The sequence below is a fragment of the Lepisosteus oculatus genome, chromosome 28, assembly GCF_040954835.1.
Source record: "Lepisosteus oculatus isolate fLepOcu1 chromosome 28, fLepOcu1.hap2, whole genome shotgun sequence".
NCBI lineage: Eukaryota > Metazoa > Chordata > Actinopteri > Semionotiformes > Lepisosteidae > Lepisosteus > Lepisosteus oculatus.
The window spans coordinates 5,818,395-5,871,957 of record NC_090723.1 but is presented as its reverse complement, the minus strand read 5'-3'; the positions used below and the strand labels follow the sequence as shown (position 1 = coordinate 5,871,957).

At 50.6% G+C, this 53,563-nt stretch overlaps 3 protein-coding genes across 6 annotated transcripts; 1 reads left to right on the top strand and 2 right to left on the bottom strand.

The window, feature by feature from the left end:
• Nucleotides 1–655: 655 nt before the first annotated feature.
• med1 (mediator complex subunit 1) lies at nt 656–16,317 on the bottom strand. Its single transcript, XM_069185809.1, has 17 exons — nt 16,102–16,317; nt 14,680–14,786; nt 13,825–13,903; nt 13,162–13,216; nt 12,376–12,508; nt 12,067–12,095; nt 11,393–11,464; nt 10,891–10,965; nt 10,245–10,318; nt 9,945–10,034; nt 9,085–9,196; nt 8,472–8,596; nt 7,376–7,500; nt 6,946–7,147; nt 6,400–6,495; nt 5,943–6,048; nt 656–5,651 (listed from the first exon to the last, which is right to left on the bottom strand). Exons 1-17 carry the CDS (start codon nt 16,220–16,222, stop codon nt 1,706–1,708), a joined length of 5,547 nt encoding a protein of 1,848 aa, XP_069041910.1. The 5' UTR covers nt 16,223–16,317; the 3' UTR covers nt 656–1,705.
• Nucleotides 16,318–16,566: 249 nt separating this feature from the next.
• Nucleotides 16,567–47,491, top strand: cdk12 (cyclin dependent kinase 12). 3 transcript variants are annotated; one of them, XM_069185812.1, is made up of 15 exons: nt 16,567–16,658; nt 18,171–19,593; nt 27,819–28,613; nt 28,895–29,071; nt 29,262–29,401; nt 29,965–30,135; nt 30,420–30,609; nt 31,821–31,877; nt 33,463–33,564; nt 34,243–34,320; nt 34,799–34,915; nt 35,781–35,912; nt 37,107–37,336; nt 40,791–41,285; nt 44,835–47,491. In XM_069185812.1, exons 2-15 carry the CDS (start codon nt 18,248–18,250, stop codon nt 45,518–45,520), a joined length of 4,716 nt encoding a protein of 1,571 aa, XP_069041913.1. In that variant the 5' UTR covers nt 16,567–16,658; nt 18,171–18,247; the 3' UTR covers nt 45,521–47,491. The 3 variants fall into 3 exon arrangements, with proteins under 3 accessions (XP_069041913.1, XP_069041912.1, XP_069041911.1); XM_069185811.1 differs by lacking the exon at nt 16,567–16,658 and adding an exon at nt 17,411–17,498; XM_069185810.1 differs by lacking the exon at nt 16,567–16,658 and adding an exon at nt 17,462–17,825.
• Nucleotides 47,492–49,190: 1,699 nt separating this feature from the next.
• LOC107079284 (M-phase-specific PLK1-interacting protein-like) lies at nt 49,191–53,178 on the bottom strand. 2 transcript variants are annotated; one of them, XM_069185814.1, is made up of 4 exons: nt 52,949–53,178; nt 51,527–51,618; nt 50,658–50,991; nt 49,191–49,834 (listed from the first exon to the last, which is right to left on the bottom strand). In XM_069185814.1, exons 3-4 carry the CDS (start codon nt 50,970–50,972, stop codon nt 49,646–49,648), a joined length of 504 nt encoding a protein of 167 aa, XP_069041915.1. In that variant the 5' UTR covers nt 50,973–50,991; nt 51,527–51,618; nt 52,949–53,178; the 3' UTR covers nt 49,191–49,645. The 2 variants fall into 2 exon arrangements, 1 of the variants encoding a protein (XP_069041915.1); XR_011183951.1 differs by lacking the exon at nt 50,658–50,991.
• Between the last annotated feature and the right edge of the window lie 385 nt (nt 53,179–53,563).

Below are 53,563 nucleotides of genomic sequence, written 5' to 3'. Positions count from 1 at the left end.
GGAGAAACAAGCGTGGAGGCTCTCTATTTAAAGAGCCCGACGTGCGCGCTGATTGGTTAAAGTGGGACACTGCAGTCAATTCGTTATTTTTAAGAGAACGTTTTGAACTGTCAAATCCATCATATTATTTTGCCTTAGAAGTTTAACTTTCGATTCCTGTATTTCGACAGTCCAATTATCGTTTTGAACCCACAACGGAAAATGGCGCCCTCTTCACTAACGAAGAACAAGATGTTTAGTTCCTTTTAACACCACACAGGAATAGCCAAGTTTGGTAACCAAAATTAAGACAAAATGCATCCTTTAGAGTACAGAAAGGCAGCGAAACATATTTGTTTCTGAAATTCCATGTGCAATCTTAAAACAACAAATGCACTTACAGTTGATCAAGCTGAAATATTTAATTAATTAAATGTATATCCTCTAGTCTATTTTAACAAAGCCCCTTTTCTCTAATGTAGGGGGGATCCTACTCTAAATAACAAAAGACAGGCTTATCACACCTCGAACAGTTAATCTAACCCTTCCCTGTGTTCCTAATTTAGGTTTCTGAAACTTAGAATCATTTCTTGTTGAGAAAGAACACATTACCCTAAGGTTATTCCCCAGCTGGTTGATATTTTGTAATTGTTACAGGATACAAAATCAAAACACGTTTTGTAATTTTCACAAAGAAATGTTTATTAAAATTGGCATATCAACTCCCTTTTTTTATAAAATCAAATATAACCTTTGTGTTTTAAAAACTGCACATTTTCAGCCAAATCATTCTGCGCAAGTGTAAAATCATTAAAATGTTTTAATGGAACATATTAAAATGTAAAAGCTTTATGGTTTTATGTATATACAGTATTTTTTTTTAAATACAATAAAATGGTAAAGCTGACTTTTGTAGACGCCACATTATTCGGGAATACAGAGCTTTTTATCCACACGAGGTTCCATGAAATTATTTGCACTTATTGTTTTGGACAAGGTAAAAAAAACAAAAGAGCAAGCTAAAGAAAATGTTTAGGAGTAAAATCTGCTTGGTGCAAAGCCAAGATCTTAAACTTTAGCATTCAACCATCCATATTAAGTGTGTTTTCAAAATGCAGATAAAACGGTTGACAACAGCCCTCGAAATAAAAACACCATCTTTTTTTATGCAGCTGATTTCAAGCAGCGGTAAATGAAACCAGTTGGATGTTTCACTTTTCAGTGAAGGAGCAGTCCTACAACTAAATTACAAAGCAGAAGAAACAACTTCAGTCACACACTTCTGCCAACTGGATGCAAACCACTTTCCGAACAGAAAACAAGAAGGAATTCGATTTCAAAGACTTGCCAAGATCACCATCTTCTTCCTCGACACTGCTTCATTTCCACTGTTACACAATTCCAAAAACTGCCTACCCTGTATACTGTCTTAAAAGATTTCAGTCACAAACCCCCTGTTGATAAGACACCTTTTCTTCCCCCCAAAGGCCACCATCTTCAATTGTCAAGAAAGGTCCTTGGACTACACTGCTTCCTTAGAGAAGTAGCTCCAGGCTGCCCAAACTCCATCCGACGTGGTGTTGCAAGAACAGGCAAACTCTCTCCCCCTTGTTGCTCGAGAAGGGCTTCCGTTTGGCTCACAATCGATTTGAGCGCGTGTCAGATTGGCTGAGTTCCCTTTCCCCCCGCACTGGAGAGCAGCCTCCCAGGGGAACAGGCTCCCCACCTATTTGAAAGAATCCAGGTTGCCAGTGAGGGCAGAGTCCATGAGGTCATCATCCTCTGTCCGCAAATAGGCCGGGCTGGGCCGGGCTGGCCGGTCGGACCCCAGGAGGGACAGCGAGGGGTCTGGGGCCGCGATGGGGGAGCGGGACCAGCTGTCTGCTTTCAAGGGGTGCGAGGAAGAGGTGGAGCAAGAGGAAGAGGACTTCTTCTTCTCCTTGTCTCGGTCCCGCTCCCTCTCTCGCTCCCTCTCCTTCTGTTTCTTCTTCTCCTTCTTGTGCTTCTTGTGCTTCTCCCCAGAGCTGATGGGCATGGAGCTCATGTACTCATGGGGGGGCTGCAGGGGGCGCAGCGCCTGGTCGTCGTCCGAGCTGGGGCTGTTCTGATGGGACTTCTCGGCCACGGAGCTGCTGCCGGACTCGCTCTCGCTGTCGGGGTTCAGGGGGGTGTAGCCGGGCGAGCGGCCGTGGCTGGGGGAGCAGCGGTCGTGCTTGGGGGTGGAGGCGCTGAAGAGGGGCGAGCCGTAGGCCTTGGGGCCGGAGAGCTGGGACCTCATGGCTTCCCCCGAGCCCTCGCCCGGTTTCTGCAGGGTCACCTTGGCCTTGATGCTGGGGGAACCCCCGTCCGGCTTGCTGATGATGATCTTGGCCACCCCGGTGCTGCTCACCACCCCACTCTTGGAGTCCAGCGCCTTCTTGTCGCCTGACCCCACTCCGGACATGGACACCTTGGACTTGCTCTCCTTGTCCCCTTTGTCCCGCTTGCTCATGTATTCGCCCCCATGCTTGGAGGAGGGAGGACCGATATTCGGAGGCAGCCCCCCGGCCCCCCCGCAGCCCCCCTCCCCCCCCTCCTCGCCCCCGACCCCGCCGGTGCCCACCCCGTGCTTCAGCTTGTCAATGACCGCAGTGAGGGAGGGCTTCTTGTTGCGGCTGGGAGACTTGCCTTTGGCGTTGGGGTTGTTGTTCCCTCCTCCCCCTCCTCCCCCACCCCCACCACCCCCGTACTGGGACTGGGAGCCGGCGGAGAAGGACGAGGAGCTGGAGGAGGAAGAGGAGGAGCTGGAGGAGGAGGAGGAACTGGAGGAAGACGACGAGGAGCCCGACGACGAGGTGCCCCCCATCTGCTGCTTCTGTGGTCCCATCCCGCTGCCGGAGGAAGTCTTGGATCCGCTGCCCAGCCCTCCGCCCCCCGAGCCCATGGGGGACTTGGCCTTGGAGGAGGGAGGGGTGCCGGGGACCTGCTGCTGCTGGAGCTTCATGGGGGAGGAGAGCTTGTCGGGGGCCCCCACACCGCGGGAGTGCGAGGGGGAGATGTTGGGCTTGATGTTGGGGTTGATGAGAGACGCCGGTGGCTTCCCCCCCTGGGGTTTCATCTTGGCCCCCCCTCCTACCCCGCCGCCTGCCACCACCCCGGCCCCCGCCAGCCCGTGCTTGGTGATGGGCGAGGAGCCCGGCTTCCCCCCGCCCATGCCCTGGGATGAGCCCTTCGACTGTGAGCCGCCCCCCCCGCTGCCCCCCCCGCCACCTCCTCCTCCGCCGCCGCCGCCGCCCGGCTTGGACCCGCCCCCCTGCCCCAGAGACCCGTCCGATTTGCTGCCCTTCATCTTCCCCGAAGAGGAGGAAGAGGAGGAGGAGTGGGAGTGGTGGCTCTTGCTGCCCCCGCCTCCTGCCGCCCCCCCGCCGCCCCCCCCGGCCGAGCTGCTGGAGGTGTACCCCCCGTGGGAGGAGGTCTTCCCGCCAGTCAGCGTGCCCTTCGGGATCTGGATGGTGATCTTGGGGATGGGGGGTGTGGCGCCCCCCGGGGGGGTTTGGGAACGACCTGAGCTGCCTGGAGACTTGGATCCCCCGCCTGCCCCCATGGATCCTCCCCCCGAACCCCCAATCCCGCTGGGGGGGGTGTAGGGCCGACCCCCCGAGCTGTGAGAGGGGGATTTACCCTCAGGGTCCAGCTTCTTGCGCTTGGGTGGCTTATCCTTGGACTTGCCGTCGCTGGAGGGGGTCCGGCTGCGCTTGCCCTGCTTCCCTTCGGAGGAGCCCCCCGACGCCCCGCCCAATCCAGACCCCCCCCCTCCTCCTCCCCCGTTCCCCTCCTTGCCCCCCCCTCGCATCAGCTGCTGCTGCTTCGCCTTGGCGTCGCTTTTGAAATCGCTGCCCCCCCCGCCTCCCATCCCCATCATCATCAGGGGGCTCTGTCCCCCACCGGAGTGGGAGTCGGCCAGATCCGGAGCCGGCAAGGGCCCCCCCAGGAGGGGCTTTCCTCCTCCCCCGCTGCCCCCGAAAACCATGCTCATCTCGAAGGGGTCCTTCATGGAGGGGTCGGGCGTGCTGCGGCCGTGGGGCGTGGGGTTCTGGGGGGTACCCGCCGGGGTGTGCTGCTGGCTGCCCCCCCCGAACCCCTTCACCAGATCCAGGTCGCCGTCGGCGCTGGGGGAACTGTCCTCGAAGTAGGCCTGGGGGAAGCCCGGGCCCGCCAGCAGCTCGGGGTTGAAATCCACGGTGTCGGGGAAGAAGTTATTGGAGGAGGAGTCGCTGTTGGGCGTGGCGGCCGTCGCGGCGTCGGCGATCAGGTCCACGGGGTCGGTGAAGGGATTCTCGTTGCTGCCGGCGCTGAACAGGTCGGCCTCGAACACGGCGCTCCCCTGCCCCGAGCTGGAGGAGTCCCGGATGGGGGTGCCCAGGGCTCCCCCGTCGTCACCCCCGCCCAGGCCGTGATGGTGCGGCCCGTGACCCCCGCCCCCCCCGGCGGCCATCTTGCCGGCCTGCTCGGGGATGTCCGACAGGATCTCGTTGATGTCGGCGCCGATGCTGTCGGAGCTGGAGAGGCGCACCATCCTGCTGGGGCCCGATGGGGGGGGCTGGGGTGGCGCCACCTGCTGCTGCTGCTGCTGCTGCTGGGATTGAGACTGGGGGGGCCCCTGGGAGAGATACGGCACCCCCGGGCCCGTGGGCGGGGTGCCGCACTGGCTGGGGGCCGGCGTGATGCTGTGGGGGGTGTCCAGTCCGTCCCCGGGGAGGTTGACGTCGAAGATGGGGTTCTGGGAGGCGTCCACGTCCATGGAGAAGAGCTCCCGGTGGAAGTCGTCCTCCAACTGGTGGTGCTGGTGGTGCTGGAGTGCCAGCGGCAGGGAGCCCTGTGGCTTCAGGCCCATGGCGCCCCCGATCCCGCCGGCCTTGTCGGGGTTGCGCTGGCGCTTCTTCTTGGTCTTGCCGCCGCTAACGCCGCCGCCCCCCCCGCACGAGCCCCCGCCCATGATGTCGGTGCGCGGCGAGCCGGAGGAGTTCTGCCTCTCCAGGGGGCTGGAGCTGTAGAGGCTGGAGAAGTCCTGGGAGGGGTTGTCCTTCAGCAGGTTCATCAGCATGGGGTGGTTCTTGGTGTTGCTGGCCGGCGAGGAGGCCGGCGGCGGGGTGTGGTGAGGCTGGTGGCCCGCGGCCGGGGGCGCCTGGGTGGGGCTGGAGCCCACGTTGCCCGTGATCTGCAGCAGGCTGGTGAGGATGGGGTTCTGGGTCACTTTGCTGAAATCGTCCCCGTGGCCCTGCTGTGCCGGCTGCTGCAGCGGCGCCTGCTGCTGCTGGGCCCCCCCGGCCTGGCTCATCGGCTCTCCCCCGGGCCCCCGGCCCTCGTGTCTCTCCTTGAGCGCCAGGCCCATCCCGAAAAGGGTGCTAATGGGGCCCGGGAAGGAGGCTCCAGCTCCTCCTCCTCCCCCTGCTGCCCCAGCGCTGCTGCCCCCTCCGCCTGTGGGCGTGTTGCCCCCTCCGACCCCAGGGATGCCCATCAGATTGCCTCCCCCTCCTGTGCCCATGCCGTACCCAGGGCTGCCCGCGGGGGGCAGATTCTTCTTCACCATGTCCTCCACCGTCTCCGCGATCAGGGATAGCGCCGGGGTGTCGGCTTGGATGGTCTCTGCCTTCCGCCGGATGGCACGCATGGTCACCGGGATCGACATGCACCTGGAAAGGGTTTTTTTTTTGGAGGGGGGGGGATAAGGGAAAAAAGGCAGGTCAGCAAAATGAAGAACCAAAAAAAGGTCAAGCTGCTTTCCAAAACTCTGCAACAGAAAAACAGTATAGAATTCTGAAAGCCAGGCAATTTTATTAGTTTGGATGAAACAGCTTTGAGGTTTTTAACTTCACACCCTTCATTTTGTTTAGATCTGATATCCAACACAATTTCAGTATTTATGCAGGGCTTGCAAACACTGAAAGGCCCAAGCTGACAAACACGCCAGAATCGGCTCGTACCTCTGAACCACCTTGGTGATGAAGTCATCAGTGCAGATGAGAGCGTCCGACAGGCCTTTGTACAGCTTACAGGAGACCTGGCGTGAGTCCAGCACCTCCATTACCACTGGGGGGCAGCACAGAGACAGGTAAGCACATCCAGCAAAAAACAGGTGATCAATTAGACCGTTCTTGATAAAATGGCTGCTGAAGTCCAGCCATTACAATTACAGCCCAGTTGGCCACTAGATTTATTCTCCCACTTTTAAACAATTAGTTGAAGGGAAAAATGAGCTGGTTTTGGAGCAGTTTTAATAAAAGGCAGCCAAAATAATCCAATATGTACGAGCTTTTGCAGGCCTTGACTATGACGTTGTTAACGTCACACACAGATCGCGGTGTGCACGACCATACGACCGCAGGGAGACGGGGGAGCGAGGGTTTTAGGGAGGTGGGGAAGGTAAATGTTCTTTCTTACCGCAGACCAGGGACTCGTTGACAGGGTGCTGGAAGGACACGCTGAAACTGGAGTCCGTCAGGGGACACACCTCAAACTGCAGCAGCCCCGGGGTGTCTGAGCGAGAGAGAGAAAGCAAGAGGGAGTGAGAGTGGAGACAGAGCAGGGAGACCGGGAGAAACATCTGTGAAGTGGAGAACGTCTGTCTCGTTGGAAAATATTTCACTTCATTTTTAGTCATTACTTGTAATCTAATCATAGTGCTTTTACTTTTAATGAATTAATCTGATCTACTTTAAACTTCCCTGTAGCAGAATGTGTGTAATCGGCATTGTTTCACTCTCAGGTTTTCCTAATAAATAGAATCTGTTCTGATTACAACTGTAAACTGTACTTGGGTTCGGCAGTACAGATACTCATCACTCACGGCAATGAAGTGAACTGAACTGAGAGAGAAAGTGCAAGGAAAGTGAATCTGAGAGAGGCTTGAGACTGGGACACTAAGGCACTGCAGAGCTTGGTTCTTAAAGGACAGCTGGGTGCAGTGTGAGAGAAGGGGGTACCCACCTTCCTTGAGGACTGTGCGCTTTACACAGCTCCCAATGAGCGTGTTGTAGGCCGCCTGGTGCCTGATGATGTCCAGCAGGGCGGGGACTTGGGCTGGGTGGCGGAACGGGACCTTGGTCACCAGCGCCCCCTGCAGGCACCTCCCGTCCTGCACAGGGGCGTCCCGGTTCAGGAAGTAACAGTGCTGCTGCCCAGGCAGAGACTGAAGCACGAAAGGGAGGAGGGAGAGTGAGCAAGGAGCAGACAAGGATGACAGCTGGGTAAAGCTCACACCAAACCAATAAAATCAAGACGGCAAGGACAGAAATCGGCACAGGCAAATGGCCGGGTAAAGAGCTATTTTGAAACACCACTGTACAAGGCTTGAGAGAAAAACACAGCCCCAGCCCCACACACAGACACAGACGGGCGAGCACACAGTTATACCCACTGCATAGAAGCGCATGTTGTGAGCGAGCGGGGGCAGGGCGCCCCCCCCCTCCTCCTGTAGCTGGCTCTGGGTGATGAGCTCATAGAGGGGCGCCAGAGGTGGGGCTGTCTCGAACAGGGGGATCCCTGTGGAGCACAGAGGGGGGTGGGGGAACAGGAAAAAGGTTACCACCGGGGCGGCGCCAGAGCCCCCAGGCCAGCACCTAGAGCCGATCACTCTCACTCCACCAGCATAGGGGAGTAGGAGGAGGCCTCCGTTCCACCTGACCGACGTCTGTTTTCTCCTGCTGGAGTCAAGCTGCTCTCCCAAACCTAACATTCATCCCATCTAGTGATCCGAGGGCCTCACTCAGATCCTGCTTGAAGGATCCCAGCGAACAGCATGGCTGTTCTTCAGCCCTAGGCACTCTCACTATGATTAGTTAAAATTGAATTAAATTGAATCACGTCTATTGACACGATGCACTTCAAACTATTCTTATGCCAAACCACGTGATTGATGGGGGGAGTCGAGCGACCATCACTTCGATACTTCAGGTTTCTAGAACAGCTGCTAGATAGCGTGTGATTATTGATTTGGAGCACTTAGAGTTGATCGCAGGTATGCTGTTTCAGCTTGTTTTTCGTTGGTCACTAGGTGTTTCCCTTCTTCGTAGGCCCTAACAATTTCGTAGGCCCTAGGCACTGTGAAATCCGGCACTGCTTGGCAGCCAGACCTCACTGGGAAGTGGTGCTTAGGCTGATGTTCATTCTCATGCCTGCGGTCTTACACCCACACCACCAGGCCAAAAATCCCTCCCAGTATGCCACTTTAACTGGAATCAACAGCACTTTTCCCAAGGGCACCCCCCCCCCCAAGCCTGGCATGTGTCTGTAACTTGTATCAATCTGTGAGGCAAGAACACTGCCCTGGCCTGCTAGTGCCCATGGTGCTCTTCTGCTGCAGAAGCAGAAGGCTCTAACCTCACTCGAGAGGAAGGAAATTTGCACGGACAATCACAAAAGGTCAAAGGGCTGGAGCGGGGGCACAGGGAACCTGGCTGCTGCCCCAATGCTGGCCGTGTGGCGTCCCCACCCCCTCCCCAGGCCAGGCTCACCGGTGGCGTTGCCCATCCTGTGGATGAAGGACAGGGAGAAGGGCAGGGGCCGCCGCAGCTTGAGGAAGAAGCAGGCGGGCAGGTCCACGCAGTTGGAGTTGGTGACAGAGGAGAAGGAGGGAGTCCTGAGGAGGGCAGGAGAGAGGGCGACAGTGAGGGTGGTCCTGCGACAAGATGTTCACACCTGCCACACTCCAGCAGGGACAGGCCCGCTCACATCCGCGGAGCAACGAGAACTGGAAAGTAGGCATTGCAACCCGTTGATTAAAATGCCTCTCCCTCTTTGCCCACAGGTGCAAGAATTGCTTTACCTTGCATACCCACTCAGTTTGCACAGTCACCAGTGGCTCTTACAAGACTTGGTGCTCCAGGAAGCGCAGAGCCTTGGCTGACAAACCCCAGCGCTCCCCCCCAGTGGCGCTGTGCCAGCTGTGAACCCACACCGGACTGACAGCGCGCGCCAGGCTTGACCCCGACACGCGGGGTTGCAGAGCTCAGCCGAGCCGCTCTGTCCCCGACCACGCGAGCGCGCACCCCGCGCTTCGACACCGTTCTCCGCCCTCCCACACGTCGGCGAGTGTCTCCGTGCCGACGGACACCTAGACAGACCCACCCCTTGTTGTCCACTGGGTGGGTGCCGGTGATGAGAGGGGCGATGGGCAGCTTGTACACGGAGGAGGTCCCCTCGATCGTCACGGACACGCCCACGCCCAGGTTGCGCGGCACTGCGGGAGACAGACAGACACAGGGTGAGCGAGACACGACTGTGAGCCGGAAGGCACTGGTTTATACTTCTACCCAAAAGGACACAAGCAGCAGTCGTTCCAGTCACTTGGGGCTAGGGTTCATCAGCTGGGACTCTCAGTGTCCCTGTAAACAGCAACCTCTGCCAGGTGCCTGCAGCCTAGCAGTGATGTCAGGGAAGGATGTGCCCCTCATCCAGTCAGAGATAACTCTCCTGTTAGCAGCTGTGGAGCCGGTAGCACATGTGTCACATGATCCGTGGCTTGAGGGGTCTGCTCTTTCTTACTTTGCCTACATGAGACACATCTGTCGATTCCAATTACCAGAAAGTAACTGGAGATGCTAAATGTCAAAACAAAACGTAAGAGTTTCCAAACCGATAGCCAACCTAAAAGTCTCTGCAGACAGAGGGCAGGGAGTTACCTTAGGGTAGGCTTAAGAGCTCTGATTGGCTACAGCCCTTCAAGACCAACATGTAGCAGCTGGGCCTGTCATAGTCCGGTTAAGGAAAAGAGCTAGATCTAGTTACATGAATGAGGTCAGAAGACAGCAGTCAGTCAGGATTATATTTATAGGTAGGAGTCAGGCCTTTAGGATTTAGGGGCAGGAAGCATTCAGGATGCAAGGGTTTAGAGGCAGGATGCAGTTTTGAGAATCGAAAGGACAAAGGGCGTGCGGAGTTCTGGAGTTCAGAGGAAGCGTGTCAGTCAGAGGCTTTTGGAGTCTGACCATTGGAGTCGGTAAGGTTCAGCAGAGCGCCGGTCTCCTCCTCAAACACATCATAGGGCGACACATAGCACTGCAGAGTGACGAGGTGCCCTGTACAGAGAGAGGACAACAAGTCAGCACCAGGTCTGGGCCACGGTGTTGTTTCAGGTATAACTAGAGCATCAGTAGGACAGCTCTAGTTCTTTGTCCCTACTGGGTTATCCGCTTATAGCTAGTTGTGTCATCTCCGGTGCTCAGATCAGAACGTGCCCACTGTGAACGTGTGCATCAGTAGCTGTGGTTCAATTGTGTGCTGTGTACCTCCACTCCGGGCAGTCACCAATCCCACGCTGCCGTGCAGGATGGTCTCCACAGTGTTGGCGTTAGTGGCTAACCTGCAACATGGAGAGAAGAGGGAGAACACTGGAACACACAATATTCAACAACGTGACACAGCAGCCAGAGTGTGCCAGTATGCTCACCACACACCAGCTCTCAGTGGGGAGGAGAACAGAGTGATGAAGGCTAGGGATTATAAGGAGACCATGATTGGTAAAGGCCAGGGGGAAATTTGTCCAGGGCTCCGGGGAAACACCCCTACTCCTTTCAAGAAACACCCTGGAATTTAATGATCACAGAGAGTCAGGACCTCAGTTTTAGGTCTCATCAAAATTAGGGCACCTTATTTGCAGTAGAGTGTCCCTGTCACTTTACTGGGGCATTAGGACCCACACAGATCACAGGGTGAGTGCCCCCTACTAGTACCACTAACACCTTTTCCAGCAGCAGTCTCAGCTCTCCCAGGAGTCTCCCATCCAGGTACTGGCTAGGCTCACACCTGGTGAGCTTCAGTGGGTTGCCAGCTGTGAGCTGCAGGGCGATTTAGGTGCTCGTGTGATATTATTGCAGGCTTGCATAATCTTGCAAAGCCTGGCTGACCAGCACCTCTTCCGCACAGAAGCCTCACCTGAACATGTGCATCATCTTGGTGAGGTCCATTTCAAGAGACTGCAGGGCAAGGTACATCTTTGTCTTCAGCTTGCTGCAGTGGGAGAGATTGAGGAGGGATTGGGAGAAAGATCAGGGAGGAAGGGGGAGTTGGTATATCGTGGAGGGATTGAAAAAGGAGGTATATAGGGAGTGAGAGTGTGGAGAGGGATTTACAGAGAGGAAAGCAAAATGAGAAACGATTGAAGGAAAAGGAGAGATAGGAACAGAGAGAAAGGGAAGGAAAAAGGAAAAAGAGAGAAAATGGGAGACTTATATAAAATGAGTTGGATGCAAAACCCTTTTGAAATGAGTTGAAAACACATACATGCAGGTACAGACTCTGTGGCCCAGGTACAGGTCACACTGGTTGGTGCACAGGTAGCACCCAGTACAAGGAAGGCAGTGGCCCTGTAAGCCACAGGTGTGCAGGCAGGCAGACATGGCCTGCTGCTGGGAGTATGATGGCTGAACACACTTACTTGTCTCCAGGAAGCTTATACAGGTTCACCAGACCCTTCAGGTGCTTGGAAAACTCTTCGAAATTCCTTTCCCTGTTGGGAGGGACAAACAATTTGTTTAGGGAACCGAAAGGCTGTTTCAAATGGAAAAAGGGTGAGGAGTACATTCTGTGTAAGTTGTGATGAAGAAAATACCGCAGGCCCCCACCAGACAGGGTCTGCACATTCTGATTACAGGAAAAGGCAAAAAATCATATAAGAGGAAGATGAGGATGGAAGAAAAAAGGCTATATTTTGAACCAGTCTTTAATCGCTGAATATATCTACTGTCTAGATTTCTTCGTATGGAGAGGCAAGTGTTAAAGCAATCAGATGTTCCAAGCTGAGCGAGTACAGAACAAAACAGATCATTGGAGATTCCACATTTGTAAAAAAATAACTCCTGACTTTTTACACTGACTGACTGAACTACAGAAGTTATGAAAATCATTGCCATTCAGGACACTTCATAGTTTGTAGTCAGTTAACTGAACCCAGGATCTCATCCAGTCAATCACTCTGTTTGAAGCCAAAGTATCGGCTTCAACCGCATGGCTGGGTAGCTTGTTCCAGACTCCCATAGAAAAAGGAAGCATCATGCAGTGAGTCGCAGTGTTGCTCACTGTTGCCCAGTGTTGTGCTAAGGCAGTGCTTACCTGAGGTGCTGGACCAACTCTGGGCAGCTCTGAAACACGAAAGAGAGAGACAGAAGAACATCAGTCCATCAGCAGCAGGTTCACCAATAAAACCTGGCCAGTCTGCTGCGCCCAGTTTCCACTGCGAGACAAATCTCTGAGCACTCTAGAAGGGCACGTCGGCACCTCTCTTTCCCTCCCTGAGGCTCTCGAGCTGCATCTCCTCTCTCCACTGGACGCTGCATTATCAGCCAGGGGGCGTGCGACTGGCCGGCCCGTCCTCAACGGTCAGCGAAAGAACAGACGCCCCCCCACACCCCCCCAACTCACCGCGGGGTTCTCCCCATGATGCGCCACCTTGACATCCACCAGCTGCCCCCCCGAGTCCAGCTGCACCTCCACGTAGAACATGTCCGAGGTGATGTAGCACTCTGTCCCCGAGGGGCTCAGGTGGGAACCCAGCCTGAGGGACAAGCAGACGGGCATCAGATACGAGACGGGGGAGGAGGGGGAGAACGCTGGCAGAGAAAGAGCACCTTGGCCGTGGCCTGGGCATGCCACCGGCACCGCATGGTCCCCGTTTCATGGTGCATCTGTGCCCCGATTTGGGGGGCTCTGCTCAGTGCCTAAAGGGTCACCGTTCATTCTCTTTCTCTGCTTAGGAGTTTCAAGCATGCCAGAAATTAAAACGCAAAGCTTCCATGTAGCAAAACCGATTTTTTGCAAATAAAGATCTAGGTAAATGAAAATCATCATTCATTTGATCGCCATTCATATCGATTAGAAGACTAATGCCACCTTTAGCAATGAGGCGCCAAACCAAGGCTAAATTCGAACCCAGGTGAGCCAGCACAGCCTACCCAGGGTGGTGTGGGAGCTTATCCAAGCTGTGGCACATGCCAACATACATTATACCTTCCAATTACTATCCGCATAACCTTACTTTTATTACACAAATGGTTTGAAAGCTTGAAATTTCAAATTTATTGTTATCAGAGCAAATAGATTGTCCATCTAAGACCAAGTTGCCTCTGCTGTCGGCGGTGAAAACTGCTGTGGATTCATCGTTTCACTCTGCACGAAAGCCCAGCTGTGCCAGGGCGGCGCACGGCTTACCCGTTCTGCCGAGCGATCGACTCCAGGCGGTCTGTCATGGCGGGCAGAGAGGACACTGGGAGGACGAGAGAAGCCGGGAGAGGGAGAGGCCGGGTTACTGAGGCTCGGCGGAGCAGAGAGAACGTGGGGCAGCAGCTGACCTGCCTCACACCAGCCGACCCCGACCCCTGGATCAGTTCGTCACCTCTGCCCATTCCTCCTTCCCCGATAGCAAACCCACTCTCGCCCGGAGAAGGCTAACATCGAGCGGTTCTTTTCCAGTCCAGGCACCCAGATTTTACCTGGACCTCACTGGGAAGAGATGCAGAGCTATAGAAGGTAAAGGGAGTCTGCCAGTGCTGGGCTGTCCCCTCCTTCACAGCGTGTGGTGTGACTAACGGACTGCATTTCCTTGGAGTCTGAATACCTCCTGTACAGCTCTGTAGAATTCCAGAGATATAAACATCTTTTTCAAAACTCTTTAACTATCATAAGCTTGGAAAGAAGGAATTCTGAGATGGCAGATGAAGGAATTCACACAGGTGCACTCTGCTTGACCCACCACGCCCTGCCAGGGCCCGCTTCTGGGCACTGTTCTGTGCAATGCCAGCTGTGTGGTAACTTGTACCGCTGCCCTGATCAGCTCCACACAATCAGCCCTCCCCCACACCCCAATCCCCTCACCTTTCAGGGCTCTCTGCAGCGTCTCCAGGCAGGTGAGCAGGAGCTGGTGTCCCCCAGCATTCAACACATTGCGCTTCTCCTGGGTGGCGGGAGAAAGAGAGATTGAAGGCCTATTAAAATGCACACAATACCCCTGTAATACACACCCCCTGACTGCACTAGCATGACCTTCGCCCTTCTGTACCAAGTCCTCCCAACATTTCGGGCTGACCCCCCCAAGAGCAGCGGGTCCTGAGCCCTCTATCTCCCCCACACTGCTCTCCCCATCCTGCCCCATCCCTCTTCTCTCTCCCTGCTCCTGCTCTCACAATTTTCTCTTATTTGATCTGAATTCTAAGATACAACTTTTGCTTTTTCAACGTCTAGTTTATATCCAGATATACAACCATATTTCTCCAGGAGGGCCTCAAAAAGAAACTGGCTAACCACAATCTAATAACAGTAATAACTGTTCAAACTGTAATATATATAATATAATTATACTAATACTCGTCCAGACTAACCAAAATTGCTCTTATCTTTTGAGCACTGGTGTTTTGTAATGTGAAGAGAATGTCTAATGTTGTCAAGAGTTTGTCTATCCTGAATAAATCCCTTTAGATCTAAATTCATGAACAGAGAGAATATTTGATCCAATCTTCAGTACATGATTGATGCGACAGTCCACATTGAGCAGTGAGCTCTGGGGGAAAGACACACATCTAGCCTGGCCTTTCTCTTCTTTGGAGATTGACTTGAAATCATGGTTTCCTCCCAGGAAGGGGGCAGGTCTGCTCCGGTGCCCTCTCTCTGCCCCCACTCCCCCCCGCATGTCCTGGTGCCTTTATGAGCTCCACCCTCCTCTCCCTCACTCACCATAGCCTGCCGCACCACCTTGCTGGTCTCCTGCCATGGCCGGGAGGCGCAGTGTTTGGCATGAAGCCTCTCCAGTAGGGCACCGACTCTGCTCTGCTTCTCTGCCTCTGAAGGGCGTAGAGGGCACAGGGTTAGGAAGACACACAGAGCACTCTCATAGGGAACAGGGCAACACACACACACAGAGCACTCTCATAGGGAACAGGGCAACACACACACACAGAGCACTCTCATAGGGAACAGGGCAACACACACACACACACACACACACACACACACACACACACAGAGCACTCTCACAGGGAACAGGGCAACACACAGAAAGAGCACTCTCACAGGGAACAGAGCAACACACACACAGAGCACTCTCACAGGGAACAGGGCAACACACACACAGAGCACTCTCACAGGGAACAGAGCAACACACAGACAGAGCACTCTCACAGGGAACAGGGCAACACAAACACAGAGCACTCTCACAGGGAACAGGGCAACACACACACAGAGAACTCTCACAGGGAACAGGGCAACACACACACAGAGCACTCCCACAGGGAACAGGGCAACACACACACAGAGCACTCCCACAGGGAAAAGGCAACACACGCGCACACACACACAGAGCACTCTCCCAGGGAACAGGGCAACACACAGAGCACTCTCCCAGGGAACAGGGCAACACACGCACACACAGAGCACTCTCACAGGGAAAAGGCAACACACGCACACACAGAGCACTCCCACAGGGAAAAGGGCAACACACACACAGAGCACTCCCACAGGAAACAGGGCAACACACACACAGAGCACTCCCACAGGAAACAGGGCAACACACACCGCTAGGCATTTGGTACACAAGGCTACACAAAACTGACAAACTTATCTCAGAGGAAGAACAACAGGTATACTACATACAGCTGTAAAAGCCGCGGCAACCCACTGGCACGGACCCCAAAACTCCCTGCTCCGCATGCAGGGCGATTTACAGCGTTATGGAAGTGCAGATCAAAGAGCTTTCAGGTAGGGTTTCAGGACCACCTCAGCACGATGTGACACTGTTATGATTAAGGGTATGTCTCAGAGGAGCGATCAGCCAAGATATGCGTAGATCCAAATGGAAAGCAAACACGCCTGACATCAAAATGAAATCAAAAACTCATAAAGGGGGAGGAGATCGTCTTATTTATTTTTTTGCAATTTCAATAATTCAATGACTCTTTTCTTTGAAAACGAAAAAAGGCGAAAAGGTATATAAAGGTGATTTTCACTGGCTCCGGTCCAACCCCTGGCGCTCCATTCATAATTTCTAAATAATATTCTCAAGATCTCAACGCAATACAGTAACAGATCAGCGAGAACGCGATACTGTAGCTCTGCCGATCTGCTGTCGACCCCCGATTTCCCCCGTGAGCACGTCATTACCTGTCCCCTCCTCAGGTCTGGGACGATCCCCGATCGTAGGGGGCCCAACGGTCGGTGCCCCGGGCCCGAGTTCTCTCGCTGGGCTACAACCCGATATAACAACCCCAGAAACCGCCGCCATTTTCAATATAAAAATCTTCCGTCGCGCAGGGTAGAGTTTCCGACAAGACTGCCGGGGGCGGGGGGGCGCGGGGTTGTGGCGTCATCAGGAGGCGACTCGGACCGAGCAAACGAGGGTGGAGGTGCTGTAACTGCGGATCAATCGTTTTTCTGCTTTGAAGGACTTTTCTTCAAGAAGCCCCCGGCGACGATAAGGACGTGGCAGATTTTATAAATAAAATCTAATCTGTGTTGAAAGCCATTGCAGATGCTGCTGCTGTTAGTTCTAAAATAATAAAGGCGGAGCTGCAGATCCAAAGATATACCGTGCGTGTGCTATCCGATGCAGTCTGGTTTCTTACTGGGGATCCGGCCGGGCATCCCCCAACAACCTCGAGAAACGTGGCTGAAACCTGTCTCCGGTCCGAAGTAGTTTCAACTTTTCATTTGTTCTTCAGGTGTGTTGGTTGTGTAGAATACAACGTACTAGGAAACGTTACGTGCTTGGTCTTCTGAGCGTTACAAGCGCCAAGAAGTTCTGCAGAGAGTTTTGTTCAAAGAGTAATGATTTACCTATAGAACAGGAAGAATTAAGTGACAAGAGCACAACGGATAATGCATCAATATATATAATATTGCGTAATAAATATGTAATGAAAGTACCGTACAATCTAAGTTCAGCTGACTTTTATCGGCGTTTGCGTATTTAAAAAAACGCCTCTCTCTGGTACCTTCTTAATTTAAAAGCACAAAGTGTTTATGGATTGCGTAATTGATTATTTATATGTAATAAACATTTGTGCTGTGCGTTCCATCAGTTACGGACGTCTAAAAGCAAATAGTGTTTTACTAGTAACGTGGTTTTGTGTTGTGGCAGACGTTACGTATACCCATTGATAGCCTACGTAATTTATAAAACGATTTCGAGCACAAGGAGGTTCTGCTGTCCGTTTAAAGATTAACACGTGAGCTGGTTACATCTGTGCATGGTTTGTTATAAGGGCGAACAAGTTCCCGTTTAAAAACTTGCACCTCAGTGCATTTGAACTTTTCACAACCTGTGGAGTTTCTCCGGTCTCTTCGTGACGCGCCACCTAGAGGTTAATTGGTGGCACTGCAGCCCGTGAGAGGATAAGGGCGGAGCGTCGCTCTGGAGAGGCTGTTGCCCGGTGACGACGAAGATTGACAGCAAGTGAGACTTCCGGCTTCGGCTTGGGGGAGAGAGAGCGAGGACAGAAGCTCAACCTGCTAGAAGGAGCCACAATGGCGTCTGTCCTCTCGTCTTAGCAACAGGGGCAGTGGGTGTTCTAAATCCGCAAACATCGCCCTCAATACAGGCCTGTTAGACTCTCAAGGCCGTTCAAAATAAACTAGAACATCTGCTGCACACGAATATACTGTCATTTCTGACCAATATCAAATATAAAGAGATTAAAAGATTGTCTATATAAAACCGAACATGTAAACAGTACCAACCGGTTCAAGTTTTCATTTTCAGTTTTGTGAAACAATATCGCCCATTCATCATGGATTATGCCTGTTTCCGAACTCCAAGACCGTAAACTGAAGGAATCAAGGCACCTTCCCTGAAGCCTGCTACAGGGCGAGGGGGATAACCAAAAGAGGTGTTGTTTTTTTTCTTTTTGTTTTTACAAAAGAAAAAATAACAGCACAAGTAAAACTGAGAAACGAGGAGAGAGACAGCACGATTGTAACGACTTCATTTAAACCAAACCTCTGCTTGATTTAATCAGCTATGAAACTACACGCTCATCCGCCTATTATGTCTATTTTTCGTTTTGTTTCTTCGTAAAAAAAAAAAAATCTTTCCTTTGAAGGAAAACCAAAACGCCGGACCCAAGCCGCGCTGACCTAGCCGGAATGAACTCGGATTAAGCGTTCGGGACGGAGAACACGATCTGAATTTTTGTTTTTATTGAATCTTTTTTTTTTTCCTGGTGCTTTTTTAGGTACTATTCGCCCTTTAATGCATCGCCTCGGCTGCAGAGGCCCGCATTTGGGAGAAGCGCCGCTGCTAGCGTGAGGGATGCCCGGTTCAGACAGACAACATGGGTCGACCAGGAGGAAGCCGGATCCCAGCGCCAGCGTCTCACTGCCGCCCGGCAGCAACAGCGGGGCCTTCCAGCACCTGCTCCCGCCGCACTCCAGCGCCCAGGCGGGCTGCGTGACGGGGAAGGACGGGAAGCTCATCGCGTCGTCTTCCTCCTCCTCCTCCTCCTCCAAGCGCCGGCGGCACAAGTCCTCCAAGCACGGCCGCGAGTCCTCCTCCTCCTCCTCCTCGGCGCTGGGCCAGGGCCAGGGCCCGGCCGCTGCGTTCGCCACCCTGGGCCCGGCGGCGGCGGCTGCGGCGCCTCCAGCCGTGAGCGCCATCAAGCCGCTGGTGGAGTATGACGACATCAGCTCCGACTCCGACACCTTCTCGGACCCGCCGGCGGCGAGGTCGGCGGTGGACCGGCGAGGCGGGGAGCGCCTGGACGGCGGCTCGGACTACGGTAAAGGGGGCGGGGGCAGCGGCGGGGTGTCCGGGGAGAGCCGGGGCCACAAGCACCGGCACCCCCGCAAGAAGTCCAAGGACCCTCACAAAGTGAAGGACTCGGGTGGTGGGGGGGGTGGAGGAGGAGGAGGAGGGGGGAGCTCGAAGAAGAAGAGCAGCCGGGACAGAGAGAAAGGGACGTCGGGGAAGAGCGGGAAGGAGAAGACATCTGCCTCCGCCTCGGCCCCCTTCAGCCCCGGCTCCACCAGGCTGGGTCTGCTGGAGGGGGAGGTGGGGGCCAAGCTGGCGTCGTCGCTGCCCTCCTCCGCGGCCCAGGCCCTGCTGGGGACCGGGACCAGCACGGCCTCCTCCTCCTCTTCCTCGCGGAGCAAGGACGGGGGCGGCGGCGGCGGCGGCGGCAGGTCGGGCAAGTCCCGCAAGGAGAAGCTACAGCGCCGCGGGGAGCGGGGGGAGTCCCGCGGCTCGTCCCAGAAGGACCGCCGCAAGTCCTCCAAGAGCTACAAGGCCAGCCCCAAGGGCAAGCCCTCGTCCCGGGGCGGCGCCGGCGGCGGGAGGAAGCAGGCGGCCGCCCCGCAGTCCCCCAGCCCCAAGCGGGGGGCCAACGACAGCCCCCCCGGCGGTGGGTACGGCCCGGACGGCGGAGAGGACGCCTACCACCACCATCACCACCACCACCGGCGGCGGGCCCCCCCGCCGCAGAGCCCCAGCCCCTACCGGGACTCGGGGCGCCGCAGCCGGCAGCGCTCCGACAGCCCCTACGGCAGCCGCCACCGCTCCTCCAGCTACGAGCGGGACAGCAGCCCCTACCCCAGCAGGAGGCGCTCTTCCGTCAGCCCCTACGGCAACCGCCGCTCCTCCAGCGCCAGCCCGGTGTCACGGTGAGTCCCGCGCCACGCTTCTGGGGGGTGAGGGTCACGGGTGACCCGAGAACTCAGGTTGGAATTTGTGGTGAAGAAGGGGGTGAGAGGCTCGGGTTGGATCCGACCCCCATTCTCTTGAGTCCTTCTCCGGCCTGCCAGGTCCAGTGCTCTGCCCCACAATGCAGGGCAGATTGACCCTAACTCTCCGGCCACCCGTCAACTCCAAGGGGAAGCTGCCATCAGGGCTGCCAGGTCCTCATAATATTTGGGAAAAGGGCTCCTTCCTACAGGAGAGCTGCTGATGATATTATTGGCGTGTCTTAAGTTCTCAAGAGGATGTAGAGTAGACCAAACGGATGTATATCAGTTTACTGACGTGAAATGAGTGTGTATACCGAGCTGATCATGTGTAAATCTAGGGTGTGTTGTCTACTTTCGTAGCTTCTGAAGGCTCAAAAGGGCCTTCAGAGCGTTCTGCGCACAGGAGCGCAAGGTTTCGGAAGGCCCTGTATGGGGCTGGGGGCAAAGTGTGGATTTGTAATCCTGGGCGCAATTTCTTCCTCATTTGCCCACAGCAGCTGTCTGTTTCCTGAGGTAGGCCAGAGCAACAGTCTTTCACTTTTCTTGTTTGGCTGTAAGTGAAAGCACCAGCACAGCGCTTCAGTAATTTCGGAGGCCGCAGTGTGCTGCACAGAGCTGGAAAATGCAAAACGGCAAGACCAGCGTTCTGCTCACCAAGTGTTGCAGTGTCAGTCCTCTTTCTCGTGTAAAAGTGTCGTGTGCTCGCTCAAGATGGCAGCAGGCCATCAGTGGTTGCATCTAGATTGTGTTTTTTTTCAGTTTTTCAAATTATGCTTTCAGCCCTTTCTCCATCTCGAAGCAGCCGGGAAAGGGTGCAAAAAGTCCTAAGAACTCTGACTAAAAGGCAGAGCTAATAACAAACTTGTAATATTGATGACTGGCATGCTGTAGTTCCCTTTGATCAGTGCCAGCAATCAAAACTGTGATAGTGTTATTCTCTGTAAGGGTCTAAACTTGGGGTAGTTTTGTTTTGAGTAAAGAGCTGCTTAGATCTGTTAAACAAAACTGCACATGTCATGGAAAGCATGCAAATGAGTCAGCTCAATTCATTTCTTCAAGCACTCGTGTTGAGGGCAGCCTGGTGGGGCAGTGGTGAGCATCACTGCCTTGCAAGTGCTGGGGCCCGGGGCTCAATTCCAGACCTGGGGTGCAGTCTGCATGGGGGGTGTGGGAGGGTATGTTCTCCCCTCTGGGGGCTGCAATTTCCTCCAACGGTCCAAAGACATACCGGTAGGTTAATTGGCTTCTGTAAAAAAAATGACCCTGGCGTGAGTTTGTGCATGTATGTTTGTGAATGTGTGCCCTGTGATGAAAGAGATGAACTGTGACTTAACAGTCCGCTGCTCCACATGCCTTAATGTCTTTTTCTCCAGTTTTCTGTTTTTGGCAGACGATGTGTATCAGTGGGGAGAAATGAGGAATAGCCCCAGCCTAACAGGGATGACTCTGTGCCCTGTAAGTTGGGGACCTGTAGAGTCTGTCTCCCTGCCCTGTTGCCCTTTGTTGCAAAATAAATTCCAGCTCCAAAGAGATGCTGGTTTAGGTCTGTGAGTCTCAAACTGAACCTTGAACAGAGAGCAGGCGGGGGATGGGTGTCCAGCTAGATAAAAATTCGAAAGTGAACAAATAGCCTGGGTCAGAGATCCAGAGACTGGTTAGTCATTAACCTGACTCTTCTGTCTCCCACTACAGTGCTGGAAGTCTTTCCCCGTGTCTCTGACTTGGGTCTAAACTGGAGACTCTTGGCATGATGTACCCAGAGGTGGTAGACTGCTGTATTCTCCATGTGCTTGTAGGACCTTGCTTCATAAGAACTATTGTAACTGAGCAACTAGACGAAATGTGGGGAGTAGCATTCTCCCTTTATCTGCTGGTCTTTGGTCTCACTAATACAATTAAGCTAGAGGTGTCTTTGCAGACCTTAAAACAGCATTTATATTTCAGTGGGATTTCTGAATGTTGCTGTACAGATTGCTGTAGGAGAAGCTGCTTTTCCACAGAACAGGTTCCTTGGCAGTTGAAGGTGGGGGCAGAGTTTTAGAGTTGCACAGGCCTTAGGATGCAGTGATTAATTCATTTAGGGATTTAAATATCACATACCTATGCTTATTATTGCCTGGGAATTTATGCTGGAGGGTTTGCAGTACCACGACCTATATCGATGCAGACAAGATCTAGATTTTTAAGAAAATCACCGGAATGCTTTGTGAAGCTCATGTAAGAAATGGACCAGTTTTAAACACTGGTAGATTTTAAGCACTTTACCTGTCGTTTACCTGCTTGGTAAAGAGTAACGTGCAGACACGCCCCCTCCGACACGCCCACCTGCAGAACTAGTTGTCATTGGACATAGGATAGTGAGCTCTGATTGGAGGAGCAACGCGTCTCTTACCCGTGTTCTTGCCAGCTCACAGACACCCACAGCGTCATGGGAGCCACAGGTTTGGGAGAGAGACTGTCGTAAAAATCCAGCCCACCCCCTGGTGGCAGTCGGGTCATTGATTTTCCGCTTCTTAGGGAATTGTAGTCCGAAACTAAAGGACTCATCAAATGGTAACTTCCTTCTGAAATAGTGGAAAGATTCAATACATCCTTTTTGGGTATTTTATTTTGACTCCTTATTGCGATCCTGTGCGCACAGTTGTGTTGTGCTTGTTGTGTGTTTGGAGGAGCCAGACTCCCTAATGGGTTCGGCCTGATCTGGTCTCCCAGGAGTCTGCTGTGGAATGAGTGGCCCCTGTGGCCCAGCAGACCTGCTGGGGTTCAGCTACAGCTTTTCTTCCTCAGTCACTGCCCTGGGGCACAGGTCTATGCTGGCGCAGGGCCGAAATTTACAGGGATCATCCAGTAGAGACTAGTGGGCTGTGCAGTGTGCCTGGTGACCAGAGAAGGAAGATAGCTGCTGTTTTCTTTAAGTGCTATTAGCAAAAGATTAAGTCTAGGGTTGTGTCCTGGTAAGAAAAGAAAAAAGTGCAAGGTGACAGTGGCACCTAAGACACATTTGTGTCAGAAAACGTTTCTGTAATTCTAAACCAGGTTCAGATGCCTAGAATTGTTTCGTATTTTGAAGAGTCCATGTCATGTTCCAGCCATCCTTCCCTCAATGTCAATAGTAAATCAGCTGTAGAAGAGCTGTTTGTTTCTTTCCAGTTCCTGCCGGAGAGCAGACGACAAGACCACACGTCAGTCTCCGCGCTCTGCAGTAGTGATGGTGATGGGGTTTAACAAGCAGTTGTAATTAATAAAAATATAGTGGAATGCTATGCTCTGAGTATGCATGTGTGTTTGTGCAGGTATCGCAGTATTTGCTAGGACCAGATTAGGTAAAATATCCCTTAAAAGATGGGAAACCTGAGAAGCCGGTGTTTTGTCTACCAGTAAGGCTCATAAAGCAGGTTACTGGTTTTGTAGACGCCAGACAGCATCTTTTGTAAAACCTCGAAGTGCCAGAAGCCTTTTTTTTATTATTTGGGCCTGCGCTTACCCCTCAACAGGTTTCAGTTCAGAACAGCGTAGCAGAGCAAATATAATTGAGTGCAAGTCAGCGGGAGGTGCTCATGCATAGAAATCCGAATTTGAGTGTTTGTGTGCTCTGCTCATCCTGTGGATGCAGGGCAGGCCTGGCAGAAGCTGTGAGAGATCCCCCACACTTCTCCACAGCCTGTACAACACGTCTGTCAGCAGCACTCATTGTTGCAACCTCACCTCCCTCTTTACTCAATATTGTGCATTGAAACCACTGGGTTTTGTTGCAAGTAGATATTTGTGCAGCCTGTGCTAGGAAGTGGGTACCTGATACTCTGGATCTCCCAGATTGGTATAGGAGAGTTAGATGGCAGCTTTTGATTGGAGATCTCTTGGCATCTGTCAAACATATTGAAATCAGATGCTAAAGAAATCAATTTTCTCCCTCTTAGCAACAGCTAGTCTGTGAGGACAACACTGTCATCCACTAGGAAGCCAATTCATTAATCGTGAGCAGTAAGAAACAAGGATCTAAGGCTGGTTTGCTTGTATTTAACCTTGCCAGAAATCCACCTGTTTCATGAAGGATCCAGTTCATAACATGGCTAATTGGTTCTAGACTCCTACAATCCTCTACATTAAAAATGAGTCTGCTGTGTCAGTGCTTGTTTACTTCATTTCCACTTGTGTCCTTTCTGGCTCCTTGCGTTGTTGGTGATCTTGAAAGAACTCGCTAGCTCAGTGCCTGTCCAGATTTTGAATATCCATGTCAAAATCCCCATCCCCACGTAATCTTTAGCCTGTTCCAGGCTAAAAAGATTAATTTCCTTTTGTCTGAGTATGACAGTGCCTTTAGAAAATGGGCCATGTGGCTTTATTGTAACATGCACAAGCTTGGTCTTTTTAAGATGTGGAACAGCCTCAGTAGTTGGGTTAATGTTTTGCGATTCGTGGTGTTTGCCACAGGTGTTTTCATGGTGTATAGTTTTTGAAAGTAAGTTGCAGGCCTTGTTCCTTTAGACAGTAGATATTTTGCATGATGCTGCAGTCTTCGTGCAAAGGAAGAAAAAGATTCCACCTCAATGCGTTCATGTGTTGTTGGTTTTATGACTTTTTCTCTGAATCACTCAATAATGCGATAGAAAGCGGAGAAGATCATTGCACTGGAGGGGTTGTGGAACTGTGAATTTGTGCAGATGTTTTTCTCTCCCGAGCTCCAGTAGCTTGTAAAGTGAGTCACATGTTAGCTTTTTTTGGTGATGGGATTTCAATGTGACCTTATTTTAAAAAGGTAAAAAGGTCTCGGCTTGTTTGATTGAACAGTGTTTCCTTTAAGCCATGAGCAATGTTAACTGGAAGAGGGGAATTCCCTGCATTTGTGTTTAAATTAAAGATGATTTAAAGAGGTACAGAAATGGATCCCTGTTCTAGAGGTTTCAAGAAATGTCTGCTGTTACCTTGTCCCCAGGAAGTTCACATGGAGGACTTTTATTTATGTGACACAAAATAACCAGGGGAAGCTTATCAGTGTTGCACCCGGTACAAGTGTTAAAGGAATAGGCTTCACCAGTGGGCTCCAGATCTGTGTTCCATCAGTGTTGAAATTCATTTTCCAGAGGGTTTTTTCATCTGGCAGGTGTTCCCAAATATCACTTGCAGCTGAAAGAAGACCAGATAAATTAATGCCCAGTACCTAAGGACTGAAACATGAGTGCCTGATCTTTTAACAGGCCTTATACACTGTAAACAGAGGGCATTAGTGGTCTGGGACAGCTCCGCCATGTTGTTGAAATTGATACCCGAGCTTCTTTAGAGAAGCAGCTGGATGATCCAGGGAGCTATTGATGGTCTAGTTAGGTGGGCCGAATGGCCTCCTCACATAGTGTTTCTTGTCCCCTTGTGTTCTTACAGGTCTCGTTCTACATTGTGACTTCTTTGTACTCGCCTACATTTCCTTCAGTATTGTTGTTTAATTGCAGTGGTAATTGGTAAAAGAGCTCAAGGCCCAGTGTGGTGTAGTTTGAAAACAATGAACAGATGTTCTTCTCATGTGAGAGAGTGTGTCCACGGTTTTATTTTGTTAATTGAGAAACTTTTTAAAAAAAAAACTGTGAATGGCGAAGGGGGGACTTGTTGCATTGTCCCTGCGTGTGTTCAGTGTTCGGCGTGTGTTCAGTTTCAGATGCTGAATTGACCACATGGTATTATGAAGGGGCAGAGTCCTTCACCCCGATTCCAAAAGTGGCTGTTCTAGGCAATAAAAGCGGAAAAACAACATGGTGGGGATAATTAGGGGGTAAAGGCCTTTTTAAAAACGTTCGTGGTAGCTTTGGAGAGAAGGGGGTCCTCTCTCGGACACGCAGGGCGCAGGACTTCCTCTGGACAGAGCGCCAGGCTGTCTCTGGGCTTTTCTGCGCTGTAGGAACCTGATCTGTCACTACGTCACCGCAGAGCACCGCTGGGACTGCCTCTGAATCGCTGGGCGAGGGGCGTCTGATTTGTGACGTGCATGGCTATTTCCTAGTTAGCTTCCCCTTTGGTCTGTTCACTCTGGAGCGATGTGGCGTCTTAAAGTGTTATTCCGCAGTTGGGTTGATCTCGATTTTGTGCCAAGGATGGTTTTTCAAACCTTGTTTAAATTGCTTGTGTCCTTCAGTACAGCGAAGGTCTTGATAGTACGATATTTTCAATACTCCTGTAAAAAAAAAAAAAGTCATCACAGGCAGCGTGAGGTGTAGTTCTCAGTGCTGCATCACCAGTGAGACTCCTGTGCTGGCCGACCTGACATCAGCGCTACAAGGTTGGCAGCATTTCCAGAAAGAAGCGTCCATAAAGATCCTTTTGCAGGTGGGAATGAGTGGTAGAGGATTTAGTGTTTAACATGCTTTGCTTTCCTCCTTGCATTCCCCTCTGAGCTACACAGTCTGGCGTCCCTGAAGTTCCCCCTTAAGTAAGGAGTTTTGCACTCTTCTGATCTGCTGTGTAATGCTGTAAATGCTGTGCATCTCCCAGATAGGTGCTGCAGTTCAGTGGTGGAGGAATTGGGCTTCCCCTGCACTTCCCCTGGGGTGATTTGGAGATGAAATGTGCTATACCAATGCAGTTCATTCATTGTCCCCCTGCCTGCTTTTATTTCGAGAGCTAAAGGGTTAATGGACTGGGGTGGCAGTATGGTCAGTGAAGGTTGAATAGCTGAGAATCTCTGACAGCAGGGTCTTTCTGCTATTTTCAGATAAGTGACCTGTTCCCTGCTTGATCTGCTGACAGAGGCTAGATCTGCGTTCTTGCTCAACATGGGGGGGGCTGGGGTTCAACAGCAGCACCATGATCTGGAGACGCATGTTTCTGCACCTAGGGTCTCTGACTGTGTCATCCAGCAGGAGGGCATGTGGGAGCCCGGGGCGCAGGAGGGACATGGCCGAATGACGAAACATTCATCGCTCTTACGATTTGCTGTATTTTTTTTAATTGGATCTCGCATTCAGCTTCGGCATATGAGAAGTAACAGTTTCATGGTACATCGATACTTAGCCTTTTGTTTGAAATTCTCTTTAGGTGCTGGAGTGAGACGCTCTCATGTACAGAACCTCCCTGTCTGGCGTCTGTTTCTGTGTTGCCGTTTAATGTCAGACCAGAAGCAAAGCCAGGCTTTCCCAGTAGTTTACGTATAAGAGTGATTGTGTATGGAGTGCATATGAATGTTACATATAGAAATCTTCACAATTTAAAAATAAGTGTTTTTCCAGGTGATGCCAAAGTGCTCATAAAAAACACCCATTACAGTTGTAAAGTTTTCTTTTGTGCGGGTCTTTGTCCTTAAGATTTAAGCGGTCTTCTTTTAAGCACTTTGAGAAGCCACTTTTAAAGGCGCTATATAAAATAAGGTTTATTATTATTATTGTTCTTTTTTTTAAAGGAAACTCTGTCTCTTTCCTGACCGCACACCTCACTCTTAAAGGAGTTTATGCTGAAGGCCAGTGTAAAAAGAAGGGTAAATGTTTGTGTGCCAGACTGAAGCACGGTCATTTCAAGTGATCCGATGGGATTTTGCTTGTGCAGAAAACTGTCAAAGTTAATGGCTGATAAAATGCTGCAGTGACCGCCAGTATTCCTGCATGGATCTTCAGGTGCAGGAACAGTGGCATGGATGAGGGGAAATGTGCAGGAGTTACTCCGGCCTGTGCTTGTTCACCATGCCACCAGGTGGCGCTGGTAGCAGCAGCTTTGACAGGCAAGAACAAGGTCTGAGCTCAGACACAACAGGACACACTGGCTGACTGGAGAGGGATGCAGGGAATGGAGCACTTGTTTAAGAGAAGAACATGGAATCTTTATCGGGGGAAAAAACTGTTGATGATATCATATTGTTGATTCTGGGGGCAGGTGGTTTGCAGGAGGGGGAGGAAACCTTTTTAAATTTCCATGTGATTTGAAAATAAAATGCATGCAGAAGGAAGTCGAAGATGAGGAGTAAGCTGATTCTGTGAAACCAGCCCTGTGCACTGGGCTTTCTATAAGTGTAAGCAATGATTTTCATTAAATAACAGGTAGTGACAGTATGTAAGGCAACGAACAGAGCAGGAAATACAAACCGACAGTAAATATGTGCCCGAGTGCACGGTGACCTGTTGAGGATGAGCACGGCCGTCGGGTGAGTGAAACTGATTAATCGTCTCTGTCTGCTCCTTCCTCTCCAGGCGCTCGGCTCGTTCCAGGAGCCGCTCCCCGGTCCCCTTCTCCTCCTCCTCCTCGCGGCGCTCTTCCTCCCGCTCGCGCAGCAAGAAGCGCTCGTCCGGAGCCCACAGCAGCCGGCCGCCCAGCCTGTCCCCCTCCTCGTCCCGCTACCCGCTCAACTCCAGCCTGGGGGCCGAGCTGAGCCGGCGCAAGAAGGAGCGGCAGGCCGCCGCCGCCGCCGCGGCCGCCGCCCGGGCGCCCTCGCCCCCGCCCGCGCCCCGCCGCGCGGCCCCCAGCCAGCCCCCCCGGCCCGAGCCCGAGCCCGAGCCGCCGTCCGCCCCCGAGAGGGAGCCTCCCGCCGAGGAGCCCCCTGCGCCGGAGAGACCCCTTCCCCCCCCTGCCGCCGCCGCCGCCCCTCCGGCACAGGACGACCCCCCCAGAGAGGACAAGAGCACGCCCCCGCCCCCCCCTCCTTTTTCATCCCCCCCGCCCCCGCTCCCCCCATCCCAGACTCCCCCGCTACCCCCCCTGCCCCCCTCCCCGTCCCTCGCAGCCCACCACCAGCCCCCCCCTCCGCTACCAGAGCTCAGCCAGCCCGCTCCGGCGCCGCCCCCACCCTCGGCGGCGGCGGCGTCGTCGTTGTCGTCGTCGTCGTCCACCTCCTCCTCCTCCTCGCAGGCCAGGTCCCCTGCGGCCCCCTCGGCCCGCAGCCCGGCCCGCCAAGCCCAGCCCCCGGCCCAGCCGGGCCACATCAAGACCTCCACCCTGCCCCCTCTCCCGCTGCCGCCCATGCTGCTGGGAGACAGCAGCCAGGACAGGTGAGTCGGCCGACGGAAACACTCGAGAGTCTCGCACAGCACACACACCCCGTCAGGACTGACAGGCTGCTGTGCCCATTGACTGACGGGCTGCTGTGCCCATTGCAATACGAAGAATGAAGTACTGAGACGGCCGTTGTACCTTGTTGTACATTTTCTGCAATTACACAACTGTTATGTAGTTCAACCTCCTAAGGAACATGCACAATTCCAATTCAGGCTTGCTTGCTTTGTCATCATCTTTATCAACTTTTCTCCCTTGACTCTTGTGACCTGCTCAGCCCAAAGGAGGCCGTCCCCCATCGCTCAGCGAAGAGAGAGAAGGAGGTCCGGCCTCGGCCCCTGCTGAGCGACCTCCCGCTGCCGCCCACCCTGCCTGGGGGCGACCCATCGCCCCCTCAGTCCCCTGTCCACAGGACTCCCCCTCCACCGCAACCTACCTTCAAAAAGAGACCAAAGTGAGTCCTGTGGAGCCCACTCAGACCCAGGCTCAGGCCTTTATTTCAAGCTAATGCTTGACGTCTTGTACATTGCACAATTTATAGATTCAATTATCCTCAGGGTGGTAAGAGAGGACAAAGTGCCAATGCTTTATGTTTTAGTCTGCGACAGGAACTAATCTGGTTTGTACTTTGTTTCTGGGGACAGGTTTTGCTGTCCGCGCTATGGCGAGAGGAAGCAGACACAGAGCGACTGGGGGAAGCGCTGCGTGGACAAGTTTGACATTATCGGCATCATCGGAGAGGGCACCTATGGACAGGTGTACAAGGCCAAGGACAAGGACACGGGTGAGAGACAGGGGGGCCTGATGGTCTGCCCGCTACCTGGCACAAAGCATGGCACAGCTGTAGGGTCCAGTTCCGGGTCTGCAGGGCAGGTGTGTCCACTGGCCCACCCTCATAGACCACACCAGTCCTCCAGGGCCAGAGCTGGACCTCCCTGGCATAGGAGAGAGAGGACAAATGAGTGCAGGACTTGTTAGGTGCCACAAAGAAGGCGAGTGTGTGATATAGATGCACTACTCTCCCAAAAATACAACATTTGTTCCAAGAGCAAGGGCAAAGCTTCCATTTCCTTTGAGAGGTGCCCAGAGTACGAAGTGCTGCACTGTGGCAGCTGCTTCTTCAATGCAAAGATGCAGCTAAGTCTTGTGTTGTTGATGCCAGCCAGATAGCTTGTAGTTGCCACATACAGTTTTGAGCACTAGTGCGCTCGTGAAAATGGGCTACGCGCTTGTGTTCTCTTGAGCGCGACCCAGCAACATGCAGCTGATCGCGGAGGGCGCTGTAGTAACGTTTTGCCCGAGGTGAGTGCAGGAAGTGAGCTCCTGTCCGTTCCCCCTCCCGCGCAGGCGAGCTGGTGGCCCTGAAGAAGGTGCGCCTGGACAACGAGAAGGAGGGCTTCCCCATCACGGCCATCCGGGAGATCAAGATCCTGCGGCAGCTGAACCACCGCAGCGTGGTCAACATGAAGGAGATCGTCACCGACAAGCAGGACGCCGTGGATTTCAAGAAGGACAAAGGTGGGAGTGGGAGGCGTGGTTTTCAGTGGACGGTGACATAGACTGGTGTCCTGAAACCTTCAGGTCATTGGCAGCTATACCTGCCCTCAGTCTTCCAGAACAGCGCAGTCCCAAAGGGATCAATATAAAGACCACATGTGACAGAATAAAGAAAGCTGTGTAAAGTAATGCGCCTTGATAATGCCGAATTAAAAATTAATCTGCTGTTCAAGGGAGATCTGGACAATCTGAACTTGTTTGATGTTCATGTTCGTACCCTCTGCATGGCTCTTACCTGTGTCCAGGTGCATTCTACCTGGTGTTTGAGTACATGGACCATGACCTGATGGGGCTGCTGGAGTCGGGGCTGGTGCAGTTCTCTCAGGATCACATCAAGAGCTTCATGAGGCAGTTGATGGAGGGCCTGGACTACTGCCACAAGAAGAACTTCCTGCACAGGGACATCAAGTGCTCCAATATCCTGCTAAACAACAGGTATGGTGGCCGGGTGTTGCCACATGTTGTGTTTTGCTGGGGAAATGTGTCCTTCTTTTGTCAGTGTCGGCAGTCATGAAAAACAGCATCGTGTGTAGAGAAATACAAGTGTTACAATGTAACAGGCCCTTTGTGATTGTGTGTAACTATGTTGAGTGCTCGTATTTGTCTAATGTCTAGAACAGAGTTACAATGCTTGAATATACACTGCCTTTCAAAAATATTGTTTTATGTTTTATTTTGAACGGTGGGATTCAGGTGAATGATGAAACAGTGTTCAGTCGGTGATTTAATGTGGATTGGAACACATTTGCTGTTATGTCACTTTCAGAGTGTAAATCTGCATGTCGTACTCGCTAAGGCCAGGTCATGCTTCGTTGTAGCAGGGGTGTGCTTTGAAGCATCTGCAGTCCCTTTCTTTATGCACATTTTAACCACTTTCACATCATTTTGGTTGAGATCACATCTGTCCATTAACTTTGTTCCGAAACCCTGCTGTCCTGGATGTGTATGGCCCCTGCTGAGCTGGTTCGCCTTCTTTATTGAGGATGTAACTGTCAGTAGAATAGTGAACTGTGATGCATAATGATAATGAATTCTGAAATTGACATAAAACATTGTGTCTCTTTATGTAGAAGAAATGCTCTCATAGTAATAGGGCAGTGATTCAAGCAATAACAAAAAATGAACAACCAGTGCAACCTTGGAGCATAAAAAAGTGGAAAATCTCACAACATCAAGCTCCAGATGTAGATTTAAATGCATTTTACATGCTAGAGGCAAAATAGAAGTTGGAGTATCCCACAATTAGGGAAGAACTCAAACTGACTGCAGAAATAGATAGGTTTGCAAACAGACATGAACTCTCCAAAATATAAAGTGAGTGTGTCCCAGTATTTATAGTCATGTAAAATCATGAGGTTCACCCCAGTTTGTTTTGATTCTAATATGATTGAATTTCTAGTAGTGGAAGTACCCAAGAAACAAAATTTTCATCCTTCGTCTTTAAGTTAATCTCGTGATGACAAATAGAAATTGTTTTGAGTGTAAAGCAACGATATGGCTGGACTTTGCTGTCCCGGGACTTTCAGAGGGCAGAATACGACCGGTCAAGGACGGGGGCGAAGGCGCTCTGCCACATGTCTTGGCTGTTGCCTGCCGCCCAGTTCTTCATGAAACTCTCTCTCTCCCTTTCTGTCTCCTCTTGCCAGTGGGCAGATCAAGCTGGCAGACTTTGGCCTGGCACGGCTCTACAACTCGGAGGAGAGGTAAGACGAGGCTACACCGCAGGGCCGAGGAGGCGGTATATAACCACTCACTGGCATCTGATTTCTAGAACTGCATGCACCTTTACTCCGAGTTTCGTAGCTTTGCTGCCGTATTTGTATCTGAAAGTAGGCAAGATGTCAACTGACAACATCAAGGTCAAGTCTATGTATCATTTTGACAGGAAACAAACATGTCAATTATGGGTCTGTAACCCTGCTTCTGGAGAGCCACAGTCCTGCAGGGTCTGCTGATACCCTTTAATGTGAGCAGTAAGCTGAGGTCTGGGGAGCATTTTCACTCCTATTTAAGCAACCCGTTGATCCAATTAAGTCATTCAGAGCTGAACTGCAATTAAAAAAAAACACAAGACACTGTGGTTCTTCAGGATCAGGGCTGGACATCTCGGGAATAAAGCACATTGGAAGATAAAGTGCCTAATTGTTAAATGCTCAGTGTTTAATGCATTTCAAAATGAACAGCTAAGCTAAACAATATCTAGTGAGGTGTGATGTCAGCTGTGAACACGAAGGGAAATTGGATTGTAATCATACTGGCAGGAGATCTTGGCATCTTTATGACATCTGTAGTTTTTATTTACACTCTGCTTTCAAGTTCACCTGTTATTTCTTCTGAAGCACTGTATTTGTAAAACTATTCTTGGTGTGCTTTTCCCTGCCTGATTAAGAGTACAGGCAGCAAGACGAGCCTGTTCTGTCCATCTTCCTTATGTTGTTGCTGTTAGCTTGGTGATCCCAGAGTTGCTGCATGAGACACCTTGTACTGATATTGCAGGCACCGATCAGCCACAGTCCTGAATGTTCTTGCAGAAACTAACATAAGCTAGTCGTAAGATTGGTGCTAACTGGGGCTTGTGAAACTACTGCCGTGTGTAATGTAGTGATCTTATCCCCAAACTATGCCACTGACACGAACATGGTCATCTGCTTGGTTCCCAAATAGCATTTAAAGGTAACACAAAGGGAAGTTTTAAACATATGGATGACTGTTAAGTGGAATTTATAGTTGGAACCAATATGGTAGGTGGTTAAAATAAATATCATACTGAAGCAAAGATATACAGGTGGCAGATAGAATATCTGTAGTGCAAAGCTTGAGGGTGGGCTAATCCAACAATAGAAAATAGAAAAGAGCAAAGCAGGTACTTTTTTTTTTTCTGGCCTTATTTTTTATTCTCATAGTTATACGTGTTCGTTACTGTAAATTCCTTTTTTATTTTACAAAGCCAAGGACAAGCAAATGAATCTCACGTTTTTAGTGTCATCATCACTAGGGCGTGATGAATAATAATGCACAGGGTGGGTGTGTAGTGCAGGAATGTTCCAAGCCAGTCCACTGGAACAGGGGGGCTGCAGGCTCCCTCTGGCCTTGAAAGCGATGGACGTGGAGGGGTCTGGTCAACTGCAGTTGAGTTACATGCAGCTGGCTAGACTGAGACAGGATTGGTTGTAACATCTGTAATTCAAAATGGCCTTGTCTATCTGTGTAATGCAAGGTAGTGCCAGTCTTCCTGTGGGCCTCTCGCTAACAATCTTGGTACTGCATCCCTCCCCTCCCCACCTGCAGTCGGCCGTATACCAACAAGGTGATCACGCTGTGGTACCGCCCCCCCGAGCTGCTGCTGGGCGAGGAACGCTACACTCCAGCCATCGACGTCTGGAGCTGCGGGTGAGTCGCCCTGGCAACCACAGCGCCTCCCCTGTGCTTTAAGCCGGTGGCACAGACAGGAGCCTCGCTGCTGGCAGAGGGTTGTGCCACAAAACAGGGTTTGCGTGCATCTCTCCGTATGTATAAACGCTGCATGTGATGTCAGAGGTGTGCACAGCTGAACTCGACTCTGATCTGCTTTCTTTTAATCTGCACTAAGGTCATCCTTTGATTATTCAGCACTACAGAGGAAAAACTGCACCCCTGCTCTTTGCATAGGGTATTAAATGTTTATAGTACCATACAGGTTGTGGAGTCTTTCCAGATGTTGTTTTTTCGAGCTTGAACGGCTCCCCCCAGCCTGTTCCTGAGCTTTTTCAGGGCTGTTGCTGCTCCCCACAGTAACAGTAAACAGACTGCACTGGCTCAGAATGCCCACATGGTGTCACTCTTAACATTTTATCACTGCAGTAAGACTGCGTTGCTCATCTGTTCAAAAGGGCAGTCAGCTGCATGTGACAGTCCGTTGCTTGAAGATTTGGTTTACTTGTGATCTACTGAGTAGTTATAACCTCATTTATTTCTGACAGCGTGGGGTGAAGGGTCCCTTATTTTTAGTGCAGTTTTATCCAAAGGGCTGCAGTTAAAAATAGAACATTAATGCATTTCTGTGTTTTTTATCTTTTTCTCTGTGTGTAGTTGTATCCTGGGTGAGCTGTTTACTAAGAAGCCCATATTCCAGGCCAATCAGGAGCTGGCCCAACTGGAGCTCATTAGGTATGGTGCCCTCTGCTGGCTATTGGCTGTAACTGCACTGTACAATACAGTATTAAGTCTGATTTATGGCCAAGTGCTACAGATAGGGCGCACACAGACCTGAATTACTGCTTTCTAAATAAATGCACTTTGAGTTTTTTTGTGTGTTTGCAGTTAATCTTTTAAGAAGACCCACTTTTCAACTGTGTTGAAGCGTTGAAAAACATACAAGTTACAAGGACTGTATATAAGACAATACTTCAGTTGACAATAGAGAATATATATGTATAATGGGACACATCATTTTAAATAGGAATAGTACTGTACATTTGTTAACTTAATGAAGATTCTGTGGGTATAGCACGTCTGTAGCACTGGCTGGGCCTAGTGTGGTGTCCACAGGCTTTTCCCCTGTGTGGTCAGTAGGGGTCACTGTTTGTCTTGGTCTGGCTCCCCTGTGACATGGTGCTGTGTCCGGCCTTGTCTTCTCTCTCCTCAGCCGGCTGTGTGGCAGCCCCTGCCCAGCCGTGTGGCCCGACGTCATCAAGCTCCCCTACTTCAACACCATGAAGCCCAAGAAGCAGTACCGCCGGCGCGTGCGCGAGGAGTTCGCCTTGTACGTGGGCAGGCCTTTTGTCTGTATGTCCGTGTGTGTGTCAGCCGGGAACTAACGGCACAGAGCCATAGGGAACACGCACGGGCTACTTCCACGCTGGAAAGTGTGAGGAAAAGTAGGAAGTGTGTGAATGGGCCCAGCGGGTGAGTGTCCAAACGCAGAGCTTTTCAGGTGTGAAGAAAACCCAAGCTCTTTGACCTTTCGCTCTGCTCTTCACAGCGTTTGAGCTTTTGCTTGATCACATGCACTCCGAATGCTGATGCAGCTCCTTGGTCACACCTCTCCGGCACAGAACCGCTTCGGCAGGGGTTCAGAATATGTGCAGACATATGTATGACACGTTGGCCTTGTCTGTTTTTCACAGATGAAATGAGCAGTTCATAGTCACACCTGTGCACATGTATGTGTGTATACTTCTGCCATCTCTGTATTTCACAAGAAGGTTTCACTGATTTTCTATCTGGAAGAGAGCTTACAAATCCAGTGCTCTAGTATAGTGACCAGGAGACAGTTCAGAAGTTCACCCTTAATTCAGCTGGTGGCGTCGTTTCTCCCTTCTCCACCTGATCTGAAATGCAGTGGTGCAGGATGGTTGCATTTCAGAGGTGGACAAAGGGGTTCCTCTGCTATAGGTACACAGCATTGTTGGGGATAGACAACGCTAGATACATGCATTCCTGCTATTTCTCCCTAGAGCAGGCCATGACTCAGCTCTTTCTCCCTAGAGCAGTCCATGACTAAGCTCTTTCTCCCTAGAACAGGCCATGACTCTGCGCAGACTGTAATTGAATGTGCCAGGGCTGCGTGTTTCTTGGCGCGTCTGGGTAGACGTGAGCCTCACCCTCCCCTTTAATTCCCTTTCCAGTCTCCCCAGTGCGGCTCTGGACCTGCTGGAGCGCATGCTGACCCTTGACCCCGCGCGGCGCTGCACGGCGGAGCAGGCCCTGCAGAGCGAGTTCCTGCATGACGTGGACCCCAGCAAGATGGCCCCGCCCGAGTGAGTACCCGCTGCGCCCCCCTGGGCACCCCAAACATTGCGGCGTGTCTATAAGCTACCTTATGGACTTTCCACCATCCCCAGTTCAATAACAGTGAAAACCAGGGTACAGTTTTCATGGAATCCCTGATTTCACATTCTTACTGTTGCATTTAAGCCTGGTCTCTCACCGCACATTAACGAATCAAGTAGACATTGCAAACTGCACACGATGACAAATGGCTGAGGAAGTCAAAACTTCTAGATGTGCTTTAATGGTTTATTCAGAGCTCACATTATTCAAATTAAAAGTTGTGGGAAGTGCTTGCATATGTAAATGTACTGCTGGGAAAATGTTCACACAGACTTTTTTAGAGATGTATCCAACCACAAATCTGCATTTGTCAGATTTTACAAATGAGAGAAATAGAATAATAATAATTGCTTACACTTATATAGCGCTTTTTCTGGACACTCCACTCAAAGCGCTTTACAGGTAATGGGGATCCCCTCCACCACCACCAGTGTGCAGCCCCACCTGGATGATGCAACAGCAGCCATAGTGCGCCAGAACGCTCCCCACACACCAGCTATATGATAGAAGGTTCCTGTTATAACGTGGACTGACTGAATATATTGTATTACTCCACCTTGCCAGAGTAGCATATCTCTAGGAACTCATGTTGAACGCAGTACGGGCTATGTCCACTCCCAGCTACAAGTCTGTCATCTAGGGAGACTAGCAGAGCTCCACTTTATGCAAAGCAAAGAACCGCTGCCACTGACTCACACTGATGCTTTTTTCTTTGCACACTGCTTGTTCTGAGTTTTATTGAAGTTGTATGTTATTTAACTTTGTTGTTGCTGCTGCTGTTCTGTGTTGGTTTCCTCATTGTCTTTGTATTGGAACATACATAAGCAAAAATAAGCATTTCACTACACTTTTGCATATGACAGATGAACTGGACTGGACAAATGTCCAAATGAACATAATTTTCAGAGAATCCCCCTTCACAAAAGAGGTCTGTCACTGCTGTGTTTAATGGTGGCTCAGCAGCACTTCACTGAACAGCGAGCTGGTGTTCATTTGCTGCAGGATAGAAACACACAAACAGTGCTGCTGTCTCTCCGGTTGTGCTTCAGAGGAAGTGCAGGCAGTTCTCCAATCCTGCTGCGCGGCACCTTCCTCCAACACCAGTCTCTGCTTTCCCGTAGTCTTCCTCGCTGGCAGGACTGCCACGAGCTGTGGAGCAAGAAGAGGCGGCGCCAGCGGCAGAGCGGGCTGCCCGACGACATGCCCGCGGCCAAGGTGCCCCGCAAGGACCCCGGCGCCGCCGCCGCCGGCGAGAACAACCGGCCCCCGGCCAGCCCGGCCGGCGCCCCCCCGCCTCCCGCCCCCAGCCGCCCGGCCCCGGCTGGCATCACCGCCGCCGCCGAGCTGGCAGGTCAGAGCCCACGAGAGCCGCCTGCCTTCCTGGGTTTCTGCATCCGCCCTCTTTCTCTCTGTGTCTTTGCCCGATTCTGAAAAACTCCAGTGAGGAGGTGAGGGGTGTCGTTTGGGGGTACAGAGGGTGTTGCCCCCCAGGAAGCGTTAGTGCCTTGTGTGTGTGGGTTGTTGCTAACCAGGGGTCTCCATCCCTGGTGCTGCAGGACTCCAGTCCAGCAGAATTTCTGGGTAACCGTTAGGCCCTCAGTTTCAAGGGTTGGAACGGCTTAATTGTGAGGTAAGTAGAGCATATCTAATACAGACATCCGAATGCCCCTCAGCCCTCGGGGGCGAATTGGTAGTCTTTGGTCCAGTATGGTGACTGGGGACACTGTCCTGTGGGAGGTGCTGGTTTTCGGTGATCACATCAAGTGGATGTCCTGACGACATGCTCATGAAAGGTGCTGTGGTACTGCTCTTTAGCGCAGTGGGGTGAACCCGGGTGTCCTGGTTAGGTTATCCTCTGGGCTGCCCCCCTACAGCATGTCAGCTTTAACCAAGTCCTGTAGGGTTTATGAGACAGCACTGTGCAGCGGTGGTTAGGGACTCTGTAAGTCAAAGGTTGAATGTTCAACTCCTGTCTGGGGCTCTGCTGTTGTACCCTTAAGCATGGACCTCACTTAGATTGTTCTGGTACAGTGACCAGCTTTATTTGGATCAAATTATCTGCCTAGATACTCCTCTTCCTATGTTTCTTCTGAGCCTTTTAGGATACAGCTGCAGCTATGCTCTTAATTTTGCTGTTAGTTTGCTTTGGGGTTTATTACTACTTGTGTAATTTTCCTTTATGGCTGTGTGTTGAATGTTGTTGTTAACATCTTAACCCGATTAAAACTTCCGTGTTATGAGGGAGGACGGAGCTATGTGTGTGCTAACTGACTTTATCATTACCCTGTAATATCACGTTAAATGAACAGCAAGGGCAGTACAGATCATCCCCACCATGGTTGTCGCCTTAAGATGAAATGATCAAAGCTAGTCTTAACTCGAAGAATCTTGGGGGACCTGCTTCTGACAGGCGTCTCACCAGGATGGTCTTTACACAGAGGCTTGTGGGAGGCGGGGGTATACTGCACAGCCACTTCCTTTACAGAATTGTTCCCTCATTTCTAATGTCTTGTGCTTCCTAAGTAGAGGGATCATTGTGTAACTATATGGTATTTTGCAGTACAGATTTTCTGCTGCCTGTGTATGCTTTGTCCTAGTGAGGTTTTCATCGTTTGCGCATGCAAGACAATCGGTTATCTCCGGTCTGCCAGCGTGCTGTGCGGCCACTGTTCCCAGTGGGATTAACCTCTTCGGGCATCATGAGGATGCTTTTTCTGCTGTGTGAGCTTGGACCCGAGTCCATTCTGCTGACCAACACTCGCCACCCGATATCAGCTGAAGAAAAATTAAGATCTTTGAAGTCTCAGTTCTTTCTTTCTCTTTGCTAGTACAAATAAGTGTTACATTTAATTTTTAACGTAAAGGTCATTACACAACCACTCCTACTGAAATCCTCAAAGATGACCAGGGCCTGTATGTTCATACTCCGAAGTCACCCTGAACCCCTATAGTTACACAGTACCTCTTCATTTGTGCATATAACCACTACTTGCACTTGCCCAGAAACCAGTGCTTTATTGTGAAGTCATCGATTGAGTGGTTTGAGTGTGAGAAAAGGGAATTTGTCTTTTTTTTAAGTCTGCATAGAAGTGCAAAGAGAATCTGATGACTAAACCCCACCAGACTTCCTTACATCTTTCAAGAATTACAGCCTTTTTGCTAGGTTCTTTGTTCTGAGCTTACTGCTGTACTCATGAAAGGTATTGCAGAACAATAGTCAAAACATACCTGCAGATGGTAAAATGAGTACTGTGAAGCTAGCCAGTGTAGGTTTAGCAATACCCTGTCCTTAAAGAAGAATTTGAACCTTATTTGTTTATATCTTAGAAAAGTGACTTCTGCTTTTTTTGTACTAAAACAAGTTTGCATTGGTTTTTTTCAAGCCGTGGAGAAGAATGTGAAGCAGTAATTTTATTGCTTTAGTTTAATTTGGCCATGTTAAGTAGATCACTTGCGAAAGCTGCAACATAAGTACACATTTTCTTCTGTGATTTGGAATGTTTTTCTACCTGTGTAGCAGTCTAATTCTAAGGAAATAAGGATCTTGTTTTTTGGGTTTTGCAAACCTAAGAACATATACAGACAGCTAATTGTGTAGCTTCTTCAGACATGAATAATACGAACTGTCCTCAACTTCTCTGAGAGCCTGGTTCGGTTCCTGGGGCCAGATTTCAGTCCTGAGCCTGTACTGTTTTATACTTTGTTAGTGGATTCCTGTCTTATTTCAAACACTGCTTAGCTCAGTTTAAGGCATTTTGTAATACAACGAATGCTCTTGCTTATACAGATTATACAGACCGTTTAAATTATGGTGGTATTGTATAAAAGAGAATTTGTGCAAGATGAATGCTGTGTAACCTGGGGAGTCCTTGTATTTAAACAAGCCAGTGAAAGGTATCTTGATAAAGTGATTTAAGGGTATAGATGGAATATACAGTATGGTCTCCTTATATGAGTCATTCCCACCTGTTTTTTATTTAATAAGCTGATTTTTGCTCTCCTGTGCTGGGCTCATGTAAAGCATTGCCAAAGTTTTAAAATTACTCATCTTCTTTTATTTTTTATTGTACTGGATCTATTTTCATAATGAAGGCTTGTGTGTTTTAAGTCCATGTGTTTACAGGAATAGCACGGGATGTTTGTGTTTGATCATTGTAGCCATGTAGCTACTGTACAGTAGCATAAAGGAGCAGGAGAGTTATTGTTCTATCAGTTGTTTATGCATCGACTAAGGAATTTAATCACTTTACTCAAATAATTAACCAGCAGTGTTAGTGTTTTCATACTTAGGTGCTGTACTGTGAAGTCTGAGTGTTTGAGGGAACATTTCTGAGCTCTGGAACCAATCATAGATTATAACACCGGAAGTAATGGGAATTTAACTTTTGTTACACAAGCTGTTTTTGGAGAAAGTATTAAGCTTGTATGACAAGGGATTACTGTTCTGTATGCTGTAGTGGGAAAGAGGAACTAAAGCTCAGCTAAACACACTGCAAACCGATACTGGTTTAGAATGAAATATCATACATTAAATATAATGACATGCATAAAAAATGGAATAACTCCACCAATTTTTATTGTGTACCAGTGATTTGAAATCTAGAATTGATTTTTTTCTCTTAGATCAAATTCGAGACTAGTCACTAGCAGCTGCAAAAAAAATTAAACCTGTGTAATCTCCAGTAAGGGGTTATGAAGGTAAGACCATTTACTAGACGATAGTTCTCCGTTCGTGCACAGGTTCTGAGGTGCACTGCAGGCATGCCTGGTGTGGGTATTGACCCCTCGTGTGCTGTCATGTGTAGGTCTGGGTGAGGCCACGGAGCAGCTCAACCAAAACGAGATGGCCGTGCTGCTCAACCTGCTGCAGAGACAGACAGACTTCAGCCTTCCCCAGATGGCACAGCTGCTCAACGTTCCTTCCAATCCTGAAACACAGCAGCAGCTGGAGACCCTCACCCAATCCCTGTCGGCGCTGACTGAGGCCTCCAATCAGCAGCGCGAGCACCACAAACAGCTGCAGAAGCAGCGGGACGAGGAGGAGGAAGAGGAGGAGGAGGAGGCGGCGCCGGAGCAGGTGGAGGAGCCTGCCGCCAGCGCCGAGCCAGTGGCGAAGCACGGAGAGCCCCCAGAGCCGGCCCCGTTGGCTGATCTGCCTGTCAGTCAAGAGGACCTGCCCAATCTGCTGGCTCTGCTGCTGGGGCAGCTCATCAAACCCCAGGAAGGGGCGGAGCAAGGGGACGAGAGCAACGGTGTCCAATCAGAGGAGCCGGTTAGACACAACGCCAACGACTGCAAGGGCAAGTCTCAGTTTAGTCTCTAGGGGGCGTAGTTCACTGGGTTTCAAGTGTTCTGTATACTGTAGTGGGAAAGAGGAACTAAACCTCAGCTAAACACTGCAAACCGATACTGGTTTCAATGAAATATCATACATTAAATATAATGAAATGTATTTTTATATATATAATTTTTTTGGCTAGATCCTTTGCTGGCCCAAACTTTTTTTAAAGTGGTGTGTTTTTTAATTTTTTCAGCTTCGGGCTAGTTTATCAGAATGTTGCAAGCTCCACTTTACCAGCTCTGACGTTTTCATCCCAAAAAGCTCACATTCTGCACACAGCGGCTGTGAAATGAAGTGACCGACGTTTGTCTAAAATGCTTTACGCGTGCGGCTTTCTCACATACGTGAGCCAGTGGGATCAATCCGCCGTTTCAGACACTGTGAGGCTCTGTATTATACTTTTCCTTCCTTCCTTCAGTAATGTAAATATAGATAAACTTTATCGGAAAAGAATGCTAGTGTAACACTTAACAGCCCCAGTTCCGTATTCTATGTGAGCAGGACACTGTTGGTAACTCCTCACCATCTGCCATTGCTGAAAGCTCAGTTTTGTAATGTCAGCTTTTTGTGAAGAAAATATAAATTATAATTCAAAATAAATGTTTGAAACCTTAGATTTCCCATGCATGTCTTTTTTTTATTATTCATCTCTACACACTGCTGTATCACATCCTCCTGAAATATCTTAAACGATTAAGAAAAAAAAAAAGGTAAGAGCTTCCCTTCAGTTTTTGCCTCTGTGAGATTTGGGGTTTTTTTTTTTTTGAGAGCTTCCGTTTCTGTCCAATTTCGGTGGGATTAACGGAAATCCGCAAGCTGATAGACGCTGGCTGACAAACGTGGAGAGAAGTGTCACATGTTTGAGCAGATGCTTAAAGGACATGGAATTTTTCATAGAGATCTGCCCTCAGTTTTCCTGTATTCATTGTATTTTGCTGTTCAGCAATCTTGATTTTGTCTCCTGCCTTTTTATGCTTCGAATTTTATTTCATGTTAAATACTTTTCTATTTTAAACGGAGATGAAAGCCGAGTTGAGCTAACGAGCAGATCTCCTGACGCACTGTGCCACTTGATCGTTATCAGTAGTCGCTGCTGCATTGCTTGTATTTTTGTGTGTGAAAGTTTTAGGCCGGCAGAGTTTAATCTGGACCAAGTGCTTCGCTGCCGGTGACCCTGTATACAACAAGAGAAGTCTGAAATTTAAACTGCTGTCAAGCGTTATTAACTGGTGTCATTTTTTCCAGTTTCATTATTCTTTTTTCATGTGTTGACAGCGTGGTTCTGTAATCCATAGCTCCACGTATTATGGTCCTGAGACCATTTTAGGTTTTAGCAAAATGAAGATGTGTTTATGTGGTATGTAGTAACCTTAAATGTATTCTAAAGCTTTTCCTCAAAAGCTTACCTCCTTCCCTGTCCAAACCCCCAACCAACCCTAAGGCAATATGACAGTTGCATTAATCATAAGTCATTATATGAGGAATTAAAGTGCAGTAAATCAAACATGTTGCAATTTGCACAATTCAGTGATGATTCTAAAGTAGAATAGGTTAATGTATTTCTGGTGGTGCTGGGCACAAGTGATAGTATCCTGATTTTTCTGCTGTTGCTTTGCATCCAGAAGCAGGGATTGTGTGATGTCTTGCAGTGAGTCCCTCTTCAAAGAGTGGTGCAAGCAACAAGATCTTGGCTCTGGAGCGTTTCCTTGTGATTCTTCCGGGCTGACACCACCCCTAGCAGGCAGTGTTGATCCCAGAAGGCCTATCCAGCGCGGGAGCTCTCAGGATCGTGCATCTGTAACACTGCCCAGCACCGAACCTGACCTCCACAGGGTGCCCCCTCTAACCCAGAGATAACTGCAGCAGGGCTGTGTCGATCACAAGAGAGCCAAATCTTTTTTTTTAAAGTGAGACTCCAGGCCTCAGGCAGGACATCCATCATCTTCTAGTCCTAAGAGCTGCCATTAGGTAGTTTGGAAGCTGTATTTTCTCCTGCATGGTGATGGGCAGGGACACTTCATCAGTCTCTGGAGCAAGTGGTTGAACGTGAAGGATAGTTCAGAGTGCTGGTGTATGTCAGGGTGTTGACCAGTCTAATGCTGCTCCTAAGAGAAGCCTCAGCCAGCTGTGAGAGAGCCGCTCTTTCAAGACAGGTCTAAAGGGTCTCTAGAAATGTCTTTTCTGTGGGCTGGGTGGGGTGCATGGCCTTCTCTGGTGTTCTGACTCTCCGATGTCTCTGTCGTTAGATTTGGGCGGCTTGTATTTTGTGCGCTGGCGGATTCTTTGCCAGTGTTGCATTCGGATCGTGGGGATTCGGCAGTGGGGGAGCTCGGTGGCTCCCAGCTGCTCTGACAGCAGCCTCCCACGCTGACCAAACCTCATGTCCTCAGCAGTGTTCCCTCTAATTTTAATGGCCTGTGTGCACAAAACTTTGTGCGCATTTTTTCCCCAGTGACAAAACCTTGTGCGCACTAAATTGAGTGTATGTAAAATTGTAAACCTGAAATTATTTTATGTTAATATAGTCATTCTCATAGTAACATAGAGATCCAAAAGACTGGGACAGCGATTCCACGAGCCCAGTCATAGAGACGGCGTGCCGAGCGAGCAGGAGCAGTGAGGTTCGAGACCACGAGAGCAGAGATATCGAATATCGAGTAGCAATAATAATGCACACAGCCGAGCTGGGCCTCTCGCAGACAGTCTCGTGTTTGTTTTATTATTATATTTTTTAATTTGATTTTGTGTGCGCAGTTCAATTTCCTGCGTGCGCACACGCGCACAGCTTAGCGGGAACATTGGTCCTCAGACCCCTCTTGGAGGCGGAAGCAGGGGTTTCCCTGTGATTAGTATATTTTTTCAAACCGTGATCGGTCTCTCCGGTTTGGAGAGCGGGTGTAGACGGGCTGGGGTGATCTGTGAAACCACGCCTCCTGGGTTTACACATGCATGGTTTCGGTCTGGTAGATGGGGCTTAGGACATTAAAATACGTGATCACTGAGAAGGCTTGTTCTTCCAGTTGCAGATCAATTATGTGCAGGTCCCACCATTTCCATCAATATAATCCCTACCACCCTCTGTTGTCTCTGAGCATGCATGTCAATGTCGGAGGTTATTTCAGTCACTAGAGTAACCTGTTCTTCAGGGAAGAGAAGCCAAAGCTATCAGACTAAGGCCAATCACAGTAAATGTAGACAGGAAGCAGATAGAATCTGATGGCAGAAGCTGGAAGTTGATTTATTTTTGTGTAATTTTTGTTTTCCTTGTGCTGAGAAGGAAACGGAGCATATGGTCCATATTGTTTATGGTGCATAGCAACAACAGATAATTAAAGATGTATATTCCATTTTTACTATTCCTAATTTTACATAGATGGTCAGTGCATTACCAGCTGAGTAAATGTGAAGTTTATACTTACTGGGGACTGCCTCACATCCGTTGTCTTTAAAGAGGCAGGTGCGTGATGTGCATCAGTCCTAATTCCCTGTTCTGCTTTGATTTTTTTAGCTGGTGCACCTGGCCGGCGAAAGGCTGCGATTACGAGCCAAGGATCACTCCCCCAGGAGAAAAGGCCACCTTCCCCCCCTGGCCCTCCTCCTGGACTTCCGGCAGCCCCCAGCCAGAATGAAGGTGACCCAGAGTTCCCTGCGCCCCAGGACATCAACCCAGCTGTAGCGGCTGCTCTCCTGCAGCTCATCTCTCAGCAGGAGGTGGAGTCTGGTCCAAGACAGCCAGACTCGGGACATGAGAAGGCGGGGCCAAAAGTGGACCTAAGAGAGGAGGAGCCACTCTGGAGGGCGGATGTACAGCACAACAGGAAAGCAGAGCCGTCTCAGAGGGGGGTGGAGCCTCCGCACGGTGCAGTGTGGTCCTCCGGCCAGCAGAAGGCAGCAGCGGCAGTGGGGCTTGCTTCCCGGACTCAGTCGGCAGATTCTCCCCAGTCCCCTGCCAGCCGTCCGCGGGCGGGGTCCCTGTCCCTCCCACCCAGCGCTGCCTCCACAGAGTTCCCCGGGGACCAGGACTTGCGGTTTGCGCGCGGCGCTCCTGCTGAGCCAGGAGCCCCTGGGTTCCAGGGCACTTCAGGCTGGAGCCACGGCAACAAGGGTTACCGCGGGAACGTGCGGCCGCCTCAGGCTCAGCCACCTGGCAGCGGCAGCAGCAGCAGCAGCAAGGGAAAGGGAGTCCCTTACTGACCCTACCTAGACCACTCACTATGGGAACAGGGCCCTGCGTCTGGGGGCCTCGCTTGAGTAGAGAGCAGAGGGATTCGGTGATCCCAGGTTAGTATGGGCCAGCCTTGCTGACCTCTAGCAGTGAGGGCCACAACATGCACCGCTTGGAGTCTCAGAACACCCCCTCCTGCTGTGAGCACAGCCCTTGGGCGCTCAGACTCCCTAGGAGTAGGAGATACGGTAGTGAGTTTTCTTGAAAGTCATTTTACAGAGCTGGAATGAAGGGGGGGTGTGCGGGGGTTGTTAACGCAAGCGTGCGGCTGCCTCTGTCTCTGACCTCCTTGGTGAGTGGCCTCAGCTCACCCAGCCTGACCCCATACGAGCCCGCTTGCGTCCATGAAGAGCCCTCCTGTCAGGCGACACCTGTCCGCTACAGAAGCACTGTGCCGCCCCCCCCCCCCAGCCCCGAGTGGCTGGTCCGTCTCCAGCGCCCGCCGCCTGCTTGTCCATCTGCACCTCGCTGGGGCGCGCCTGGCCTCTCCCCACGAGTTGGGCTTTGAAGGGCACGGGAGTGGTCTGTGGGGCGGTGTCGAGGGCGCCGCAGGAAAGGGCAAATTCAGTTTGCAGGTTTCGTTTCACGAGAGCAAATCAAGTTGAAGACGTTGTCGAGTTTGGGGTGCTGAATGTTTCTTGAGTTTCATGCTGTATCACACGTCTTTTTTTCTGTTTTCCTCCTGGGAGGCACTGGCCTACGATGGAAGGGGGGATCTTTATGTTGGTCTTGGTTTCTCAGCCTGAATGGACCCACATGGATTGAACAAGGCACGAATGAGGACTGGGTTTTAGGGGGCTGCTGCGGGCCACAGGACAAGGGGGGGGTGTTTGTCTTTGACACCTATGACCCAGACTTGACCGCAGAACCCAAGTGCTGTTTTGGCCTCATGACTCTAGAGTGACATTTCTTGCAAAATGAGGAGAGTTTATTGAGATTTGTTTTTTTACATTTTCTTATTTTTTAGTAGAAGTTTTTTTTTCGTTTCTTTTTGACCACTACAGCGCAGGGGGGGGAATTGATTAGGAAGGTGCTGTTTAGTTAAAAAAACTGAGGGCTGACAATGTTGCTGCTGTTTATTGTAATAATACAGTTCCCTGGTTTTTCCTGCACAGGACTGCAGGCCTGCTGGGCACCTCATTCCTGTGGCACTGACTTCCTGTACTTCCTGTCTTTCCGTGCCCAGGGCCACCTGTACCTGTCTAGACCTGCCCCTCAGTGTGAAGTTTGCGCCTTGCCCTTTCAAACCCAGCAGTTCTCCTCCCATTAAGTACAGTTCATCCGTGACCGACCGACGCTTCTTCTGTAAGCATGATCCCCACGTTCACATTCTCACGCTGCCTGTGGGTCGGCTTCCTGTGTGGGAAATCTCGGGTGACTCGTGCCCTGGGCCCATGGCCTCCCTCTCCCTGCTGTCGACACAAGGTTGTCTTTTCCCTGGGCCTGGGCAGTGTGAAGGAGGGCTGTGTTAACTGTAAGGCTTTCTGTGTGACGGACCCGCAGACAGACGGACGAGGCGTAGTTGCGCAGGAAGATGCAGGCACTGCGAACGGCTTTAGAGCGGCCCGCCGGTATCCAGGCACTGCAGAAGCACACGAGCTGCACGAGCGACCTGCAGTGCGACGCACGGGCTGCGCGGCTCGGCGCATTGCCATCCCCCCCCCGCCCCAGGTCGTGCTGACCCCTCAGCCCCTGCTCGCTGGCTCCCCGCCGCCCCCCGCAGGCCGGCGCCGCTTCAGTTTGGTTGCATTATTTTGTAATTAAAAGTAAAAAAAAATAAATAAAAATCGTTCTGATCCTTTGAGCTTTGGTGAGCAGGGGGGAGAAAAACTTTAAAAAACAAAATGAAAATTGGGTTGTACCTCTGTACAGATATTTTGTAATATATAAAATGTTTTCTTTTTTCAGTTTATTAAAGGAAATCTGAAGGCTAGACTCAATGATGTGTCAGGAGTTGTCCTTTTGCACACGACAGGCAGTGCCGCTGAGGCCAGCATGGTCAGTCCCTGTCTTTTCACCGCCTCCCCAGTTACCACTTCTGGGCATAGATGAGTGCATTTCAAACCACAATGAGAGGAAGACAAAATCTCCAGTTCACATCACAAAACACAATTTCCAGGTACGCACAGAGCCATATCTCCGCCACTGTCTGCGATTCAGAACGAGGCAAAAGAACCTCCTGTGACGCGATGCAGCCCCGTGACATCATAAACTAGCAGGCTTGTGAATACATCTCTTTAATCCAACAGAAATATACAAATATTGCCCTCAAATCTGAGACGGTTCTGCAGAAAAATACTACGTTGTTTTTATTTCATGTGCATGGGAGCAAAGCGCAGAGATGCTCTGTGTATTTTTCTCAGAAGTGATTAAAAAATTGCAAGAATTAAAAATGATTTATCATGCTTCCCCGTGCTTAAAAAAGAGTGGCAGTATTCCAAAATCGAGCACATCTTCCTACTTCCCTGTTTGCCAACGATCACTTCTTTTAATACAATTGGTCACTTAGGTTCTTGCACGAGTTCCTGTATAACGGTAAAGGGTTATAGTAACCATTCAGTTCTGTATGTCCACCTTATCAAATACCGCGGCTTCAGAAAATACAAAAAAAAAGTATGTGCAAAGTGCACAGAGACCTCCTTGACAGTGGTGAAATGTCTGCTGTACGACCTGTACTCATTCGTACATCTCATCAGTCATTACAGTGACGAGCGAGTAGGAAGGGACACTTCACGTCACAATTCACGGGAACTCAAAATGCACGTTTGTGAGATAAGTGGTGCCTTACAGTACCTCCACAGAGTTCACGATTTTGTGCATAATTTGGGATTTGTAAGATTTTGCGATGCCCCCCCCAAAAAATTTCTGTCGAGATTCAGTAGTCTGAGAAACTGGGGTTGCAGTTCCCCTTTTAGCGATGCAGTGCGGTGGGTTATTCTACACCTCTTTAAATCGTCCGCAGCTGAAGACCTTCGTAAAGGCCAGATTTGTCCTGTTTGGCCAGTGAGCGATCCGCTCAATCAGCTCATTAGGAGCCAAGGGAGAACGATGATCTACAGACACTGCAGCCAGGCCGGACTGGCGCGATCCACTGAAAACCAGGGTGTGATGAGGGCACATGAGGGCAGTGGGTCTTGTAGTGCCATGCTATGGACAGTGGTATGGTGAGCCCTGCAGTGCTCAGTAGAAGTATTCAAATAAGCTGTGCTGAAAAGAAACAACGTTTAGGCCGTGGAGCCTTCTTCGGGTGTGTGATGCAACCGAAACGTTGTTTCTTCTCTTTTCAGCAGGTAATAAACCTTTACTTGTTCCTTTGCAGCCTACACACGCTGATGCAGCTCCCTACTCGCATTAAGCTCCGCAACTTTCTCCTTGTTTGTAACCTTCATCCTCTGGCTAATCGTGATGGACGTTCTCCTCCGTGCCCCTGCCCCTGCTCTTCCTGAGCAGTGGAGCCTGCAGGTTGCAGCGGCGGTCTTGGATGTGAATAGGCAGAGCTGTAACAGACAGTGCTGCAGACCCCCGCGCTTCGCTCACAGACGAAAGCCGATGGGAGATAAAGCAGAAGCTCAGGCCTGATAGCGTTAAGTGTGCTTCATAAAGCCCACTTCATAAAACTGAATGCGACTCAGGATGGGGAAGGCACAACTTTCTTTTAATGATTGACTTTTGGATGCAAATCACATTGCACAAAGCAAATCTGTATGGCCCATGGTGTAAAGACTTACCTTTCAATTGCATAAAGCATTGATTGTTTTTAAAATTACACATAGTGTCTTGATTCTATAAATAAATAAAATCCCCTGTTGACTGTCTTGACCCTCTTCCGGGTCCTACGTCTTCAGTCCCAGGTTGTGTATTAAGTGTGTGCAGTGCTGTGCTGTACGCCGATAGTGGTTCCATATCGTTGCCAAGGTGATGACCTTTGGCCTTGCTCGTTGTCATGGCAGAACCCTATTGTGTATGGCAGTGTGGGGGCACCGCACAGAGCACTGAAATCCAGGTGTCCTCTGTACCCCTGCTCGGGCAAAGTGAGCCTTGAAGGCAGTTTTCCGGTCTCTGCTTTTTGTTTGGGTGTGTGGGGATTCCCAAAGCTAAGGCCGGCAGTGGGAGAGGGGTCTCCCCGAGCTGTGGTCCGTTCCCGGGGCGCGGGCCACAGGCTGCAGGCCGGCCCAGGGGTCCTCGCACATTGAGGGCTTGTAGAAGCGGCTGATCGCGGGCTCCGGGCGTGTCTTCCGGGGCTCTCCTCTGGACAGGGGCGTGCCAGGCGGCCCGGGGTAGCCCTGAGGAAAGGAGGCAGGAGAGAGGGTGAGGGCTCCGGCTCTGCTCCCGCCGAAGGCGTCGCGGGCGGGAGTGCGGTGGTCTCGAGCCCACGGCGGACACCGCGCAGGCAGCTGTCGGGCGTCATTTCGCGCTGAGATGCGGCCGTGGATTGGAGCAGGGGTATCCGGTCCTGTGGCCCGGGACCTGGGAGAAGCTGGGCTTCAAACCCTGTAGGGCACCCAGGACTACGATGAGGGGTTCTGTTTGGGGTCTCACTCTTACACAGGACAGACTGACTCCACACCTGGTTTCACCCACTAATGTCATCACAATGCCCGGAGTAAACTAAACGGGTTTCGCGAAAAACCCCGACAGTGCGAACTTAACCCGTGAGAACAGAAAACTTAGACCAGGAGTCTCAGACTCACTTCCTGGGGGACCTAGTGTCTTCTGTTTTTTGTTCCACCCTTGTTGCCAGTGACACTAGTCAATTAGCTGGGATAATCACTTAATTAGCTGTATCATGGTAATATTTCTAAGCAGGCACCAAGATGATTTATAGTTAACTAGTTTTACTAAACGTCTTGAATAATCATTTGCGAATGACCTCAAGAAAAATCCTAAAAATGTCTAATTTAGAAAATAATTAGGTTAATTGACTAATTGACAACGCAGGTTGTAACAGAAACCAGAAGAGACTAGGCCCTCCAGGAACTGAGTGCGAGTTCCCTGCTTTAGGCAGAGGAAATGAGGTCGTAACTTGGCTTTTGAAGATCGACTCCATCACACATTCACATCAGTCTCAGAAATACATACAGTATACTCGCGATTCAGTTTGCTTACGTGTGATCCTGTTTGGCTATGTGTGTTTTGGTGCGCCTGCCTGGTTCCGTGCGCCCTCCCGCTCTGAAACGGAGGTAACGGGGATCCCCTGCAGAAGTTGGGCCTACTATAGCACATGGGCCCGGGAGCCCACAGGTCTGGGGCCCGGCTGGACGGACTGGGCTGCCAGACCGGCGGGGACAGCGGCCACGGGCGGCCGCCGGCGCGCTGCCTGCGCCACTCGGACCCGGGGTCGGGGCAGGGGGGCGAAAAACAGCCCCGGCGCGCCCCGTTGTAGGAAAACGTGGCAGCCGCTGAGGGGAACTGCATTTTCATCGTCCGGCTCGCTTACAATCTGCGTGGATAATTAAATTGTCGAGCCGTCAGTCAAATTAAGCCTAAAACAAAGCTGGAAATAGTATTTCATACCCCCCCAACATGAACGACCCTTCTTTCTAGACCGCTCAGTGGCCGCTCTGAGGTGGGACTCTCTTGTCCGTTTAGTAAAAAAAAAACAACAGAAAATCGATACAGCCGTGGGTGGAAAAGGCAGCATTCCAAAACTTTATATCAGTAAAATACCCCCATCACACCGGAGAAAAGTCTTCGACAGGCAAACTCATGAGAAGGTACAACAATTCCCAACGAAAACCAGCAGCCGACTCGCAGGTCTCGGTAAATTCTAGTAGGATAATAATATATGAGCCTTTCGCTCCAGAGCCCCTGTTCGATTCTTTCAGACCGCAACGCTACCTGTCCGAGGCAGAAAACGGGCTCTTCACGGACTCCCTTCAAACCCGTGGATTTGCCATTCGGAACTTGGAGACCGGGAGGGTAGCAGAGCTTGCATTTTGCAAGGGAGACTAGAAAAGAGGGAATCGCGTCCTTACCTGCCTGGCTCTCTTGTCTCCGGCTGGAACTGGCTCCGGCGACTCCCACCACGCAGAGAGGACCGAGGGCTCTGGACCCGCGGCTCGGCAGTCTGGAGAGAAAGGAGTTTCGGTGACGCGGAGCCCCGTTAATGAAGACGCCTCTCCCCTTTCAAACACAAATTCACCTGCGTCCCTGTGGCGCCGAACTGGAATTCGGAAAGCTGTGAAAGAGTATCAGCTCTGATGGCTTTTGACGAGTTTCACAATGCAACAATGCCCCTCATCAGGAGAACTACCCCCCACCCACACACACACCTTTAATCCTCTCACATTTTTGTGAAGTTATTTTAATCTCATCTACACGAATTGTCTGATCGAATCATCTCCGCAATTTCTTCTCAAGCACGTAAATTGTAATTCAAGTGGACAAACATCCTAGATCATTTCCAGATAGTCTCTCTCCTTCTAATTTTGCATCTCAGGGCCCCTTCAAATTAGCCTGGGTTGCCCTCTGCAATGTTTTAATGTGTTGATCAGAATCTGCTTGTTCCTGACCATTTCGCTCCCAAGACGCAGCTTCTCACTCGCATGTTTTATCGCCTCAGACGCTCAAAAGGCGAGATATTCGCACACTGAAACGCAACACGAACCGAAGAGCAACACCAGAACATAAAAAGCTGGAAAGGAGAGGAGGACACTCAGCCTAGCGAACTCGGTAGTAGCTGTGGATCCACAGTTTTCTTTCGTTTCTTGAAAGACGCCGGGTATCGGCTTGTTGCATGCCCCTGCTACCCTCTGTGTATAGACGTGGCTCCCTTCCTCAATTTTAAATGCATTAAACCTTAGTTTCCACCTGTGTCCCTGGGTTCGTGTCACCACTTAATGCCGCATGAACCCGTTACTGATCATTACACGTAGATGATTTATTTCCTGCTGCGGTTTCCTGATTTAGCTAGCTAGTGGCAAGATTCGCTACAGTGAGTGGGGTTGCAGGAAAGGGTTTGAGACTGCACAGCGGTGCCCAGCGCCGGGAACACTTTTGTAACGCAGTTCCATTGAAATGGCGATCGACCCCTGGAACCCGCGAACGGATCGGAAGACTTAACCCAGAGGGACTTCAGGAACGAGCACGTGAGCAGTACCCCAACACCCCAAACTCCAAACTCGACTTCTGATCCTTGGGCAGGCGGAAATCAAAACACCTTTCTTCTCCCCGTTTTTACTGTATCGTATCGCTCACGAACGCGCGGAAAGTCGATGAATATTAAAGCGAATATTAAATAAGCGAACGCCGACAACGGAATCGCGGGATCAAATTTAAATTAGCAGGCGCAGGAGGCTCTGCCAGCCACCTACTGTTAATTGCTGTTCAAATCTCCAGAACAGATTGTAAAATGTCATCCCTGCTTTCTTCGATATTATCATATCATATTAACTTACGGAAGGCACCGCATTCTGGTCGCAATCTGGACTGCAGTAGAAAGTTCGGCTTTAATTAGAATACCCCCCTGCCTTCAACCCAGATACTTAACAATTTATTATAAATTTCTCAGTTTTGGGGGCATCTTCCTTCTTCAGAAGTGAACCACAGTGGATTGGCGTGCCGTGACACAAGACAACCACAAGAGGGCACCACAGAGACGTACAAATGCCACCCTGTTCATTTCTGTTTTACCTGTAAGGATTGAAACCCTCTGTCGGTTGGCCGATGTATTGAAAACAGTATTATAACCTTACTAGTCACAGCGACTTTAACATCTTTAAACACCCTTTTGCTTAATACGTTTTATGCGTCAGGCACAAAAAAATGCAATGCTGTCAAAATGCAAGTCTGTTTTAATATGTGTATTATATAACTTGATTGTCCATTCAAAGGGCGGAATTTGTTGCCTTTTGCATCGCCATAAAAACCCAAAAAAGTACACACACGTTAAAAAAAACCAAACAATAATCCTGGCCATGAAAAAAATGTTCGATTGCGTTTATTACACCGACTGCACGGGGTTTAAGAGATGTTGTGCTTTGAGTTTTTCTTGACCATAGGCATTTTCAAAC

Coding starts and splice junctions, on each gene's coding strand:
- med1 (XM_069185809.1), bottom strand. CDS start 16,222: ATGGCGGCGGTTTCTGGGGTTGTTATATCGGGTTGTAGCCCAGCGAGA. Junction 9,197..9,944: donor GAACCTTACCGACTCCAATG/GTCAGACTCCAA, acceptor TGTCTCCCGCAG/TGCCGCGCAACCTGGGCGTG. Junction 8,597..9,084: donor CACCCAGTGGACAACAAGGG/GTGGGTCTGTCT, acceptor TGCCCTCCTCAG/GACTCCCTCCTTCTCCTCTG.
- cdk12 (XM_069185812.1), top strand. CDS start 18,248: ATGCCCGGTTCAGACAGACAACATGGGTCGACCAGGAGGAAGCCGGAT. Junction 30,136..30,419: donor GGATTTCAAGAAGGACAAAG/GTGGGAGTGGGA, acceptor ACCTGTGTCCAG/GTGCATTCTACCTGGTGTTT. Junction 31,878..33,462: donor CTCTACAACTCGGAGGAGAG/GTAAGACGAGGC, acceptor CCCCACCTGCAG/TCGGCCGTATACCAACAAGG.
- LOC107079284 (XM_069185814.1), bottom strand. CDS start 50,972: ATGAAAATGCAGTTCCCCTCAGCGGCTGCCACGTTTTCCTACAACGGG. Junction 49,835..50,657: donor ATAGCCAAACAGGATCACAC/GTAAGCAAACTG, acceptor TCCTTTCCTCAG/GGCTACCCCGGGCCGCCTGG.